This window comes from Rattus norvegicus, chromosome 6, assembly GCF_021556685.1.
Source record: "Rattus norvegicus strain SHRSP/BbbUtx chromosome 6, alternate assembly SHRSP_T2T, whole genome shotgun sequence".
NCBI classification, from domain to species: Eukaryota; Metazoa; Chordata; class Mammalia; order Rodentia; family Muridae; genus Rattus; species Rattus norvegicus.
Genome location: NC_141539.1, coordinates 52,201,207 through 52,273,295, shown reverse-complemented (window position 1 = coordinate 52,273,295; position 72,089 = coordinate 52,201,207). Strand labels below are relative to the sequence as shown.

The 72,089-nt window shown below is 45.8% G+C and overlaps 1 long non-coding RNA gene across 1 annotated transcript; it reads right to left on the bottom strand.

Annotated features, from left to right (window-relative positions):
* Positions 1-20,604: 20,604 nt before the first annotated feature.
* On the bottom strand, positions 20,605-25,621 carry LOC148005180 (uncharacterized). Its single transcript, XR_015622964.1, has 2 exons — positions 25,380-25,621; positions 20,605-22,608 (listed from the first exon to the last, which is right to left on the bottom strand). It is a non-coding gene; the product is annotated as an uncharacterized LOC148005180 (long non-coding RNA).
* Positions 25,622-72,089: the final 46,468 nt, after the last annotated feature.

Genomic DNA, 72,089 nt, shown 5'->3' with positions numbered 1-72,089 from the left:
CAGATTAGAAATTTCTTGGAAGAATAGCATTTGGAAAGTACAACTTGGTTTATAAAAAGCAGTAAGCAGGCAAACAGCAGCTGTGGGTCAGGACGTGCACAAGTGATTGACAAGTCCCAGAATTTCCAGGATGCAACCTGCTCTGAAATCTGCCCATGGATGAAGAGTTTTATACCTTCAGTCCTTGGTCATGTACTCATTGGCCCAGAACTTGTAACCTTGAAAGCCTGGACTCCAAACTGCTCAACCAAACACCTGAAACCTTTGAACTTAAAGCACACCTTGGTTTCCTTACATGCTCAACTAGGGGAAATTCCACGGTGGAAAAGCATACGAGTTCTCCCTCCTTCAGCACTGATGGCAATAGTGGACACTATCATGGAATCGTGAAGGTGGAAATGTAAGCAGTTGCGTGGGCACCTGAGTGTTTCTCCCCGGTGCCAGGTTCCCTAAACCACAGACGGGAAAGTGGAACAGACCACACCTGTAACTACACAGGCCCAGGCACCCTGGGAGAAGGTGGAGTTGGTGTGCATAAACAACCTCTTGTGGTCTTGCTTTCTCTTTTGTGTTTGCATCTTCTCCTTTGAGCTTGATTTGTTTTTATTTCCCCGGATAAACCCAGATTTTGGCTTTCTTTTTGATTCACCGCTTTGCTCAGACCTGACACTGCTATTCTTCTCTCCTTGGTAAAGCTTAAACCTCCCTTCCCCCCCACATCTTGCTGGGCCCTGGTGCCCTGTATGCTTCTACTATATGCAAGTCCTGAACTGTGTCACCTAAGTATCTGAAATTTAAGTCTTCTCCCGGGGGCCAGAATCGGACTCTTTGTTCAGCACAATTTAATCTATTGTTCTGCACAATGTACATTTACTGAGCAGCACAAAACATAAATAATAATAGCCAAAGTCCTGAGGCAGAGCACAAGCAAGCAGCTTGCTTCCAGTAGCCTGCCACCAGCAGGGGCCCTGACAATGGCCTGTCACCTCCATGTGGAGGACAGTATTTAACCACCTATACATTCCATTATGTGGAGCCATTTAAGGGGACTTATTTCTTTTTAATAGCAAAATGACACAACTGAATATTTATCCTTTTAAACATCTTTTAAAAATCAAAATTACTCTTTAATCCCAATTATGGTTATTAACCAATTAGTTCTTCCTCGGCTCACTTAAATAATTTATTGCAGAATACACTCAAGGACAATTCTCAGACCCAAGTACTGCTTCAAGTTCACATAATCACAGTGCTGGCACTAGAGCAGTGCAAATTCCCAGCATGGAAGGCTATCTGTGATTGTCCCTCAAGGCTGTGCCTCTTGACTAAGACTTGTGTGCTACATTAGGAGCAGTCCATGTGCAGAGAATAGAACAGCAAGGCAGACCATGCAGTCTGCCAAGTGCAAGTACCAGGAAAGGTCACACAGTAGAGGCATTTGTAAAATGACTTGTAGAGGAAGCTCTGTGTGTGTGTGTGTGTGTGTGTGTGTGTGTGTGTGTGTAAGTGTGTACATGGGCATGTTTGCGCTTGTGTGTGTGTGTTTGTGTGTGTGTGTGATTGTGCATGTGCATGTGTGTATATGTACATGGGCATGTCTGTGCTTGTGTGTATGCTTGTGCATGTGTTTGTGTATATGCATGAGCATGTCTATGCTTGCGTTTGTGTGCTTGTGCATGTATGTGTTATGTATGTATACATGGGTATGTGTGTGCTTGTGTGTGTGTTTGTCCAGGAGTGTTTATGTGTGTGTACATGGTCACGTTCCTGTATGTGTGTACATGGGCATGTGTGTATATGCATACACACAGAGGAGCACTCTCATGTGTGCATGTGGGGTAGCAGGTATATAAGATTAAGATACACAAGCTTTTAGAGGATGTGGCTACATAGTATCACAATCAAATTGTATTGTAGGAAGGAAAGAAAAAAGACAATGTCTACAGGCTTGCCCTTCTGGTACATGATCAGAATTAAATATTCATAGATAACAAGGTCATTATGAACCAAGACCATGGAACTCTAAAATTGTTGGTGAAAAGAATTTGCATTTTCTTAAAAGTCTTAGAGTTTCTGTTTTAAAAGAGGGAAAAAAGAAGAGATTGAGAAGATGATTGAGGAAAGAGTCATGTCACCAGGCACTATGCTACTTGTAACCAAAAGAAAGTCTCTGGGAACAACACCTGGGGATAGGGATGCCTACGCAAGGCCAGGACCTGCAGGCAGGATGCAGCTTGTGTCCTATCCCAGTAGTCCTCACTGAGAGAACAGCAGTCAATCAGTAGATCTCTCAGCCAAGGAAAGCCCCTACTTGTGAGGCCAAAGACAGATACACAGATACAAAGAGAAATAGAATGTGAGCTTTTTGTCCCTATGTGCTGACTAGTTTTTTTGTTTGTTTGTTTTGCTTTGATTTTTCCTTTTTTTTTTTTTTTTTTTTGAGCTGGGGACCAAACACTAGGCAAGCGCTCTACCCCTGAGCTAAATCCCCAACCCCTAGTTTTATATCAACTTGACCCAATGTATAGCCATCTGAGAGGAGGAAGCCTCAATAAAGAGAATGCCCCCACAATACTTAGCAGTAGGGCATTTCCTTAATTAGTGATTGTTGGGGAAAGGCCCAGTCTAGGGCAGGTGATCCAAGGTTCTATAAGAAATCAGACTGAGCAAACGAGGGAGAGCAAGCCAAGAAGCAGCACCCTTCCATGGTCTCTGTATCAGCTCCTGTCTCTGGGTTCCTCCCCTGCTTAAATTCTGTCCTGATTTCCTTTGGTGATGAACAGTGATGTGGAAGCATAAACTGGATAAACCTTTCCCTTCCCAGGGAGCTTTGGTCATGGTGTTTCCTTATAGCAATAATAACCCTAACTAAGACAACACATAGAAAAACGAAATTTTGTCTCTGGGCATGGAGGGTTCACAGAGTTAGAAAACACCTTTCTTTTATCCCATCTCCCTGCAAAATGGTACCAGTGACCATCATTCATAGGCATTCATACAATAAGCCTACAGGAACCACAATAACCACACCTACACACATGCTCAGAAAAATAGCATTGATAAAATATTTCACATGGAAACACCTCTTATTAGAGCATCAGATGTGCCAAATTCTACTGAGACCTGGAAGACAGAGTGTAAAAGAAGTTTGTGTAAATGTGTGAAGCTTATATTGATGACTCTCTAGGAATCAGATTAATATTGCTGAGCAGAAATTACTAATATGAACAAGGTCAATGTGCAAACTCAAGAATTCTGATCTCCAGCAAACCACAAAGATCAGATGGAGAAAATAAAGATTTGGAACATCATGAATGAAATCCATTAAGGTACATGGCTCTCTATGAAGGAATGTGGATTGGGAGGTGTCTCATTAAAATATAGTGTGATGGCTTGCATATGGTTGGCCCAGGAAGTGGCACGTTTAGAAGGTATGGCCCTGTTGGAATAGGTGTGGTCTTGTTGGAGTAGGTGTGTCACTATGGGTGTGGTCTTTAAGATCCTCATCCTAGCTGCCTGGGTGTATTCTGCTATCAACCTTCAGATGAAGCTATAGAACTCTGAGTTTGTCCTCCACCATGCTGACCTGGATGCTGCCATGTTCCTGCCTTGATGACAATGGTCCGAACCTCTAAACCTCTAAGCCAGCCCCAATTAAATGTTGTCTTTAAAAGAGTTCCCTTGGTCATGGTGTCTGTTTACAACAGTGAAACCCTGACTGAGACATATAGCATCCATGAGTAAAAGTAAAAAACTATGGGTACATAACATTCAGCACAATGGGGTTTTGCAATCTGTTCATCAACAGTCTAACCACCTGAGCCCTTTTAGCTTTAGCTTTAGCCCTACTTCAAGGGTCATTCTTATAACTCTCATTGCCACAGATTGTGTTTGAATTTCTAGAACTTACATAACAGGGTCAGGCAGTATGGAGTCTTTCATGCAAGGCTTTGCTCAGAAGATCTATCAGATTGCAGCAAGAGACTCTGGTGGAATCATCCCTAACCCTCACAGCACCACATGTGACTCCACCTCTACTCCTGAAGTTTTCATAGCACTACTGACTGGGCTTCTGGTAAATTTCCAGACCTGAGTCATTAGGAATGATGCTACAGCATTATTTAATCTAGCTGCTCACCCATCTGCTTCCCAGAGTTGGTCCAGTTTACTCCACCAGAAGCAAAGGAGAGATCCGACCATTCCACATTATACCTCCTTGACACTGGAAGTTTGTGGTTTTCGTTTAGCTCGTCTAACATTCATGGTAGTGTCACACTGAAATTTTAACTTCGGATTCCTAAGCAAGAAGGAAATTGAGAACTTTGTTTTGTGAGCTGTTTGAATAGCTTGCCTGTTTCAAAACTGATTGGTCTTGTTATTGAAGTTCTTCACATACTCTGTGTGTGGATATGTCTAATTCTTAGCTGGTCACAAGCATCTCTGTCTTCTCCCCCAGGTCTGTTCTTATGCTATCTCAATCTTTTTAAAGGAAATTTTAATACTTTTTTGAGAATTTCATACCAGGTGTTTCAAACATTTTCACCCCTATCTCTCCCCTAACTCCTCCCAATTCATCCTTCCTTCCTAACCACTATGCTTTGTGTATTTTCTGTTTTGTTTTTAATAATCTGCTAAATCAAATTTTACTGCCCATATAATTGGGTATGGGATCATCCACTGAAGCACTGTGTTATCAGGGGCCACCCCTTAAAGAAAACAGACGCTTCCCCAGAAGTCATCAATGCCCATAATCCAGTTATGGATGGAGACTGATGAACCCTTTTTCCCTCCATGTAATAGTATCTTTTGGTAAACAGAGATACTTAGGCTTCTTATGGTCAAAAAATCTTATTTTTTCTTATTTAAGAGATATTTGCTTATTCCATGCCATAAAGGGGAGAGGATAGCGTGACATCATGTGCTTCAGTCAAGGATGCTGTGTCCCTCAAAGCTCTCCAGACTGGCAATGAGGAGCCGTAGAGCAGAGGAGCATCAAGGTACATGATACTACAATAAATCTCCTAACACAAGGCAGGGACTGGAATAGGTTAGTCTTAGGTTTCTCCACAGTGAAGACCCTGTGCCCAGGTGTGAGCTGGGAGACCTTGGTTAGGATTCATGCTCCCCTCCCCCACCACACACACATAGAACCTCTTCAGGTTATCTTTCTTGATGGCTCAGCCACTCATGTGTTTACTCTGCAGTTAGGAATCAACTTGATGATCAAAGCTATCAATGGAGAAAAGCACACACATTTTCCCATCAAAGAGTGTATTGATATGAGCACTTTGGTGTTTATTACTACCTTTGAGTACATTTTCTTAAAATACAATGAAATGTACCTGTATCTCTCTAGAAAAGAAACATTATAAACATATAACCACACACACACACACACACACACACACACACACACACACACACACACACACACACTCACCGATTCCCAGCCAGTCCACAGAGCTCCAAAGCAGTGTGGGTCAAAGTTCATGACTCTGATTTGGAGTCATGCTCTTTTGCTTCTAGGTCAAGACTGTTCTGGCAAGGGACACAAGAAACACAACATACACAAGGGACTGGATAGTAAAAGGTCCAAGTTGCCAAGTTGCCAGCGCCACTGTGAAAGAACAGCAAACAACTGCATCTGCTAAGGTCTCAGGGACACTTGACTTTGATTCTTGGCTGTTATGGTCAAAATCTTTTTTTATTACCCTTTATGTAAGTACAGATACAGTATTTTAAAAAACCTTCCCCTCCGTTCTTAAACTTTGCTTCCCCCTTCCTCCATCTTCCCCCTCCTCTCTCTGTGCATGTGTGGATGTTAGTGTGCATGCACACACATGCATGTGCATGTGTACACATACTCCATGGCGCTCATGTGATGAGCAGAAGGCAACTTTGTGGGATCAGTTCTTTCCATCTGTCTTTGTATGGTTTCTAGGGATTGAACTCAGGTCCCCAGAAGTCCAGGGCCTTCATTCACCAAGTCACCTCACCAGCCCCTTTCTCTTTCTTTACTCTACCTGCTCTCTCCTCTTATACAATGTGCTGTCTCCATTCAGGGTCGTCCCTGTTTAGTTAACCTTCCATGGAAAACTCCCAGGGACCTAGAGTACAGAACTAATTGAAGCAATTCCCAATTCAGTAAAGGTGACAAGATCAGTCAAGATTTCACTATTACAATGTACACCCATATCTACATGTGCATATATATATATATGTTTACATGTATTTCTGCACATAACTGTGCTGTCTACACACATACATATTGTGTCTTAACCAGCTCATCCTTCTTTTCATCACTTTGTAGGTTACAGTTTTTTGAAAACTAGGTAATTTTGACTTATTGCAGACAGCTTCCACCAAATAAAATTCTTGATATTAGTAAGCTAAAAGTTTCTCATGAGGTACTAGAGGTATGTGTCTGTTTTATACTAGACTGTGGCATCTCAGTGGGTCCCTGCCTTCTTCTTGCTTCTTTGTGCAGTTTTGTGTTCTCCTTCAATCATGAAGTAGCAGAATCAGCTTGTTCATATGCAAAGAACACATTGTTCTCTTGCTAAAAACAAAACAAAACAAAACAAAAAACCACAAAACAACAACAACAACCCCCCCCCCAAACCTGTGAAAACTCCTATCACAGAGGGGATCAAGTACTAGAACCTTTTCCTGACACATACTCTGCTGCAGTCAACTGCATGTGTCAATGTGACAGATAAATTGGGCCATGGGGTGATCAGATATTTGCTCAAACATTATTTTGTGTTTTCCCTTCACTGTATTTTTGCATGAATTTAACATTCTCTCTGTGCATACAAACAATTTTCCCTCTTCAGTATGGTGAGACCGTATCAAATCAGCTTTAGGAGTGAACAGAGAACAGAGACTGACTCTTCGGTGAGTAAGAGGATTCTTCATGTCTGGAAGCCCTCAGACTGCGGCACAAACTTCCAGTCAGTACTAGACGTGAACCATCAATTCTTCCTGTCTTGTGTTTTTTATGTTACATGTCAGCCCTCAAAGTCATGAGAGAAAATTCTGTACATCTTCCTGTTTTATAATGACTGTTTATCTCTCTCTCTCTCTCTCACACACACACACACACACACACACGCATATGCACACATACACACATGCACACGTGCACATATATACATGCATGCACACATATACACACATATACATGCATAGACACATGCACACACATGTACACACATGCATACACACATGCACACACATAAACAAACATACACACATACATGCACACATGCATACACATATAAACACATTCACACACTCCTCCCAGCCTTGTCCCCTGGCACTTTACTCAGCTTTCTCTGATGTAGCCATATCACACTGTAAGTAGGTTCCTGGAGATTCTTTGTGGCTTATCTCCTGTGTACCACCTGCCTGTGTCCCAGATTGCCCAGAATGAGGTTCAGAGTGTCCTCTCTTTTATGAAATCTCAAGCCCTTATCCCTACCCTGACTCCTCCAAGCCTTGAATATATCTGTATTGATGTACTCCACACTCTCTAATTAGTTTATAAGTTATTGGTTTTATTGGTCCACCCAGCATAGTGCTCTGAATCTAGTGGGCACTCAGCAGAGAGAATGGGACTTAATCAAAAAAAGCAACTTTTTCCAGGAGAGAGTCTTGTCTGATTTATCTTCGTACGGTTTAATATTTTTTGGTATGTGCACAGTTTACAACTAATAAAGTAGTGCTGTAATCTAGAATGATCTATAGCATGCAGTAACTGACTTGATTATCACTTGAAGCACACACATGACTTATTTTTTTCTTGAATTATGACCTGGCAGGAAGTATGAGCCCCAAGCCTTTGGAACCTTATTCAGTTGTCAGTAGCACAGGGTGGGGATAAGTCCATGCAGACTGAACTAGATACTCAAAGAAGCTTTGTTACATGGTTTTGATTGGTCAATATAAGGGGCTGATACCATCATTCATTCCTAACTTCTTCCAGGACTGGGAGGTTTCTAATCCTTAACACTTAACAATACCAAGTGTTTTCATCACCCCAAGAATGATTTCTTGTCCTTACTGAACATGTGAAATAGAATGTCCTTGGGGTTCACATATGAGGACATGTGGTTGAGAAATGATTGACAATTTGGCGTCTGGTGTTGTTATCTCAGTGCTTTATCTACACAATTTCCTTCATAATTTCCTGAAACTTAAAAATCTGGTATTTTCCTCAACCTCCTAGATATTGTTATTATTATCATCTGAAGGACAGATGAGGAAGGAGAACTGATTCTGATTTGGCTCAGAGACTCTGAAGATAGAACTCTCCAGACAGAATGGTTTGCTTGGTGGCTTTTAAGAGCAGAGATGCAGGTGGTGTCCCTAAGGGTTTCATATAAGAATGATTTTATTAACCAAGGAAACACCCAAGCCAACCTTGCCATAAGTACCAAGAGAAATGAAATCCCTAGAACCATGAGACCCACTGATTCACAGAATGCCCTTCCAAGTTGGGAATAAAAACTACTACTAGCTAAGAAGGTGACTCTAGTTTCTTACTCAATGGAAACATACAGAGATACCTTCCTATGTCAGCTCTAGGGAACCAAAAGGGCACAGTTCTTTTGTTCTGGGTGGTGCTTGGGTGACTAGGGGAATGGCTGCTGTTGAATCTAAAAGAATCCTTTTTAAGTTCATGTGCACCACAACCCTGTAGACTGTTGCTGCTCTCCTGAGCAGTTACAGAGGACTTTCTGGATTCCCATAGAAAACACTCATTTTTGTTAAATGAGATTAGATTACTTTATTGCTACACCTCCTTCCATGTAAATTCCAGTAAAGTAGATTTAATTTCATTTGTTGTTTCCAGATGAAAATTTTTAGGGTGTTTACTCTTGCTTTGACTGATGGACCCCGCTTGCCTTCCAAAATGCCATCCATCCCCCACAAGATAACCTCAACTTTGACAAGTTATGAATCATTAGAATCATTTAGATTGCCCAGTCCACCTATTACAATATGATGCTTGGCTTAGGTTCTACAGTTAGGTGAAATTTTGATTCATGTGAAGAATTTGAAACTAGTGCTGATCAAAATATCTTAGTTTGTGATTGTACCTGTGCTCTGGGCAATGCAGGGAAGTTAGGACCATGACTGGGAGAGCCGTGGTTAGTAGTCTATCAGGCCTGGTAGCTGCAGAGGTAGTTATGGGGTTTCTTGACCCTTAAGACAAGAACAAGGGCTTCTTTGTCAGTCTCTCAAATGAGGCTCTGAAGGGCTTGTTTCTGACTAAGTTGTCTGCTTCTCTGTGTGAGTCGCTGTATTCAGGGTGAGAGGGATGTAAAGTTACGTGGATCCTGATTAGCATGGGATCTGACTGATGTATATAATAGCCTATGATGACCACATGAACTCCAAAGAACAGTCTGCGCCATATCCTTCAGTCAACAATGACACCTACTTGGTGAATTTCTTCCAGAGGCCAATGGAAAATTGCAGTAGAAGTTTCTTTTCCACAAAAAAACCACATTACAAAACAAATACCTTCTGTCAGAGAGGAACAGTATTTCAAGGATGAGATTCTAGGGTTCAAAGAAAATTCTAGAGTTTTTTGTTTAAAATTTCTCTTATATTTGCTTTACTATTTGTGCCTATTTGACTATGTTCTTTCCAAGGGCAGAGTTCACAGAGACATCATGGTATTCTATATGTGGCTCAACATGGTTTGAGAGTCTTGGTAGATAACATATATTTGCAAAATCAATGAAATAATGGAAGTCCCCAAATGTACATGGCCAAGGAGTTTAAGAGAATATGCATTGTGGGGAGAGTGAAAAATGTCACCAGGCCATCACATGCCACCAGTGGAGTGACTGCAGTGTGATTCCCCCTAATGATGATGGTAAGATTCAATTAGGGAGGATTAGGGTTTGGGGACAGCACCTGTCAGCAGGAAGTTCATGCTTTTCTTCTGTCTTCTTTACACAATGTGCGGAATTCCCCTGTTCTTGTTACAGTGTCTGGGTACTGACAAAGCAGCAGCAAATAGGCCTCCAATCCCAGGTCTAACTGGCCACGTGAGACATCCTGAGTTCTGAGTTTCATGATTGTTAGAGAAAGATGAAAATGTGAAATGTGGTCCTTAAAAAACACTTGACTGCTGCCCCCTGCCTGATCAAGGATGTCAAGAAACCCAGAACAATAAAAATATTCCCTTCCACAGGTATGGAGGTCAGAGTCCAAGGTCAATATGTCAGTCAAATTAATTCCTACCAGAGTGAGAGGAAGACTCTGCCCCAAAACACTTACCCGATCATGGCTGGGTCACCACTTCAACTTGGACTGTCATAACTCATGGCTTCTCTGTCTCTTTGTGGCTTCTTCAAAGACACCAGTCATTGAGAGTTGCAGCTTATTCTTTTAACCTTCCTTCACTTTCACTGCAACTGCATATAGCTGGCAAATAAGGTCTTTCCCTTGAAAGTCTATTGCCAGAGAATACAACCCAATCCACTGCAGGGTGCCTGTACTGTCCACAGGCACTGAAGGAAATGGAGTCCCATTTGGTCTCCCCTATCCTTCAGGACCATGGAGTCATGACCCTTCAGTGCTGGATACATCCCTCTGGGTGGCACCCAACCTAATTTTATGTTGCTACAATAAAAATCAACTTAGGAGCTGGAGAGATGGCTCAGTGGTTAAGAGCACTGACTGTTCTTCCACAGGTCCTGAGTTCAATTCCCAGCAACCACATGGTGGCTCACAACCATCTGTAATGGGATTCAATGCCCTCTTCTGGTGTGTTTGAAGACAGCTACAGTGTAATTACAAAAAAACAAATAAATAGATCCCTTTTTTAAAGGCAACTTAGGAGAGAAAGGGTTTATTTTAGCTCCTAATTCTGGGTTACAGTCCATCATGGGAGAGGTCAAGGCAACAGAAACTTAAAATTGATACCCACATTACATTTAGAATCAGGAGTATGGGTATGAGGCAGACGTCCCCACTATTCAGCCCACTTCCTCTCTTCTTAAATGGTCCAGAATCCCCTGTTTAAGAGTGGTGCCACCCACAGCAGGTCAATCTTCTATTTTGATAGAATAGAAAAATCCTCTCCCGGAGACATGCCTACAGGTCAACCTGACCTAGAAAATTCTTCATAGAGACTCTTCAAGGTGATTCTCGATTGCATCAAATCGATTATTAAAACTAAACAGTACTCTATCTCTTGGATAGAACCCAAGGAAAGTTGTTCTGTGTCCCATATCTCACTAGCTGTGGGTCCACAGACACACATATGAGTTGGAGCCAACCAAGGCTTCTTATTTCAGTGCACGTCAATGACACCTCTGATTTTGAGAACTATTCTGGTACCTTTCCTGTGTGGCAGGGATCTATGCCCAGTCTGACATTGAGTCTCATCACTCTCTGACTTCCACTGCATTTGTGTTAACATACAGTAATTACCTCTTTGGGTTAATTATGCCCGTACACGAGTTAATGGTTTACCGGCAATGTTCTTTTTTCCTATGTATTATTTATACAGTAATTTTATTAACTTCACTTATTCATTATTTTATTCATTATGTGAGTCTACTTGTGGCCCAGATATGGCAAATTGCTGCAGAGGGAAAAGTGACTCAGACCTAGTCTCTGTCTTTGAAGCCCTCTGCAGTCCGACAATGGACAGACAAGGATGCATGCCACATTCTGTGTCTGCATGACTAGCAGGGACAAAGAGGGTCAGAGGTCATTCCCAAACAAAGCATTGGCCAATGACCACAGCGGTATCTGTGGTAACATTTAAGAAGGGGATAGCATTATGAAAATTAAAAACTTTATACATTTAGTTATTGTTTATTTGGCGTGTGTGTCATTAGAAGGAAAGATTCAGCTTTCTTTGAGTCAGTCCACCACATGGGCTCCAGAGTTTGACCTCGAGTCACCAAGCTTAATAGCAAATGCCTTTAATTATCAAGCCATCTTCCCTGTCCTTGAAGCTCAACAATTTTAATGACAAGTGCAAAATAAGACAAGAAGGTCAAAAGTGCACAGAGATGATGGCATGGCAAGGATAGCTGTGTGTATATGAGCATATATATATATACATATATATATATGCTGTACATATGCATACACATACAAATGAACATCATGGCACATATGTGTATCTGCACGTACACACACAAACAACATGCAATGCACACATATGTCTTTGTAAATGATCCCCTGGCTGCCTGAATCACATCTATGAGCGACATCCCCACTATTCAGCCCACTTCCTCTCTTCTTAAATCACACCTTCTAACCTGGTCAGTGTTGAGAGCTCGTTTGGTAGGATGAAGAGAATCAGAGTAAGGACTGAACAAGCTGCTGAGCTGCCTCATAACAAATGGAGCAGAGACAGGGAAGGACACAGCCCAGAGCCAGAGAATGTCACAAGTGCTGGGCACAGGTGAGGAGATCAGCCATCAGTCCCACTTGTCAGGGCATGAGACAATGTGAAGGGAAGTTGAAAGTTGGCTGCTATGTAATATATCCTGACACAGACCTCTTCAGGGCCTCCTCAGAAAGCCAGGGGGAAGAGTTATTCACTCCTTTGGAGATGTGAGCTCCGTGATCCTTAACAGTGCTGTTTTCTGGAGATCATTCCTCCACTGGAGCCGAGATTTGGGCCTATTCAGGTCATAACACGAAGGCTACTTTTGTGAGCTATGTGCATTTCAGAAACCATGCTCTACACTAACAGTGACTTTAACTTTCAAAACAAGCTTGAGTGACAGGCTGGAAGATTTGGCTACATGTTGGACGAGGTGGTAGAAGATAAAGCAGAGATTCTTCTGGTCTATACATCCTCTTTGCTTGGTGACCCGCCCCTGATAGTATGCCCTCCCACACGTTAGCTATCTTTCTAAACATGGCCTCTTTGGGATCTCCATATGAAATCACACACACACACACACACACACACACACACACACACACACACACACACACATTAGCTATCTTTCCAATGCATTCTAATGGCTACTACATGGGCATTAGGATGCCCATGTAAAATCATGCCCAGAGAGCAATGCTGGCTTGTTCTTCTCCATGCTTAGCATGGGAATTCTAGAGAAGAATACACAGAACTCGCTCACCACCACATCCCCACTTTCTGTGGCCTCCCAAATGAGCCAAGAATGGAGCATGTGGCACCTCCCTACGTCAGTAAATGCAGCATGCTTTCTGATAAATGTTGTCACATACTAGCTCAGGGAATCCTCACAATAACCAATAACCAATTCCTGGAGAAAAACTATCTTTACTCAATCCCATTATCCGGTTCACCCACAGGCTCTGCACCTCCCACAGGCCACTGTCACACTCCTGGGTGTTTATATTTCATTTCTACCTCTGGAGAACACTTCAAGAGTACTCTAGGGCTTGCAAGTGCGGGGTTATTATCAAGTTGATCTCTGGGATGTAAAGGAGGCTGCAGCAGTAAAAGGGACTCTGGACACCCATTGGAAATCAAGTATGTCATCTAACAACAACCAGGAGAAAATGGCCCCATCATGCAGGTAGGCAAAGTGCACAGGCTAGAAAGCTGCCACGACCTGGACACGACTTATCTGAGGTTGCCGCTGAAACTGAGCGGGCAACATGACCTCACAGATAGCATCCTGCTCCACCCTAAGCCCCACTCAGCCAAGAAGGTAATTTATGCTCAGCTTAGTTTCAGCCTTAATCTGTTCTATTGATTAATTTTAATGTATGAATCCCATTGTGGGAAAACTAACAGGTCTTTCAGAAGGTCAGTAATACAATTGGAGACCACGGGTCTGTGGTTCAGAATGAGGAATCAGGCCCCAAATCCTATACATTTTGGAAAGACGTGCTTAGTCTTCCAGAAACTCCCCCTTCCCTCTTGCTTGAAATTCACATACTGGCCCTGCTCCCAGAGACGTTGAAAGCCAGGTAAATGGGTAGCACTTGCCACTCAAGACTTAAAATCTGTCCCTTCTCAGATCCAGCAACATGATTTTGGCAGAAGGGACAGAAAGCACATTATAAAAATTGAGGGCTTAGCAAGACCTGGAGCAGGGGTAGGTGTGGCCACAGGGGGGTCAGAGGCAAATCTTGCTGTCATCATAAGTGCTGGGTCAGCTGTATACTGGCATATATACTAGCTTACTCTTGGTCTGTGTTCTACACTGTATAGACCTCCTGTGTCTGTTCTGCTAAGTAGTCAGTATATAAAAGGGAATATCACCATGTCTAGGACATGGAAGGAGTAAACTAAGGGAGCTGAGGGGACCCTGAGTGGGTTGTGGGGTCTCTATATATGGCACTGTGGGCAAGAAAGGGTCCACAACTGGGCATTTCCCATACAGAGATGCTGAGTATTCCAAGTGAACAGGAAGTGGGCTTTGAAGGAGCTGGCTTTCGTGTGCTGCCCTAATTCTAAGAGTCTTGTATATTGCCAAGAGGACTTTTCAGTCATCACTCTTGGGCAGCTTCAAAACTACAGAGCATCTCCCAGTGTGACATTCCCTATAGAGGTCCTCAGTGCCTCAGTGGTGTGGTATTATCTGGGCACAGCAGTCCTCCCTCCACCTGCATCGAAACCCAAACCAACTTTCTCTTAGTCACAACATTTTTGACTCAACAAATTACAAATTACCATATTCAACTCACATGTGGGGATATGTTGCTATTAAATACAATCTGTGAATATTTACTACTAATTAAGATGTACAACATGTGAAAAAATATCTTATTATTAAAAATAATAATAGGAGTTGAGTTTGAACTAGAAACAGGCAGCCACCACCACCACCACCACTGAGCTGATCTCTCTGGGCAGGGTCTAGGTAACCAAGCGAGGCTGCCCTGAGATCAACTCCCAGCAGTTTCCCCATCTACTCCTGCACCCTAGGAGCAAACTGAGAACTACAGGCTGACCTAGCAGCACTGGGAGTGGATTCAAAGCCTGCCTCCCAGTTCAGATGACCTTTCTCCTCAGCTCTCTAACCAGCTCAGTGACCTCAGACCTCTGGTACGATGGGCAGCAGAGGAGGCTTGCAGCTCCCACAAACCAAGTCTAGGCACCTCATCTCCAGACACCTCCCTCCCAACCTCACCTTCACTTCTGCTTGTGACTCCACCTCTAGCTTTGCCATTGTTGGTGGACATCACTTGGGGAATATCTGTCTTTGGTGTTAGAAGAACTAGCTTAACAAAGCAACCGCAGTGCCCAGCCTTCTCATCCTGCTCGTTAGCCAGCGTTTCTAGCAGTGGCACTCTGGGCCAAAAGTAGGGGCGGGGCGGTCATGGGAACACTGACACCAATGGGTGTTACACCCCAAACTGCGCACTGGATGAGGATGAGTGAAACTGAGAGCTCACATCATCCCCGAATTCCGTGGGCAGCACAGGTTACGTAGTCAGAGCAGTTGCTAGGATCGGGATTCTGAGAGAGGCCGTCTTTGTGGAATTGCCTCTGGAGACTCCTTATGAAGGGCTGGCTATGTCTCGTCTCACCTTTGCAATAATGAATGCCCGTCCATTGCCCAGCTGGTACGCACAACTGAGAATAGCCCTCGGAAGACTGCCCTTTGTTCTGGAAGGAAGGTTCTCTGCGTGTGTCCTGAGGGGCCTGTGAAACTCAAGCCTCTGTCCAAACCACAGACCTAAGGTTTGACATCAAATCCTAGAAAAGAACAAGAGACCTGCCTAGCCTCTGGGTCTGTGCTCCACCGACCATCTAGAAGGTGTGGAGAAAGGCAGGAATGCATGCATAAGCCGAGGCCCTGACAGAGTGGGCTGTACCTCAGTCGAGAAGAGGACTGGGAAATGGACAAACCATGTACAGACCCTCCACTGAGCCCCCAGTGTGCACAAAACCTGGCTGGTGTGTGTGTGTGTGTGTGTGTGTGTGTGTGTGTGTGTGTGTGTGCATGTGTGTCAGTGAGCTCAGACCTCTGATACAATGGGCATCAAAGGAGGCTTGCAGCTCCCACTAACCAAGTCTAGACACTTGGTCTCCAGACACTCTGACTGCTGCTCCAGTCTCCTCCCAGCACTGGCTTCCTTGCACCACCACCAGCACCCCACCCCCACCCCCACCCCCACCTCCGGCTGGAGGCGAGAAAGCCTGCATCCTTTCTTCACATACCTGAGACCCTGCTCTCCTCCCTTTCTGGTGAGGTGAGAGAATGACCTGAACAAAGACAAAGAGGTAAGGGGTCTTCCCCACACCCACAAGATTGCCTGAGTCTATTTGCTGCATGGATGTCTGACAGTCCAGAGAGATCAGACAGCTGAATGCCCTGGCTGTCCTGGAAGAGGCGGGGAAGCCTCTGCATTGCTGTTCCAGGAATCCGCTCTGGAAAAAAGCTGCAAGCCGCTGCCAGCTCTGAGTTCATTAAATGGCTTCTGCCGTATTAATCTTTTGTTTCTGCTTAATGGAGGTTACAGTGAATGGGAGGAGGTGAGTTCCCAGGGCACAGGGCTCAGTGTGGAATCACCATGGGAACGGCAGCTTGATCTCCATTGGGTGACTAGTTCCCGAGGCCCACTCAACATCCTCTTTAAGGGCTCAGAGTGCAGGCTGTACCCTGTTCATCAGTCTGCAGGCCAAAGGGAACAGAGGCAAACAGCTCTGCAGGTCACTGGCTACCACGCAGCACTGGCCCCATTCCTGCCCTTCTTGTCCCGGAGGGCTCTGCTAGTATCAGAGGGAAAACGCTGAGTCAGGAGCTTTCTGGAGAGCAGAGAGCATGTCCGTGGCCCTGCTTTCCCAGCAGACATTTTCAGAGCAAGTAGGGCGAATCCAGCTAGCAGAGGAGCAGGGCTAACCATGGCCTGCAAGTCACAGGACCGGGGCTACATAGGGAGGCAGAGAAGCAAAGACACAGCAAACACAGCAACAGGATTCCCGGAGAAATACAAACCAGCAGCCCAAGGCATCCTGGGAACCAGAGCAGCTGAAGGTGGAAACAGTTGCTATGGATTAACGGTCCTTAAGGATTGATGGATGAGCTGGTTGCTGGTTGTTCAGTCCTGTTTTCTTTTCCCCGGGGGCGGGGGGGAGGGTTCTTCTTAGAGCCAGAAAGTTGAACCAACAGGGCTGATATAGGGACAAGCAGGACCAAGGCCTGGGACAGGGGGCCATGGAACTGAGGGAGAAACTGACTATCCCAGCTATAGAGACACATCTTTCTACAGAGCATTTTAGCCTGATCGCCTAAGTTGCAGTCACCTTCCCAGTTCCTGTGAACTGGAGTTTGCTGTAAGAATTTAGGATGAACGCAGTTCAGTCAGGCACATCTAAGCTCTAAGCCTCTACTCCTCTGCCTGGGGAGCTCAGGGCTCTGCCATGTGTTCTCCTCTCTGCCAACATCACCCTTAGGAGCTTTGGCCTGCTTTCTTGATTTCATGGCCTCATGTTCCAGGACATAACGGGTATATGGATGGATGTCCCAGGATGTCAAAAAGTCTGTTTTCAACAGTGAACATCTGTACTCCCAAAATATAAATCTGTTTTTTATTCTGTGTTATGATCTCAGTGAATCCAGTTATATATTCATCCACCCACCCACCTATCCATCCGAAAATATTTATTGAGTGCTATGTCTGAACTGTCTTTACATTCCCAGAGCTCACAGGGAAATCAGAATGTCAGGGTTTAATGAAATAATTTCATGAACCAGTGGGATCTTTCATGTACCGCAAACACTAGAATTTAGAGAAGCCTGCAGAGATTGAGAATGTGTGCTAGGGAAATATGGCCAGGTCACAGTGGAAAGAGACACTGCCCAGAGGATGTGACATAGGCCACCAAGAAGAGATAAGGGTAGTAGACAGGGCCCAGAGGGGAAAAAGTGGTGTTGACTCTAGTGACAGGTTTGGGAGCAGGAGCGGAGCGAGTACTCTGAAAAGAGACAGCAGCTGCAGAGGGACCTGACCACATCAGGCACTGTAAAAATAAAAATAAATAAAAATAAAAATAAAATACTGTGAGTGTAGCTGCTTTATAAAGGGTTTTAATCAGTGGCTGATGACACCAGTTTCACCAGTTTTCATCTTGAATAGTAGATCACTCACTGCCTTGTCCTCAAGAAAATAGGGCGTGTTTCTAGTGTGAACCACCCCGTCACCATAACAGCATGAGTGGCTCGTATCAAAGCAATGGGCAGGTGGACACAGATGGATTTCAGTTTGATATGTGGGGGAATAAAACAATACAAGCTGGTTGTAGCTCCACAGTGGTTGTGGACAGCCTGCTGATGGAATGTGGTAAGAGAACACTGGGAGGTCTGCGCAGCCTGGACTAAGGATCTCGGTGTGCTTGAGACACAGTTAGGCTGAATGCCACCACGGAATAGGGTCTGGATCTAGAGAAGAGGTGTCACCTAGATATCACATGCTGGCAACAAGGTCTGAGGCCAAGAAACACAATACTGCAAAGATCCCCAGCAAAAGATGAGACACCAAGAAGACGGTGACAGCACAGCTGTGTCACAGGCGTCATGGTTAACTCCAAAACAAACATGACTGGTGCTGTCTGCAAGGGACTAGAAGGAAGCTCTCTGCAGTGGTTAGCACCTGGAGGTCATTCTGACCTAGGAAGAACAGTTGTTGAGTGAATTATTTACCTTCTGTTGCTGTGATAAACATTATGACCAAGGCGATATGTATAGATGGAAGGGTTTGTTTGGGCTTATGGTTCAAGGGGATTAAGAGTCCTTCACAGTATGGGAGCAGCTGGAGCAGCAGCCTGAGAGCTCACATCTTGAACTGCAGACAAGAAGCAAACAGACCCAGCTAGATTTGTGGGAGTCTCTAAACTCTCAAAGCCCACCCCAAAATAAAGCCACACCTCCTCAACCTACCCAAAGAGCACCCAGGACTACAGGGAATACCTTCTCATCCAAACCAGCACAGCAAACTAATACACCGAAGGAGGGAAGGGGAAGGGGAAAGCTCTTTCAAGACATGCAGCTTTGAAGTAGCAACAAGGAGGGCAATCCAACAGGACACGGACGTGCAGCCAAGAAAGGACTTTCTCTATGGCTCTCTTGCTTTAGAGTTTGGGCTTTAGGAGGAATCATACCCATCCTCTTCTCCCATACCCCATGAAAGGTTCAATAGCATCATCCAGCATGGTGGTGCTTTAGCTAAAGCTCATACTGTGACTTCCTCCAGCTATTTTCCTGGGCTTCAGAACAATGCTCATACCCCCAGAAGATGGGGCGTGCTCATGAGTAACTGCTCACTGCAGAGGCCCCAAGACTCAGCCTTCTCGCTTCCATAAAGAATATTCTGAGGACTCGGGGAACTCCATGGAACATCTTGGAGCACTTGAACTCAGATAGTCTCCCTGGCTATCTTTCTGAATTCACCCCTCATAGAGAACAGCTTCCTAAATACCCCTTATCCTGGAAGTTCTGTGCAGCAGCTAATCAGGGCTACCTAGATAAAACTACAGCTTTCTGACTTTTGTATTGATGGGATTCAAAATGACCGCCATCGCTACAGAGGACCATGAGACCACTGTCCCCCTCTGTCCCCCTTGAATAGTTGCTTCTTTGTTCGGCGGAATATTGTTGGGCACACTACAGCTGCTTTTTGACCCTGAAAGAGTCCCTTCATCTCAAATTCCTTCCCCAGAAAACCCATTCTGAGACACTAGATTAGGTCCTCTGTCAGGACCACTCTACATTCCTTGTTTCCTGGGGTCTCAGCAGGCTTTCCCTGTATCAGGAAACTAGCAGAAGAAGGCTGAACTTGGAGCTCCCTCGGTTCCCATCTTTCTTATCACAGGAACTATCCCTCCCTGCAGTCTCAGAGCTTCACCCTCAATCACAGAGCTGCAGAGCATTTAGAACACAAATTGTGGCTGAAATGTGTGCCATCCTGGTACCTGCACACATTTTCTCCACACTCTCAATTATGCCACAAATTGAGAGCCTCCTGCAACCACATTCTCTCTCCACTCTTCTCATTTATTTTACATTAGCACAAGCGGTTTTGATCCGTAATGGCTGAAAAAAATGATTTTCTGGAATGTGCCAAAATGAAATGAAGAAAGATTATTAACCTGCATGATAAAATTCAAGCTTTATAACTAAAGGTGCCTTCAAGGAAGTACTCTGGAAGAGAAGGATAGAGTCATCAGCCAGCAATTAAGAATTGGTGAAAGTCCTCAAACAAGGAGAACAGTGTTATAAACATCTCTCAGCCTGAAAGTAACGAGCGACAATTATAAAAATTAATGCTACTAGATAAAACTATAGCTTCACAATGTTTGAATTATTGGGGATCCAAGTCACTGCCATCATTAGAGAGGTGTTCATGAATATTCACTTCTTTATTAGGCAAGGACTGGGTGTGTTGCAACTGCTTTTTAGCTTTGCCTGTCCAGCAGCTTAGAGATTGCAGAAAGCCAATATGTTCACATCTCCCAACAACCAAGATGCAGCTTAGATGTATAGGTATCCAGTAAACAATAGCAAGATGGTTAAATGCATGGATAAGTAAATAGATATGTTAATGAACATGTAAAGAAACTTGTGTATTCTAATTTCCTTTCTGTTACTGTGACAAAACACTTGGAGCAAAAGCAACTTAGAGAAGGAAGGATTTATTGGCTTGCACGTCCAGGTCACAGTCCATCACTGAGGATAGTCAGATCAAACACTCAAACAAGAGCCCGAAGTAAAACCTATGGATGCACACTGCTGGAAGGTTGATGGGCCCATGTCTATCTAGCTTTCTTAAACAGCCCAGAATCACCTTCTTCCTACCGCCAACAATCAAGACAATCTCTCACAAATATGAACACAGAACAATATGGGCTGTGCAGTTTCTCATTTGAGACTTTCTCCTTAGATGACTCTAGACTATGTCAAGTTGACGGTTAAAGCCAACTAGAACAACATATATGTAAATGACCTCTTATGTTTTGAAGAGTGGCTAGTGAGATAAGCTATCCATGTCTGCGTATGCTTCCCAACTGTGATTACCCCTAAAAGCTTCCAAAAGTGACTGTCCACTTTTTAGGAAGGCAGGAGACATAGAACCTCAATTAGAAGAATTATGAGGCTACTACTATATTACAGAGTCATATCTTGGGTGGCCTCCCACCGTAGATCAACCCACATGAGGTAACTACTGATTGATTTCTTTGTTCATTCACTCAACAAACCCACTACTATGTTTTAAAACCCGGTGTCTGCTGTGATGAAATTTAGCCATGCCTGAAAGAGAAAGAGCTCCACCTTTACCAGTCCTACTATTAATGGGCCTCTCTCTCTCTCTCCAAAACTATTCGCTTTCAGATTATCGACATCTTACCTCCAGAGATAATTTTTCTCCACATGCTATGCGTCCTAGGCACGACCTTAGTTTACTGGTACCTTTAAGAACAATCTATTCTTCTAAAGCTATTTTAATAAATGTAAAATCACTGTGAATATGTTCTCTGAGTACGTGGGGCTACTGACTTTGGACACCACGTATGAAAACTGTAGCATGTATAGTCACATAGTTGAAGTCACGTAGTTGATACATACTGGCAGACAAGTGGAGAACTTGAACCCACATGGCTTTGATGTCATGCCTAGAGCTAAGGGGCTTTGTATTTCCCTCAGGTGGGGTAAAATAGATGCTAACAGAACCTCAATGAGGTCCTCACTAGTCAGTTGTTAAGCGTAGGTGGGGACACCCAGAGATAAGCAATAATATACAGCCTAGCAGTCTGTAAGGAGCACGATAGTCTAGGAAACCTGTCTTACTGAATCCCTTTTAAATGAGGCTGTCCTGGCCATGGGCAGCTATAACTGTTTTCTCAGTGCCAGGCCTGCTGTCCTCTTTCTGGGCTACCTACCACTCCAGACTGCATGGGTGGCTCTGCTTCGGTTCATAGCACAGATCCCTCAGTCAACCTCTTGTCCTAGGTTGCCCTCAATCTAGGTCCTCCCGAAATTAGGTCAGAGTCCTCTATCAGACTGGCAGGCATTTGGTCCAGGGCCACCCCCGGCTGTGCTGACCTGATTTGCTCACCTCCATGTGTCCCTCAGGGCTCCTTCCTACACAGCATCTTCCTTGACCACATCAAAATAGGCCATGCCTTGGGTTGGCTTATATTCCTTTCCTGCAGGCTTGGGTGCTCTGCTTCTGCCCATTAGCCCCTGGTCTATGAAAATTAAGGTGATCTGTACATGTTAACCAACTTAACAGCATGGTCTGGACATGTTAACTGGCTGCATTTAAAGAAATTCTTAAATGTGCATACAATGAGTCTATCCTTAGAAGTTGTAGGCAAGTTTTCATGAAGCACCCCTTCTGCTTGAGGGTGAAGAGGCATAAAAATGTAAGTAATCTTCAGGTCTGGGCTGATCCTGAACATATTCACACACACACACACACACACACACACACACACATAGTCAGCTAATTCTGATCCAGTTGGGATAAAAACAGCAATTGGTGTTCCATTGTTGGCTGCCTTATTCGGTTATTGAGCATACTATCCAGGCCTGGGAGAAGAGAGCCTGCAGAGAGGGAAGGAGAGTCTTCTTGTCCTGATCTGTTTCCTGTTGCTGTGGTAAAACTCCAACCAGATGCAACCTGGGGAGAAAAGGATTTACTTCATCTAACAGCATATAGTCCATCACTGAGAAACGTCAGGGAAGGAAGTCATGGCAAAAACTTGGAGGAAGGGTCTGAGGCAGAACCACAGAGGAATACTGCTTCCTAGTCAGCTTGCTTGGTTAGTCTATCCAGGACCGCTGCCTGCTCATGGGAGGCACTGCCCACTGTAAGCTGAACCCTTTTATATCAATCATCAATCAAGAAAATATCCCACAGATTTACTGGCAGTACAGTCTGGTGGAGGCAATTCCTTGGTCAATGGTCCCTCTCACCCAAGGACTCTAGCTTGTGTCACAATGACAGAAAACTACCCAGTACACCCATGAATCCCCTGATGCCACCACCCTTTCCTCCATCTGCCGAATGAACTCAATAGACTGAATCACTTCCAGTGACCTTTAGGTGCTGACCTTTGCTGATCCCAGATGGTCTCTGAGAACCTGCTTCTCCCTCCTGCACCTCAGACACCACTTCCCTCTTCCCATAAGATGTCAATCTAAAACCCAATAGCTTGTCTTCCCATAAATTTTTAAGCTCTCCTCCTCCCCGAATCTCTTGTATCCTAAGCCATAGGATTCAGAGAAAGAAAATAGCCCCATTATATGAATTAAGAATGTGAGGCCCAGAAACAGTAGGCTAAGGAGGTCCCTGAATAGAAGAAAACCAATGTCATGCTCACGAGATGGAAGTCACTCAGTTCAGAAATCTCTCTCTCCAGTGATTCACATATTCATGCCTTTGTCTGGCCTTGGAGAGAATTAAGAAACCCTAGTTGCAGGGACAAGACTGAGAGATTCTCTCTTAGGAGAATGTCAGTGATGCCTGCCCTGGACCATTTGGGTGGCTCTTCTCTCCTGTTCACCAGCCCTTGTTTCCTTGAAGGATAGTAGCATCTGCTATTGGGATAGTCTGGATTCCAAGGAGAGGGATACCTGATTGCCATCATTGTTTTAAGGCTTTAACTAAACCCATTCACTTGGTCTTGGCTCATGTTCCAGAAGCTCCTGAAGTGGGGACTCCCTGCCAACTTGTTAGAGTACCCCAGTCCCCTCCACTAGTTTAGACCTGCCTCTGTTACACAGTGACTTTCCTTTTATTGACAGTTGCTCCTCTATCCTGCTGCACTGGGCACTGGGTCAGGTAGTACCTACTTCCAGAAAAATGAAGTGATTCTGCCCCTTGGGTGTTTCGAGATATCTTATCTTTTGCTCGGTGACCACCAAACTGAGCCCCATCTGGAGTCATGATACTTATGGAAATGAGACTTTGACCCAAGCTGCTAAAATGTGCGTCTCTGTTATGTGTATGTGTGTGCATATGCGCTCAGTACTTCGTAAGAAGGGTCTACAGCTAGTTGGGGGCTCATGGTTGGTATCTCTGAGATAAGAAAGGAGTTTTGATTCTTTTAGTTCTGGGATGACTCTGAGGACCTGGTTATTACACCCATGTCCCCATAGCAGACATGGAAGTGAGGATAGAAAAGGCAGATTTTGGATCAGAACCAGGGGCTGCCCTTCACATACCAAGGACCCAGTTCCTGTGAGAGACTGGAAAATTAGATCCTTAGATGGGAGTTCTGGTGTCAGGATGGCACAGACTGGACACTGAACCCAGACAGTTCTGTAACTCCCATGCAGAGCCACAGTCCCGCAGAGCCTCCTTGCTGAGTCTCCTCTGGCAGTTAATGTTTGCACTGATCATGTATTAACTAATGTGGTCCTGAATTTTTATACAGAAATGAGGGCAATAGCACCTGGGCTTCTGCCTCTAGAGGTGAAATGAACTTTGTGTGCCGTTATAACGTGTGAACACCCACATTTGACCTGGAGCTCATAAAGTACCTTAACGTCCATTAGAGACCCTGATTTTCTAGTTTGAGTTGATATCCTGTGTAGCTGCAGACATTCTCTGCATTCCTCACAGAGGTGAGGCAGGAGGTCAGCAGGGAAGGGGCAGGCCAAGGGCTGGTGAGAGCCAGTCCCTAACTCAGAGCTCTGTTCGGCAGGACATATGCCCCTGGCAGCATTTCCACAAACGTATATTAGGACCCAAGGAAAGAATTCACCTGCAGCATGAATCACTACTTACATACCACAAGAGACCAGCGCCTGAGCCTCTGGTGCCCCAGCCTAGGCTTAGCACATGCCTGCAGGCTGCCACACATGTGTGTAAGGGACTCGGATCTGGGTCCTTCTGTATGTAAATGCAAATGTAGCCTGATAGATACCAGCCCCGTACTTCAGAAAGGGATAGTCCACAGGGGTCACACGGCACCAGGATCATATCCTGAAGACATGTATTTCACTGGGAACTAATATTTTCTTCTATCACCTCTTTCAAGATCCCCAAACAGAAATATTTCAGAAAGGAAATAAAAAATGGCAGCACACTTCCTTTACTGATGAACTGCAGTGCCTATGGGATTCCTGGAAATACACACTCACTGTGACAGCCGCTATCAAACCGGCTCTGGGCAGCGTCTTCCTGAAATTTATTGGAAAAATAATTAGAAGCCCTGTGAGTCTGGGCTACAGCCACAGGGTCAGCAGTGCCCTTAGCCTGTAAAGTCATGACCCCGCACCGTGGCTGGCCCAGTGGTCTGCCCAGAGTCTTCATTAACTCTGAAGAGAATCAAAGTGCTAATTCCAAATGGCTTGTCTGGAGAAGGAACTTCATCTGGGGCTATGTCCAGTGATCATTCCACAGGAACAGATGTGTAGTACTCAGGAAGCAGGCCCTGCCCCTACCTTAGTGATCCCAAGGGTCCAAGGAGCTCCCATGCTCTGGTTCTTCTCCTGAGAAGACCTCTTTCCTGGGAAGTACATACAAGTTCAAGCTGTCAGGCCAGTGTCCAGTCAGTACTGCCCAACTGAGATCTCAGTCAGAGAAGACAGCTTCCTCCCTGGGGAGTATACAGGACAGCTGACCACAGCTGTGCAGAGAGAAACTGCCCTGAAGAAGGTGACCTCTTTGTGACCCATTGTGGCTCAAGGGACAAACATCAGAGTTCCTGGAAAACTGGAGAACTCCAGCCTCCCTCCCCTTTCTCAGAAGGACAGAGAAAAACCTACAATTTGATAGGGTCCCAGAGATGCTTGTGCGTTGGAGCTTGTGGGAGCCTTGCACTGGGCTCTGAGGGCAGCTGCCTTATTGTGGGAGAGGCTTGATTCTTGCAGGTCCGTCCACCCTTTGTTTTCTGTGTTCCTTTGTCCAGCATTTAGAAAGATCACTGCCTTTTTCTTTCTTTCCTTCCTTTTCTTCCTTTCTTTTTTTTTAATCTTTTAAAAAATCAATGTCACCTTGGTGGAAAGTTCACCCTGTACCACCCTGGATTCTGAGGGTGGTGTGGGAGGAGGCATTGCATTCCCCTCCACTCAGGTATTTCTAGTGCCTCCGCTCTGAAATAGCTGAACTCCCTCTGTGCAAATTGCAGGTACTGAGCAGCAAGCCTGGTTCTGGGCAGCCTTTCCTTCCCAGGCTTCAGTCTGCACAGGGAGGAGGCTTTCAGAGGAGGGAAGAGGCACAGCTCTTTGTCCTTGGAGGAGGAGGGTAGGTCTGAGCTGCTGCCCCCTGTCTGCTTCCTTCTCCTGCGGTCTGGTCCACCAACTGGGGCAGGGCACTGTGAGGCTAATGAATGAGCAGCCTGAGGCCATTTGGGGCTAAGCTGTAGGAGAACTGTGCCCAGACCAACAGGGACAGCCTTTCTTCTCAGAAGAAGGGCCTGAGGCATTTCTGTAGCTGCCTTCACAGACTTTGCCTTATCAGCCCCACAAGCCGACAGGCTCAGTCTCAAAGCTGCCATCCTGAAGGCACAGTGTCCCTCAAAAGCCAGCTCCATTGCCCAGCCCCCCCCCCCCACACACAACCTGTCTGAAGCAGTGTGCTTAAGGGGAACACAGCCTGGCTGCTAGTGTCTGCCTCTGCAGGGGCTGCAGCCTCAAAGCCAGCCAACATGACCTTGGGAGTCACAGAGACCCAGATTTGAGTCCTGCCTCTTAGACGTGTTAGTTGACCTCTCAAGCATGTGCATTTGGGGTTTTCTTCTGTTTGTTCTTATTTGTTTTGTCTCACCTATTTTATTTGATTAAGGAAAAAATGAAAAAATGAAAAAATGAAAGGCGGTTATGAGGGCTGGGGAGATGCTAAGCAAAGGTGAGGACTTGAGTTCAGGTCCCCGGACTCAGGTAGAACTGGATATGAAAACACTTGGCAATCCCAGAAGTCCAATCATCAGATGAGAGGCAGATGAAAGAGGATCTTAGAAAGCTTCTGAAGCAGCATCGAGTGCTAGGACGTCTTATCTCAAAGTGAGAGGTGAAGACTGAGACTTGAAGCTGACCTCTGCAAACACTCTGTGCGCACATATAGCCAACCTTGCACACATGCAGACACACACACACACACACACACACACACATAGATACACAGAGAGAAAGACACACAGATAGACATACACACACATATGCTCACACACACAGAGACACAGACAAACATACACAGAGACACACACACATACATACTCACACATGCAGACATAGACACACATAAATACACACAGACATACACATACAGAGACACACATACACACACACATACAAAGACAAACACACAGAAAGACATACACATACAGACATAAACCCATAGAGACACACACAGACATACAGACACAGAGACACACACAGACTTATACATACACACACACACACACACACACACACACAAAGACACAAACACATACACACACACACACAGACACATCATGATTAAAGAATGATTTTTTTAAAAGTCAGGTGCTGTCCCACATGTTATTAACTATAGGACTGTGAATATGGAGACAAGTGGAGCTGGAGTTCAAAGTCATCCTCAGTCATCACTAAAAAGATGTCCCCATGGCTAATCTCTTATTTAGATTTGCCTTGGCCAAGAAGACACCAAGTGCACAAAGTCAAAGAACCACAGGATTATGGCATAGTTGTACAGCTAAAGGGGTGTAGGAGTATGTGTATGTGTCACACATGCATGTGCATATGCGTGTACATGCGCAAATGTGTGTATGTGTGTTACTGTCCACAGCTGGGTGCTGAATCCTTATCCAATATTCTCTAGCGCAGAATTCAGGCATTTGCTCTCTGACATATATTTTTAGTTTCCTCGTCTGCAAACCACAGGAAATCAGATGCCTTCTGGTAGGGTTATAGGAGAAAAGCTGGGGTGTATGACAGCAGAACATAGAAGGGAGACTCAGGAGTCCATCCAGCAGGACCCCTCAGAGTCCTATGATTAATATATGATTTTAACCTAACCTGCTTGCCTGAAAGTTCTAAAAATCCCACTGAGAATAAGAAAACAGAAATGTTGATATTTTCATGATCTTCTGGAATTTCCAATGAACGAATAAATGCAATCAGCAATCAATCCTCAGGAATGGAGGAATGAAACAGAGAGACCCTCCACAGCCTGGAGACAACCTACACCTCCCTTATGACACTGTTTCAACAGCAAGGGAAACTGCTTCAACACAAGGCCAATCCCCTTCACAGCCCCTCTCCAGGGGCTGACTTGTGTCCCAGACACCAGCACTTCTTGCCATAAACTGCAGATCCTCAGCTGCCCATCACCCCATTAGACTGAAAAAATGACAGAGTACTAAATACGCATTCCTAACATGACCTTCTCAAGTACACACATTCATACATGCCAGCACACAGCTCAGTACATGTATATCACCTACTCAGGACATGTGTGCCTAGTAGATGTTCCTTGTAAGCTCTAATTTTCTCTTTTGCAGAACCTAGAGTCACCTGAAGGAAAAGCTTCAGCTGAGGAATTCGCTGGATCAAACTGACCTATGGGCATGTGTTGGGGGGATTGTCTCATTGACAGATGAGGGCCAAGACTGTTGAGTGGCATCATTCCCCGGGGAGGGTGGCCCAGGCTGGGTAAGAAAACTAGCTGAACATGAACCCGCAAGCAGGCTAGCAAGCCTTGTTCTTGCACTGATCGCTGCAGCTCCTGCTTGAGTTTCTGCCCTGACTTCCTGCAGTGATGGACTGTGACCTGGAAGTGTGAGCCAAATAAATCCTTTCCTCCCCTGAGTTGCTTTTGGTCATAGTGTTTGTCATAGCCGCAGAGAGCAACTAGAACAATAGAAGATAGGCTTTGACCCCTACATAAGCAACTTGTCGTTTGAAAAATTACTATATCTAGTCAGAGCAAGGGAGGAGGGAGCTGCTGGGGGTGACCCACGAACTCAGGTTGTGACAGGGATGAAGAAGGTGAGGAAGATGGAGAGATGAGGTAGGGGAGAGGAAAGATGTTCTAGGAGCTGAAGGCACGCCAGGGAGATAACCTGTCGTGAAATCTTGATTTATGGCAAAATACAATTTTAAAACAAATGCATGGGCTGAAACCTGCCATTTCAGGTTATATAAGAAAGAAGCGAACAGGTCCATTCTCTGTTGGCTAAGTCTGCACTCACCTGACCACCCCTCCCTCTGTCTCCTGTACTCCTCTATTCTCTCTCCCTCCCTCCCTCTCTCCCTCCCTCCTTCTCCCTGTTTCCCTCCTTCCCTGTATTTCTGCCTGCCTCACCCCTCACTCCTCCCAATGCCAATCGCCCTCTCTGCCCTGCCTCCCTTAGCCTGGCTTTCCACTGGTGCAGGAGAGGATTGATGGCCACAGCGAGCCCCCCTCTGCTTCCCAGTCACCAGATCATCCTGCTCGCAGCTTCTTTATGTGGGGCTGTTAGCTCTGCTCTGCTGACTTGGGAGGGCACATATTTTTAATCTCTCTTATTTTTAATGCCATACTTCATCCCTGGGCTTCTGGCTGCAACCACATTGCGACCTCAGAATACCAACATCAGGGAAGCCACTGCCACTTGTCACCCCACGCAGATCGCCTGGGGCTCTGAAATTAAAAAGCAGAGCGTGGGAGGGAGCACATTTGAAACTCTCACTCTCGGCTTCGGCGCAGTCTACTGCAGGGAAGGCTGGCCTGTGAATGAATGGTACTCCTTGCAGCAGCAATGTGTGCCTTAAGGAGCGTGGGGGAGGGGGAGCCCCAAATGAACAAGGTCAGTGTGCATTGTGCTCCCATCCAAGAGAGGCTAGACATATCCATGGACAGGAGAGAGATAACAAAGCTCCCGGCATGGAAGGGAGACCAGTGAGCGGGACATCCGGGAAGGTAACACTAATGTGGGTGCAGGCTGGGCAGACAGTGGGCCAGAGAGGGCAGCACTCAGTACCTCCCCAGCACTATAAGATGCCTTCCTTGCCTTTGGTTCAGTGCTCACAGCTCATCACCCCCTCTCTGCTCCTTTTGGGACTTATTTCCTCTCTCCTCTAGCTCTTCTGTGATTTGAAGTGTGAAGAAGAGTGGACTCTGTGTAAAGGCTCTAGGTTTGCAATAGGTGAGGCTCCACCCATGGCTGAACCACGCTCACCCGTGGCACACACACAGACCACAGACATGTGTTCACTACCCCAACCTCACTAGCATTCTGTGAGCCAGATTTCCAGGGACTTGCTTGGCCCATTTTGTAGCTAAAAACAAGGACCCAGGGCAGCCCAGAGATGTACCTCCTTGTGCAGATCAGCTTTGGGAGAGCATCTCACTCCCATCCCAGCAACCTTACTGTTCCCTGCAGTACCAGCCCATGTAAGAGGCACATGGGGGACACCTAGCCCTGCAGCCCCAACTCATTAATACTTTCTAGAGGATCCCATTCTCTCTTCTCCAAACATGCAAAGACAGAGGGACATTTACTCCGACACAAGTAATGGCTAAAAATGCATGTTGATACCTCAGTGCACAGTCTCCTGACATGCAGGAGAGAGATGCTGGCCATAGCTGCTCTGCACATGAAAGACAGCTTGTCCTAGGGGCAACAAGAGGTGGCCTATTTGGACAGGTATGGAAAATTCAGAGCTCTGCTTTCTGCCAAAACTTCCAACAGCTCCTCTTACTGAAGATTATTTTTTATCCACCCATTACAATATCTTTAAAAGGCAAGGCCTTCTGAGGAGTAGGAAACTCAAGAAGTAGTTAAACCCTGGGCCATAGCTTCTGAAGGTTGGGAGAGAACTTCCAAGGAGGGCATCAAGAAGCATAGCAAACCCCGCCCTACAGCTGAACCAGAGCCAAGCAATTTGCCCATATGGAAGCCTGGCCTAAGCCCTGAGCGCTGCCCTCCCATAATGCTCTGCTGAAGATGGTTGGGTTTGCTAGCATTTGTTAGTCTTCTTTTAGCCCATGACTACATCTGCAAGCCATGAGAACGTCTACAGGAGGTCTCTAGGTCAGATCTTTCCAGAAAGCAGTCTGCTGCGTACAACTTCACTATGTGGCTCTACATACCTGGTAATTGCCACACTGATAACAGAAACCTGCAGGCAGATGAGCACAGGATTCCTAATTTACCGCTGAAGCCTTCTGCCAGCATCTGAAACTGAATGGATGGATTCTTCTCCATCCCCTTGCAAGAGCTTGTTAGCAGTGACTTGCTTTTGATTTTTCTAGGCTAGCACTACAAATAGATGAAGGATGGAATGATGTTTTTTTTTTAAATACAGCTTTCAAAATGCCCTCATATTTAAGACATGAATGAACATTTCGTGAGCGCATTTCAACAGTGAGTTCTGGGGTACAGACAGCACAGTGTCCTCCCATGGTAACTCCTCATTGCTTATGGCTCCTTCTCTTCTTGATATGTATTCAGCTTCATGAGCCTTCTTTGTCTCTTTTTTGGCTTCCAAGTGCTATTGTGGTCTTAATTTTCCTTTCTTTTTTTTTTTTATGGTGCTAAGGAACTGATCCAAGACATCATATATGCTAGCATTCCACCACTGAGCTGAGCCCCCCAGGCTCTGCCTACATGATTCATTGTATCCCTATCTCTGATGGCTGTTTGCTAAGCCTAGTAGTCTTCATCTGTTGCAGTTTGTTGCAGTTTCCTGACTCCTCCCGTCTCGCTCCCGACTCCTCCCCTCTGCCCAAATCTCGAGCTCTTGCCTTTATTTTACAAGTTCAGAGAGAACTCCAAGGCAAACCACAACATTCATCCACTGAAGGGCAGACAGTCTCCACTGCATGAACCCTCCTTCCATGGTCCTTCATGATTTATCTGTTCCTCTCCTTGTCACTCCGCCTTGGCAGCCTTTTCTCTCCCTCCAAGTACTCGCTAGGCAGATGCCACTCATAAGACGCTGATATGAGTAATCTTCATTGTACTTGGCAGGATTTCGAATCACCCAGGAGATATATTTCAGGGTGTGTCTGAGTTTTCAGAGAACTCTGACTGAAGAGGGAAACCTGCCCTCAGTATGGGTGGCACCATCTGAAGGTCTGTGGCTGGCTGTAGACTGAATAACTAGGGAGAAGAGGAAGCCAGTCAAGTACCAGAATCCTCTGTTCTCTGCTTTCTGGTCTCCCTAGATGTGAGAAGTCTCATCCTCATGCCCCTGTTGTTGCTCCTTGAATCATGAGAAGAAAAAATGTTTCCTAGTTGTTTAAGTTAGGTGTTAGTTCACTAATACAGTTGTCTTTGTATCAATGAAGCCATCAGCTATATCCACAGAATATGAAGTACTTAGCATATTGCCTCTTGACTTCTGTGAAGTTTTTAAAATATATTTCTATTAATTTCTTGAGAATTTCCTACAATGTTATTGATCATATTTATACCGACTCCTCCCAGATCCACTTCTCACCATCTCAACCCGTCCAAACTTTGTGTCTATTTATTTGCTTGTTTGTTTGTTTGTTTGTTTGATTGATTGATTTTTTGAGACAGGTTTCTCTGTGTAACAGCCCTGAGTGTCCTGGAATTTAATTTGTAGACCAGGCTGGCCTTGGACAATCAGGGATCCAACTTCCTCTGTCTCTCCAATGCTGATATTAAAGATGTAACCCACTGTGTCCAGCTCCTTTAATTAAAACAACAACAACAAAAAAACCCATTTAGTCCAATGTGTACCACCAATATATGCTTCTAGATCTGGGGATATTCACTGGAGCACAGCTGACCTAACAAGAGACACACCCTTAAGAAGCATCTCCCTTTTCAGAGCCAACCAATTGTCAATAGCACCTCGGTTAGGGTTGGAAGGAAGCCCATGAACTCCTCTCCTCTCCTCTCCTCTCCTCTCCTCTCCTCTCCTCTCCTCTCCTCTCCTCTCCTCTCCTCTCCTCTCCTCTCCTCTCCTGGCTTTATCTTTTGCAGGTCTTGTGCAGACATCCGCATGGGCTATGAGCTCATGAGTCCAACAGCCCTGCTCCATCCAGAAGACGCTGTTTCAGCCTGCTCCTCCCTGAATTCTGTCTCCTACAATCTCTCTTCTTTCTCTTCCAAGACTGTCTCTGAGCTTTGGGAGGGGTGTGATGTAGGTACCCCATAGTGGCTGAACACTCCTCTGACACTTCTAATCTCTGCACTCTGATTAGGTGTGAGTTTCTGTGTGAACTTTGTCATCCACTGCACAAAGAAATTTCTCAGATAAGGTCTGAGAGCTGTACTAATATGGAAATACAGGCAATTTCATACTATGTCAACTTAGTAGAGTCTTCCCCTGAGACCCGTGAGTTGTTCAATCATGAATTCATGCTCACATTTACAGTGATTATTGTGAGCTTCCTCTTGTGGTGTTAGCCTTAGAGTCAATCAGAAAGTGTTGGTTACCTCCACCCCCAACATCCGTGTTCCTATTGCATCCAAGAGCACATCTCAATCGACTACTTATTAATGCAATTTGCAAGTAAGATTGTTGCTGATTTGTTCTCCCTTAGCAGCCTGTGTAGTACCTTCTGGTACTGCGAAAGTTAGCCAGCAGGCAGGGAGCATTATAGTCAGTACTAACTTGATTTCCATGTCCAGTGACCAAAGCGTGTGATGTCTTCAGCAACAGGTTCTGGTGGCAACCAAAAGCAGTGGCAACAGCCTACATTGTTTCAGTAGTTTCCAGGACACTCTTGACAACAACATATGGGAGATCTCCCACACTGCCATTTGGTTGTATTTGGCAACCTATGGCTGTTAGGGAGAACATTGTTCCTTGTGCAAGGAAACCCTAGTTAAGCTCCTTTATATAAACATAAATATATACATATACAAATACACACACACACACACACACACACACACACACACACACACACACACACATTAGAAGTTCACAAGGTAGTGTGGTTTTTGAGAAAAGGATCATCAATACTTTGAGAACAATGCTGCCTAGAGTGCCTTAGCCACAGCCTCAAATCCACAGATAATGTTCAGCACAGTTGTTCTTCAGGAAGCTCAGCGCTTCTTCCAGAGCCCCACCCCTACCTTATCATCTGAATAGCCCTATTTTGTAGGCACTTGGCTCAGAGAACCCTGTTCCTTGGTTCAGGGTTGGAAGAAGCTATGTTGTGGGTCACTGATATGAAGACAAGCAAGGAACACAGGTTGTTCCCCATCATCCACAGTGTCACAGCTGAGAGGTAGTTTCCTGCTACCCACATCAGCTGAAACACTCATTACCTAATGATGCTGTGATGGGTACCCACTGCTTATGGAACCAAGTGCATCTGGATGCTCTGGTAGCCTGGGGTCACTGTCTACAGATTTCCATCACTGGAGTAGGAGGCCTTGGTATGAAGTCTTTGGACTATTTGCAGTGCTCTCTACTCAGGGATGCCCACTCTTCCTAGTTAGTTACTTTCAAAGAGCAGCAGAGTGCTGCACGCACTTTGTGTGCTGCCTTTAGTCCAGAGAAGACATGAAGCTACAAGATGGGAGAACCATCACCATCCAGCCTTGTCACTTTCCACCCTTTCTCCCACAGTCAGTTTTTGAGGTAAAGACCATAGTTAGTGCTCTGGTGACTGCTGAGTGCATTGTTTAACTCACAGGGCCATAGCCTGCAGTGAGATAGTATAAAGTCAGAGAACACACATGCAATCGTACAGTCCAGGCTCTAAATAGTACTACTATTCTATCACCTCTGAGGTGGGATGAAAGCCTGTTACCCCAGGTTTGCCTGCTTCACATTTAAAGCTTACTTGATGGAGTAGGGGAAAGGATCATCCAGTCAGTACCGTTCACCCAGCTCGAGTATGGGGATCTGAGTTCAAGTGTCTAATACCTGTGAAGAAGCCAGGCACGGCAATAGACACATGTCATCTAAGGGGAAAGTATAGACAGAAGAATCCTTAAGGCTTACTGGCCAGCCAATCTAGATGAAACAGTGAGCTTTGGGTTCAGTAAGAGATGCTATCTCAAAAAATAAAGTGGATAGAACCAGAGGTAAACATTCAATGTCTGCTTCTGGCTTCTATGTGCTCACAAGTATACCCATGTACTCTCTAGTGCACATTAACACATACACACACAAAGATCCCAAAGGTTTTTTAAAAAATGAAATTTTATTATAGGATGACATCAGGAATCAGTTCAAATAAAAAGTGTCTGCTTCCTAATGATATACACATACATCATATGCATATATACATACATCATGCACATACACATCATATACATATACATGCACATCATATATTACATCATATACACATACATAAATATATACGTCATATACATATGCACATACTTAAACATATACATCATATATATACACTACATATACACATACACATCATACACATATACATAATACACATACACATCATGTGCATATACATCATGTACATGTACAAGTACATATACATCATATACATATATATATATACATATATATATATGGAGAGAGAGAGAGCAACAGCAGCAAAGTCAGACTTAAACCTGATCGTGTCTGTGTGTTTCACATGCTTATGTCTTCTGGTCTTCATAGCCTTAGGAGATCATGTTAATCTGACACAGGAAGTAGAAAACAGGAAGTAGGACCCCTCAGAGTCAGGTAAGGTGCTTTTTTGGCCACAGAAAATGGGAAAATTAAGAGATTTATTGGAAGAACTCTGTAATAACAGGGCTAGGCGCTGGATTCCACTGGATTTGAGGAAATGAAGGAAAGGCCAATCCCACGTAGGCACAGATACTCTCACCAGCATCTTTCTGCTTTATGTGCCAGGACATGCCCAGTGGAGCAAAACTCCAGGGTAGGGCCATCTTAGTAGTGTTGGTCATGGTGAGAGGCATGAAGGTTACCCCAGGTCTCTTGCAGTTCAAGTCCTGCAACCATCCAGTCTTGAAGTGAGACTTCATTTTTTTTTAAATTTTTCCTTTTTTTCCTTTTTGGTTACTTGACTTACAGTTACTATCATCAGACAGAGTTGCTTAAGAGCTTAAACAGAATGAAGCCTTTTTCAGGGTCAAACAGTGGCAAGTTTGATGAGCTTGGAGCCATTGCTTAGGGAGTCCTACGGGCAGAAGTGTTGTATATCTGTGGCTTCTGTTCCATGGAGTCAAGGCCTGGGGCCTCTAGCTAAGAGCCCAGGCTCACAGGCACCTGCTCCATGGATGGGCAAAGCATATGTGCCTGGTGGCTGAGATAATGAACTCACAGATATTTTGACTACGACTGGCCAGCTTGTCTTCTTTGATTCACAAATAGAACAATTTAGAACAACTCAAATGACAAGGAGTGCCAAACTCCTACCAAGGACATCATAACAGTCTGTGCCTACCATGAAACCTCCAGCCCTCCTCCACCTGACAGGCCATGGAAGTGAGAGAGGCCTGCTGAAGAAATCAGGAGGATATGGTCTTCCTGCCGTGCTACTCGAAGTGAATGGAAGACGAATGCAAAGACCCCGTGAGGGATGAGCATGAATAGTGTACATTTGTGGACTCCACTCGGCCTACTCTGGGATACAGAGCAGAAATATACTCAGAGAAGAAAGATGGCAAACCCTGGTCCGTTATGAGAATCTGGGTGCCCTTGACTTTCCCACAGTGGCACCCAGAAGCCCTTCATAACCAATGTGGTGTATAGTCTATGCATGAGTGTGTGGGGGACCTTTGTTTTATGAAGTAGGACAATCGGTGTTCATAGCTTCCTCCCCTCCATTGTGTTTTTATGTAATCTTATTAGTCCACTTAACACTAAAGTGGAGGAGCAAACCCAGGGATGGGTGATGTGTCATTTATCAGAGTGCCTCTGCTATTAGCAAATGGAAAAAAGACAGAGGGCCCCTGGGAATGAAGACAAGACAGGGAAGGGAGTGAGGCAGAAGGCATCTCTTGACTATAAATTAGGACAGGAACTTTTACTTGGGCCAGTTCAGTTTGAGGAAGTAAGACCAGCACACACTGTATCAAGTCCACCCCCAAACTTCACCAGGACTGCCCTTGCTGTGTGCTGTTCCCAAGCCTTCTTTCCCTGGGTGTCTTGATGAACACATTTCTTCCTTTTCACTGACATTCAGGATGGACCCTGGGAGGAAGGAGAAATAGGATGCCAGCTCTGCCCCAGGATGCTAATGATACCAACTGCACCACTTCTTGGAGTCTTCTTGCAGAGGAGTAATGCTCACTCCTGCCTTCTGGCTGCTTGCAGAAGGGGTCAGCCTGGCTCCTGTCCCAGCCTGCCCAAGCAAAGAAGATAAACTAGCTAGCATGATCAGGCCAGCCATGGGCCCTGCAGCTCCCCAGAGAAGGTCAGGATGGAATGAAAAGCCATTCCTATTCAGTCCTGTATGGGGCAGCCAGGTAATGAATGCCTCTTTCCATGGGCAACCAGCCACAGAGAGCCTGCATGATGGCAGTACACGATGAACCCCACGAAGAGCCTGCACGCATGTATGGATGTGAAGGGGTATATGTGTGTGTTTGTGTGTGTGTGTGTGTGTGTGTGATGTGTGTGTACATCTGTATGTGCATGTGTGTATTCATGCGTGTGATGTGTGTGTATGTGTGTGTGTATGTGAGAAAGAGAGAGAGAGAGAGAGAGAGAGAGAGAGAGAGAGAGAGAGAGAGAGAGAGTCTGACAGTGCCATATGGAAAGATCCTGAGCACAAGGAGAGTATGAGGTCACTGCAGGAAAGTGTCCTTGGAGTCACATTATCCAGGACCCACTTTGCAACCTGCTCAAGCCTGGCATGGACACAAATAGCCACATGGCAGCCACAGCTGCTGAAGAAGGGAGCTGCTGGCTTACTAGTGTGAGCTGGCCCACTCTTCGTCTCAGAATTGCTTGGCTACCTCCTCTGGCCACTGATCCAACTTGGGAGGGACCTGGATGTCTTAGGAGCAGACTAACCACCTAATTCATTGCATATGTTCCTTTTGGCTGGTACTGCCACCAACTGGTCCTAAATCAACCTGGTTTGATGTGGAGGTAGAGTGCACCAAGGTCGCCTGCACATGCTAGCAGTTTGCTGCTTGGGTGACCTGGCTAGCAACTTCATCTAGAGAGACAGTAGACTTTGTCAAAGTCACAGTTGCCCCACCCTACCCTGAATGGAGCAAGTGGCTGGATCTTCAGGTATAATCGTTTCCTGTCAGTGACTTCAGCTTGTCAAGCAGTGGAGGAGACAGTAGGAGAAATCACAGTAATTGGTGCAGTGACTCTAGCATGCCTTAGCTCTCCAAGAGCTTGTTACCTACTTTTAATTAGGGTGCTGGAAACAAGGGCTGATTTTATTCATAAGAAACCAACAGCCAGCCCTTCAGCAACTATGAAAGGACAGTTGACATCGGCAGCAGGGAGAAACCCAACTGGGTGGCACTTGGGAAACCAAGGCAGGAGGATGATGAGTTTGAAGCCATAGGGACTTTCTGTCTCAAAACAATAGGTAGAAGGAAAAAGAGAAAAAGGAGGAAGCAGAGGAATAGTGGGAAAAGGAGGAGGATCGAGAGGAGGGTAGGAGGAGGAAGAAGAGAATAGAAATGAGAGGAGAACAAGAGAAGAGAGGTAATCCAATGCTTCTGGATTTAACCAAGAAGTACATCGGCTGAAGGAACTGGTTGAAATAGGGCCTATATATGGCTCAGCAGAGACTGTTCTAGACCAGGCAACTAACTACCAGGGCCTCAGCATACCAGGAGGCTCTCTGCCAATGGTCATCCCTACTGTTCCATTGACAAGAGTGTACCTAACCCTTTCTGCTATGGCTCCAGTTACTCCACAGAGCAGGGAAACACCGACCCAGGCTAAGTTCCCTCCAGCGCGTGATTCCAGCTCTAGAGAGCTGCCTCAAGAGTCTCGAGGAAAGATCAACTCTGCTCACTGCACTCTGACTCGGTGGGCCTCAGGGGACAGCTTCTAGTCACTGGGACAGAGGATGTAAGGGAGGCTTCCAGCTCCCAGGATGCCCAGCAGTGGTCACTGGCAGGCCTTCTTCCTAAGGAAACCCAGATACTCAGGAAGAGGCTGGGACAGGTATGTGTCAGAATGAAAGGAGCAGGATGTACTGCAGCCTGTCCTGTGGTGAATTTGGTGAGGGCCACAGTGGATATGGAGGCGTAGGTGAAGTAAAAGGGCTCTGGAACGTGGAGCTTTAGAGAACAAACATCAACCAGCTCTTTTCATGAAGATATGGTTTGGCCTAGAAGTGCCCTTCCGACACTGAATCTCACAGATGGATCCATTCTCACAATATGGAAAAATGTATAGAACCCTGTGCTATTGGCTGTTTGCTGGTAGGAGGCAATGTGGTCTGCCTGTGATCCTGAATACTGAACTCCCAAGCTCTGTTCTCATGTCAGAGTTGGGGGAGCTCAGACAGGATGAAGAATTTAGGGTTACACTGGGCTGTAGGACGGAACCCTACATTCAGAAAGAGAAACAGAGAGACATATACAGAGAGAGTGCATGGCTCAAAATGACTTGATAGATTTCTTAATGTTGTACTAAGAAGCTTTTTTAAATTTTCCATCATTTGATATTTTTGAGAACACACATGCAAGCCTGTCTTGGGCAAACATGACTCTCTGCAGATTCTGAGATGACCTAAGGTTACAGGAGTGAGTTCTAGGATGATCTTTGCTGGTTGTACTTCAGATGAGTTCCAACACTCAACATTGATGTCCAGGGTATATGAGAATGCTGTGGGTTTCCCTCCCCAAACTGCTGAATATAACTCAAGAAAAAAATAAAACTAGGCCTGGTCCTATGGTTGAGGTGCTAGAGTTCTTGTCAAGCATGCATGAAGCCCTGGGTTGAGTGGCTAGCATCACATACGCTTAGTGTGTCAAAGGAACACTTGGAAGGTGGAGGAGGGAGGATCAGAAGTTCAAAATCATTCTTGGGTACCTAGTGAGTTGGAGGGCAGCCTGGACTACATGAGACCTTAACTTTTTTTTAAAGCAACTTAATTACACAGATGGCATCCTGAAAGAACTTTGATCCAGCTTTTCACCTTATATCTGTCATGAGGTATGCTCAAAAGTGGTATCACCATAGCTTCGCACTAATCAGCCAGTCCTCAGTCCTGCCAGGTATTGCTTTGCTTCCACAGATTTGATTCCAGATTTCCTTTTACTATTACAGGTAGAGCTTCTCTGGACATTTTGCACTGATCTCTGAATACACAAGGGTGTTTTTATCTCTTGGGGAAATACCAAGGCAGAGAACAAACAGATTACATATATGGTGTTAAGAAACTGCCAGCCGACTTCCCGAAGTGGAACTTTACATTCCAGCTGTGGTAGCTGCTAATCCCACCCCAGCAGAGATGGGTGTGGTCGCCTTTTTTGGTGTACGGAGATCTTTTCCAGTGTTCACAGCTCTGGGTGTGAACAGTCTGAAAGCACCCAGCAGACTGAGCACTCTAGTGAAGTCGTGCAAGCATCTAGTACTGTCCCCTTTGTCACAGAACTTGGTAGTACTGTGGACAGAGCCCTCCAGTCTGCTGCACCTGCTTTCCCTCGGGTGTTCTGTTCATTCTTCTTAGATAATATTTTAAGTATCATTCTCTATCTCAGCAGCCTTATTGAACGCTGTTTCAATAAAATTGGCAAGAAAAAGCTATGGCAACATTTATATTTAAACTTTATTAAAATGTACAGAATTTATATTTAACCTTCATTAACATGAAAGCTGGAAGCTGGCACATGCACAAAGATGACAGGCTGTGACTTGAGGTCCCATCTCTCAAGGAATTTGTAGTATGCTGAAGGATTTGTAGAAGCTACATCGTCCAGGAACTTTGGACTTTATGCTGGAGGTCTCTAAAAACCCAGGATGAATGTCTGCTGTGCCCATAGCCAGGTACCTGCACACACAGGCCAAGTTGAACAGGGAAGAGGGCATCCCCAAACAGATGAGGCAGTGGGGAGCCAGCGTACACTCCAGAGGCCCTGGCACTACCCACAACCACACATTCCATCTCCGTTTGACCCAAGGTATGTCTTCTATTGCCTGGAAGAGATCTGAGAATAAGGTCAAAGCTTCTCCGTCCCCTGTAATGCTGGTGGTACATAATTCTGAAGGGTCACCTGAAAGCAAGGAACCATATGTGGTGCTCACACCATCAGGTCCAAGGCCTGGGATGAGCAGTCAGTGATGAAACAGTGCCAGAAGAGGGGAGTGAGTTCTGTTTCCTCGGATCCTGCATCATGGGAAAGAATTGTATCCCTATTCAGTTTTTACCTTTTCCTGAATGGAACCCTCTTGGAGGACACAACTTGCTTTCATGTGTCTTGGGAATCTCATAATGTAAAGAGATTTCTGATTGACACCCCCAATGAGAAAAGGAGTCTGTGTCAGAGACAAAGAATCAAAACAAGTACCAATGTGAAGGTATGAGGGGCTCACCTGGTGCCATTTCATTCTCATGGATTGGGCAACAGGGGTCAAAGGGTGTGATCTTTGAGCTATGGCTATGGATCTAACACTGTGGTGGGCTCTATGCCTGTGATCTGTTCTCAAAGTTTAGGTGTCCCAGCACCCAGCAAGAAACTTAACTTCTCTGAAAAGTACCCACCAGGGCTACCATATAAACTCCTGGCCTGCTTTGTTCACTTGTCATCCAGGCATGCATATTTGAAGTCCCAGATTCCCAGCAATGATACCACTCTTGTTCCTCCCAGGAGACAGCAGCCATAGTGTACCTGCAGTTCCCAAGTATCACCCCCATTCAGTTCTCTGGGGCCCTGTAGTGAGTCAAGCTAGGAGACTGAGTTACATGAATGACATCAACTGAATCAGCCACCACATATCAGTGCTTAGTAGGTATCCCTTCTAAAGGCTCCATCGCCCAGCACCATGTCAACACTTAGTAGGTGCTCAGAAGGGTAGTTACAAAAGGTAATCACCATAAAGTCTTGAAAAACTGCTCATACAGTAAGAGGGGTTTCACACTGGACAATCATTTACCTATTATAACAAAGTGGAGCCAAGGTGAAATTTGTTACTGAGAGTGGCCAACTGAATGGACCTGCATTGTGTATAATAAATGTGTTCACATCAGCAAAGTAAATTCACAGGCTATTATGAAATTTGAAAGACTCCTGATGAGAATGGTCCAGGCTCAAAAAGTATCTCCTAAAGAAGCTTTGACAATTAAATCCCAACTAGGTGCCTGGGGAGAGATGGTTTGGGGGTAAAGCGCTGGCTGTGCAAACATGAGAACCACAGTGTAGATCTGCAGCACACACATAAATGCTGAATATTCTACTGTAACCCCAGTGCTTTCAAGGCTAGCTAGATTATCCTAAGCAGTAACCTGTAAGTTCAAGTGAGAGATCTTATGTAATTATATATAATATGGAATGCCATCAAAACAAAAGATACCTGAGATCAACCTCTGGCATTTATATGCATACATGCACCGACAACACACATGCACACATACCGCATTGTGCACATACATTAAAAAAAAAAAAAACACTAAACTAGACACAGTGATTCACAAAGACCAGCATCATCCTGGGGATGAATGGGACTGCCTCCCACAAATCACAGTTTGTGTGTGTCCCTGGGGGAAACACTCAGAGTTGCTGGTAGTTCAGAAAATTAATGGAGGATTTTAGCCCACAGGGAAACACAGAGGCAGCATCTCCCAGCATCTACTTAGCATTTACTTTTCCAAGTGACAGCCCTTCTCCATATTTCCTTCTTGTAATTGTTCAAAGGATACAAAGCCGAGAGCCCCATGCTGTCGGTGCTGTAAACAGCCCAATGCAATGGGAATCGAGCCACCCTGGCCGCTGATCCATACACAGCTGTGCCCTGAATGGGAATCTGCATCTGCATCCTACTTGACAGAGTACGGCAGGTTTTATATGCAGAATTGGCCTTGAAATGCCATCGCCCCCATGAAGTGAGCAGTGCAGAAAACATCAAGGGTCCTCAGGCTGAGAAGGGTGCTCAGGGCCACGAGCTGAACATTCTTTGCTTCCCCCACATGGAAACATCTTTGTGTATTTTTAAATGTAACTCGGGTTGGCCCGCCTCCATCTCAAGTACAAAGCGTGTTCCAAGGATAACTCCAGCATTAGAAATTGGGAGAAAGAACCTTGGCATCAACTCCAACATATATCCCTCTCCCCAGTGCAGCCCCCAGATCAAGGACCTTGATTCCCACAGTACATATAACAGAAAGATGTCCTCCCTGTTTTTAGTGCACAGGCATTGGAGCACTCTGGAGGAGTGCAGCCTGCCAGGCAGCTGTGGTGGGATAGCGAGGTCCAGGTTATGGGGGAAAAGCATGATGAAGGCTCTGTGCCTTGACAAATTTAGGTGAGCCACCTCTTCTGGCCAGCTAGTGACAGCATTCATGGCAGGAACCTAATTCTTACCCCACACTGGGTTTCCCTGTTCTTCCCAGCCTTCCTCTCAGCCACCTTTTACACCAGTTTCCTCCTGGTGCTGGAGGACCGCACAAGGAGTCCTAGCTTTTTTCTTCCAGGTACCTGTCGAACAGGCATATCACAGCCTTGAAAGCTGACTTTGCCTTCCCTGCCTTTCCCTTTCATCTGAAGCCTGCTCTGCCTCCTGGGTATTTGCTGAAGCCCCTGTTTCCTGGAATAAGCATGCTGAATTCTTTGTCCATTATGGATTGGTCCATGAAAGGAAGGAGACTCACTGCAAGACTGAAAAAAAAGAAGTATAATATCTACCCTGTTTCCTGCACTCTCTGCCCTGCTCCCCTCTCACCCCACCCTGGCATATTGGCATATAACCACCCTTCCTTCTGTTTGTTCCTGTCATGGTGGATTGGATGTTAATCCCTCAAAATGCCCACTGTGGTGTTTGTGTGTGTGTGTGTGTGTGTGTGTGTGTGTGTGTATGTGTGTGTGTGTTTATGTGTGAGCATGTATGCACGCATATTAGGTCAGAACATACTACCTTGGGTTTCGTTCTCAGAAGGCCACTCACTATTTTAAAAGTTTATTTTTACTCATGTAGGTAAATGATCTCTGTGTAAGTATCTGCCACATGGTGTGGTTGCCTGCAGAGGTCAGAAGAGGGTATTAGACCCCTTAGAGCTAGAATTACTTGTGAGTCATCCAGTTTGAATGCTGGGAAAAGAAGTTCATCCTCTGGAAGAGCAGCAAATAAATGCTCTTTAACTAGCTGAGCTTTCTCTCTAGATGCTCTCCTTGCTTCTTCTTCTTCTTCTTCTTCTTCTTCTTCTTCTTCTTCTTCTTCTTCTTCTTCTTCTTCTTCTTCTTCTTCTTCTTCTTCCTCTTATCCTCCTCTTTCCCCTCCTCCTCCTCTCCTTCCTGCTCCCCCCTCCTCCTCTTCCTCCCGTCCTCTTCCTCCCCCTCCTCTTCCTCTTCCTCCTCTTCCTCTTTCCCCCCTCCTCCTCTTCCTCCCCTCCTCTTCCTCCTCTTCCTCTTCCCCTCCTCCTCCCTCTCCTACTCCCCCCTCCTCCTCTTTCTCTTCCCTCCCTCCTCCTCCTCTTCCCCCTCCTCCTCCTCTTCCTCTTCCTCCTCCTCCTCCTCTTCCTTCTTCTGGTGTGTGTGTGTGTGTGTGTGTGTGTGTGTGTGTGTGTGTGTGTGTGTGTTTTGTTGGTTGGTGTTTTGTTGAGTAACTTATTGGCCTGGAGCTGAGCTTGAGTTCATATACCATTATGCCTGGCTTTTTTATGTGGGGTTTAAGGTTCAAATTCAGGTCCTTATCCTTGCAGGACAAGAACTTTATCTCCCAAGTTATCTCCCCATCTGGGTATTTGTCTTTTTAAAACACAATGAAGGACCTGTATGTCCAGCAGAGTTCTGTCCACCTGCAGTAGTCTTAAGAGAGAAAGCTGTGAATGACTTACAGATGAGATCACTGAGGTTGAAGATGTTTAAGTTACTCAGCCCAGAGCGGGTGCTCCCAGCTACTACACAGAACAGCTCTCTCTGCTCTGTGCTGGTGATGCTTGGCCTTGACCTTGTCCTCCTGAGCCTACAAAGCCCCAGGGAGGGCAGGACACAGTGACAGCAGCACTGAGCCCATTCAGAATCAGCCTCGCTTTCATGGCTTGTTAGGACTCTCAAAATAGACCACTGTATTTATTTAAAAACACAAAACTCCTTAGATCCCAGCACTTATGTGGGTGGGGACCAGAAGTCTGTCTGTGTAACCAGACTCCAGGTGAGTCTACACATGGTAAAACTGGGAAAGGAAGGGAGAGAGAACAAAGGAAAGTGAATGAGTGAGGGGGGAGCAAGAAAGAGGGGGAAGGAGAGGGAAGAGAGATACAGAAAGAGTGAAAGAGGGAGAGAGAGAGAAGGGGGAGGAGGAAAAGGAGCAGGGGGGAGAGGAGGAGGAAGAGAAGGAAAATGCTGTGCAGGTTGGATCTGAAATATCTCTGACTTGCCATGTTCCAAACTTGCTCCAAAGCTACTGGCATAATTAGTGGATGTTAGAACTTTCAGGGGAGAAATTAGGTTGTTGGAGACTTAAACTTCCTCTCTCTCTCTCTCTCTCTCTCTCTCTCTCTGCTAACCAGATATATTGAGGTGAGCAGCTGTGCTCTGCCCTTTCTCCCTACCCTGACACCTCCCCAAAGGCCCACAGTAATAGGGCCAAAGAAACCCCAGACTCTACTTTATGAAAATGTGAGGAGGAAAAACCCTTTCTTCCTCTTCTTTCCTTGGGCATTTTGCCAGAGTGGTGGAAGGTTGAATAAGACAGTGGCCTTTTCCATCTGGTCAGAGCATCACAAGCATCCACTTTCTGGCAGAACCCAACATCCTCACAGGACAGAGCAGCACCTGAAGTCTTGGGGAAAGTGATTGAAGCTGACAACATAAAGGTGTGTTCACTGAGCCTAGGATGCAGGCTGGAGGCTAAAGCCTGAGCCAGGGCAATAACAGCAGGGCTCCTCTATTTTGTGAAGATCCTAGATGTTATTGAGTCCCAGTGTGAAATGACTGCTGTCTTTAGGAATATGCTTCTTGGGTGGGCACCCTACTGGCCCTTGTCATCACTACCCTCAGTCAGAACGACTGTATAGCTTAGTTACTTTCTCATTCCTGTACTAAAATATTCATGTTGTGCAGCAGTTTCCTCCAAGATGGAAACATTCTATCCTGGAAGGGAGGTCCTTAAGGAAAACAACTCAAAATAGCTCCATGAAGTCCCTGAAACTGACCAGACTCACTAGGATGGACAGCTTTCCTGCCAGATTAAGCTATAGAAACAGAAGTGAAAAAGACCCTCAGATAAACCAAGCTGAGAAGAAGCCTGAGACCTGACCAGCTGCCTGGAAGAGTTTTAGATCAACTGAGGTACATGGAAAGGACACTCTCCAAGCTGTTGAGACGCCTGCTGGCTGTGCAGTGTGCTCCAGGTTACCAGCTTTTATGAGTGGTCATCGATGCTGGGGTGGGCCTTGGGGATGTGGTTGTCTTTGAGTCATTTCTACTCCTGTAAGCAACTGTTACCCATAGTCCTGTGAGTAACCCCATTAAAACTAAGTGGTTCACAAAGTTGGACTTTGATGATACCCATACTCTGGTTTGTTGTGCGTTCTCTGGTTTGGGGTGAGTTGATGTATATGTTGTATCTTCCCCAAAAAGGTTTTGTCACCAAACATCCAACAGAAATGACATAGGTGAGAGATGGTGTGTACTGCTTTACAGTTCTAGAGAAATACAATACGTCATCATCAGGAAGATGTGGCAGGGAAGGGATGGCAGCTACAACAAGAAGCTGGCTGTTTACACTGCATTCACACTTATAAAGCAGGGAGAGCAAAACAGCAACCAACAGATTGGGAAAAGATCTTTACCAATTCTACAACAGATAGAGGGCTCATATCCAAAATATACAAAGAACTCAAGAAGTTAGACCACAGGGAGACAAATAACCCTATTAAAAAATGGCGTTCAGAGCTAAACAAAGAATTCACAGCTGAGGAATGTTGAATGGCTGAGAAGCATTTAAAGAAATGTTCAACATCTTAGTCATCAGGGAAATGCAAATCAAAACAACCCTGAGATTCCACCTCACACAGACAGAATGGCTAAAATCAAAAACTCCAGCGAAGGCAGATGCTGGTGAGGGTGTGGAGAAAGAGGAACACTCCTCCATTGTTGGTGGGATTGCAAGTTGGTACAACCATTCTGGAAATAAGTCTGGAGATTCCTCAGAAAATTGGACATTACACTACCTGAGGACCAAGCTATGCCTCTCTTGGGCATATACCCAAAAGATGCTCCAACATATAACAAAGACACATGCTCCACTATGTTCATAGCAGCCGTATTTATAATAGCCAGAAGTTGGAAAGAACCCAGATGCCCTTCAACAGAGGAATGGATACAGAAAATGTGGTACATCTACACAATGAAATACTACTCAGCTATCAAAAACAATGACTTTATGAAATTCATAGGCAAATGGATGGAACTGGAAAATATCATCCTGAGTGAGGTAACCCAATCACAGAAAAACACACACAATGGTATGCACTCATTGATAAGTGGATATTAGCCCAAATGCTCGAATTGCCCTAGATGCACAGAACTCAAGAAGGATGACCAAAATGCGAATGCTTCACTCCTTTAAAAGGGTAACAAGAATACCCTTAGGAGGGGATAGGGAGGCAAAGTTTAGAACAGAGGCAGAAGGAACGCCCATTCACAGCCTGTCCCACATGTGGCCCATACATATACAGCCACCAAACTAGATAAGATGGATGAAGCAAAGAAGTGCAGGCCGACAGGAACCAGATGTAGATCTCTCCTGAGAGACACAGCCAGAATACAGCAAATACATAGGCAAATGCCAGCAGCAAACCACAGAACTGAGACGGGACCCCAGTTGAAGGAATCAGAGAAAGGACTAAAAGAGCTTGAAGGGGCTTGAGACCCCATACGAACAACAATGCCAACCAACCAGAGCTTCCAGGGACTAAGCCACTACCCAAAGACTAGACATGGACTGACCCTGGGCTCCAACAGCATAGGTAGCAATGAATAGCCTAGTAAGGGCACCAGTGGAAGGGGAAGCCCTTGGTCCTGCCAAGACTGAACCCCCAGTGAACGGGATTGTTGGGGGGAGGGCGGTAATGGGGGGAGGATAGGGAGGGGAACACCCATATAGAAGGGGAGGGGGAGGTGTTAGGGGGATGTTGGCCTGGAAACCAGGAAAGGTAATAACAATTGAAATGTAAATAAGAAATACCCAATTTAATAAAGATGGAGGGGAAAAAAAGAAAGAAAGAAAGCAGGGAGAGACCAGCTGGCCCTAAACCTCAAGACAAAACCCCAGGGTTCCACATCCTCCACTGAGGTTTGAAACCTTCCCAGACAGTGCCACCAACTGGGGACTAAGTGTTCAAATGTGTGAGCCTTTGTAGAAATAGGTATAACTGCACAGACCAGGAGCCTACGAAATGTAACCTTGTTTCAAAGCTGTTGGAATTCATTCCAAAAAGATTTGTAGGTCAAGACGGATCTTGAATGTAACATGGATTTCCCTCTTGACTATTTATGCTTTCATCTGTAAGAAATACCAGGTGTGCTGGTACACACCTGCAATTTCAGCACTCAGGAGGCTGGGGTAGTAACTCTGAATGGAGTTAACACCAGCCTGAGCTATATAGTGAGACCCTGTGTCAAAAATAAATAAATCGGGGCCAGGGAGATGTCTCAGCAGATAAAGGCACTTTCCATTAAGCAACAGCAGCTTCAGTTTATTTCCTGGGACTCACATAGTTGAGTGGGAGAATCAACTCCTGCAACTTGTCTCTAACCTCTATATATGTGTGATGGTGCACACCTATGCACACATGAACACATGCACAATAAAGAACAACAGAAGTAACCCCAAAGAAATATCAGCTTACCCCAAAGTCCATGCCTGCTGGATCAAGCCAAGTAGGTATATAGGAGTACATCCCCAACCCTACAAACCCTAAGACCTTCTCTCTACCCATCAGAGCAAGCACAGAGTCCCATCTCATTTCAGCCACCAGACTGGCAGCTTCCTTTGCTCCTGTGAGCACACTCTGGGTCTTTCTAAAGTGCTATGTTCATTGTGGGACCCTGTGCTTCTGTGTGGAAATCTGTGCTAATATATTTACCCTCTTTGATCTTCCCTCCCTCGCCCCTTTGTGTGTGTGTGTGTGTGTGTGTGTGTGTGTGTGTGTGTGTGTGTGTGTGTCCCACATGCTTTCAGGTGTCCTCCCTCCTTTTTCTCCCATTGTTGCTAAGTACCCATCATTTCCATTCTTTATCTCTCTTCTTCTTTAGCCCAAACTATATTTTTAGAACCTTCTGTACTATATCCCTTCAGAAAAGTGACACTTCTCATTTGGGACGGTGAGGCAGGAGGATCATGAATCCTAGACTCCGTGTAGTCATACAACTAAGCGTTAGCTTCTCTGTGAAGTACACCCGAAGGGTCAAAGCCCTTGTAAGAATCTGGATGCAGTGTGTATGCAGGGTGTGCTTGAACCTGGCATGGACTACATAACAAGACCCTGTTATAAAACTGAAACAAAACATTCACTGCTATCCTATTAGTCTACTAGAATTTCCAACGAAATGCTAAAAGATTCCTCATTGAAAAGCTTTCAAGTGCAACAGGAACCTGGAGAAGAAAGACCAGTAGAGGGAAAGAGGGATGGAGAGGGATAGCATACCAGACACAGGAGGAAGGGAAGACATTATGTCCTTCCAGTCAATAACTATTCATCTACTCATCATGGCTAGACAGTGTCCTGTGAGTTTAATGTTACCTAACTTAAACTTAGGGACATCTTTCCATCAGGTATGGCTATAAACAGGTAAGAAGACTTAAGTCAATAGGTTTAAGTATTTTGTTTGCTTAAGGTGGCATGTCTTGGGTGGGCAGCCAGACTCACTACCCTGAAGCTGCCTTCCTTTTCCCATAGTCAGCTGCCTTGGGAAAGAGACTAGCAAGAATGCTGAGTGTGCAAATGTCATCCCAGGCCTAACACCTGTGTTGATACATGCTTCAGAGACTCTGTGACCCGGTACATATCAGTGTCATAGAAAACTCAAGGCACACAGCATCACGGGAAATGCATCCAGTAGACGGGGGTATCTGAATGGCAAGGAGCCTTTGTACACATTCATCTCCACAGTACAGAAAACTGCCACAGTACTCAGACTGTTTGAATAGTAATGGCTCTCTCAGAAGCCCAATTAGATTTAGGTCTAATTATGGACAGAAAATGTGGTCAGCAAATGCATTTTCAAGCACTAACTACAAAGTCAACCCCAAATGTCTTCCATGCTCCACCAACCCTTCTGGCCTGATTTCTCATATCAGGAGCTGAAGCCGTCCAGTCAAATTGCCTAATGCAAATATCCCTGACCTTTAGTTCTTGCTGATACACTGACTCAGCTAGAGTCACTCTGGTGTTATTTCCTGGGCATGACTTACTAAGATGAGACATGCACATGTGGGTGTGGGAAAAGAAGGAAGAGAAGGCAGGTGTTTTAAGGCCACTGGTGTAGGGAGAAGGTTGGTACCCCTGTGGGGACACTGCAGGGCTCATATCAAAGGTGATAGGAGGCTTACCAATCATAGAGAAGGGGGAAGGGGGAGCTAATAGGGATCCCTAAAAGGACACATTGCCTAGAGGTCATTTAGTCTCATCAACTCCAGGAGAGGAAAGGCAGGCTATCAGAGACAACGTGACATCCCTCCAGGTATGTTAGTCCATCACCTCTTAGAGCACTGTCAGAGGCTGTTTGCTTTGGTAAGGAGTGGCACGAGTGGCCTCAGAACTCTCTCTGAAGTTTCTGAGCCTTTGAAGCTCATGATCTAGGGTCTAGGATCCCACCAGGGGCTGAGAGCCAGTCACCCTGGATAGACACGCTTCATCCAGATTCTCACAAGGGCCTTGACTCTTCAACTGTGCTTCACAGAGAAGCCAGCGCTAAGTCATATGGCTACACAAAGCCAGCCATCAGCCCTGCAGAAGGGAAGAGAGGTCAAGCCTTCCTTTCTGTCTACCTGGTACCATGGGAACAGGCAGCCTGTTATGCAGCATCTTCACATCCCACTCAAATACCAGAGGACAGGAAGAAGGGGCGAAGGAAGAGTGTTGGGGTGCAGGAGCTTCCAGGGTGGGACTACAGATTTAGAAGATTGGGGGAGATCACAGACAGCTCCTATTCCGAGGTCATGGTGCAAAGGAGAAGCTGACGTTTTCAGGAGGGCATTCCAAGGACTTTATACATAATTATAGAAATCATAATTATCCCCTAAGGGTTGGCTAAGAATTCCTTTCCTTTCCTTTCCAGTTCCCTGTTTAGAGAGTACTCGGATATGCTGGAAGTCTGAGCCAGGGCAGCAGCCAGCTCTAGCCAGGGCATCGCCCCACATGACAGAGCTGGTTCAGGAGCCTCTGGAGAAGCACACTAAGAGAAGCGCCATCCTGCTGCTCAGGAAGAAGGCAGCTGGCTCTGCAAGCCCTGCCTGCCCTTACCCTACATTCTCTTGCCATCAATCACAGATGCAGCCCTTCACCCATCTGAGTGCTTGCTGGTTTTTTTTTTTCGACCAAAAAAGAACACTGTTGCCACCCATAGCAAATTAAAATTAAGTGCAAAGTTATTTCCGGGTCAGTTGAGCACAGCAGGTCACCAGATTTCCATTGCTCTTAGAGAAGAGAGGAGACATTTCTCAGCCTGTATATTCTTGGATCCTGTGAATTGTTCACAGAAAGACAAAATATCCGGCTTCATGTCTTTGTGGTTTGTAAAGTGCTTTGTACCGTATATCAGACAATATATAGATCGCAGCAAGGGAGGCATTAAATATCTCAATAAAATCAACTTAGGAACCAAAACTATAAGAAGTAGCCCTACTCAGTTCACAGGGGTGAGTCACTTGCTTCTCAAACTATATGCACAGGGATATCCTGGGGATGCTGTTAAAACCCAAATTCTGGCCCAAGATGTGTGAGATTGGGCTAATGACTTTGTATGGCTCATGTCCTGGCTCAGGACTCCTCATCCCACCAGAGCATCCAAAGCACTGAGCCCAGCCCTCAGCTCTTTTCAAACAGTGATCTAGGAACAAATTCACATCTTCAAGGTTTAGAGAGGGAGAATGAGAAGGGCAGGAGAGAGGGTGAGAAGGGGAAGGGAAGAAGTGGAGGGGGAGGGGGAGGGAGAGAGAGAAGCCACAAATAATCCAGTCTTTATAGTCTGGCCATCCCCTGACTTCTATTCTAGATGACACTAATATTCACTGTCAGAGGACCACATCTGAAGGATAGGGTTTTGGCAACATGCTCTAGGCTTCACTCTCCCTCATTCCAAAGTCAATCAAATGTGAAGCCAATAAAAAGATTAAGTTTTGGGAGTAACTGAACATGCACAATGAAGAGCCGATTTTCTTCAGGCTGCTGCAGTCAGGAAGAGTGTCCACACCCAAATGTTGATGTCTCAGCACGGTGTGTTCTTCTCAGAGAGACCTGGAGTGGCTATAGGTGGTGGACAGCTGTGCATGTGGCCTTAGAATGGGGCTTCTCCAGTTGGCAAGAGGGGCTTCATCTCTGTAACTAATTTCATTCTACCTCTATGTCATCACTTGTGAGACAGAAGACAGGGTGAGGGTCAGGGCCTAGCTGTCATCAGGGATAGAAAAAGGAAATAGGTTAGTGAATAGATGGATTGCCAATGGCACAAGGCAGGCACCCAGTGCCTCTTCTGAAGTCACAAAGGGTAGAGAGTGGATTGTCAGCCACATGGGTCTGGCTACCTGCAGATACATCAGTCCCACCAGTGGACAGGTAGATATACATTTGTGTATCGGCCATTTTAACCCTAACAGCTACCACAGGAAGTATCAGAGTCCACACTTCACAGATGAATAAAACAAAACAAAGCACAGAGAAGCCATATGGCCCAATCTGACACTGAGTTGCCTGCATGTCTGAACTAGGAGTTGGTGTGAATTGCCATGAACAGTCACACCCTCAAAGTCTCAACCTGGTACCTGGCAGCGGTCCCACTTGGTACTGACATTTCTAAACAGATGTCACACTAGAGTCCAAACCTTATATACCCAACATACAACGTTTCTCTTTCTTCATGCTGGTAGTTTGTGGGGAGGAAGGGAGCATGGACCAGTTGTGACTCTTAGACAGTTTGGTTCAAAATATAAGTCTGAAAGGGAGCTTGAAAAGGATATGAATGGCCCTCTTCTCTAAAACTGATCCACACAAGTTGGCAGAGGAATCTGAATCTCCCAGTAGTAAAGGTAACTCAACCCCATCTAACAAGTGGGGCTTTGGGGTGAAAGGACAGATCAGCAGGCCTCTCGCTGTCCCTAACCTGTCGCAGGACAGTCCCACATCCTGGAACACAGGAGGTGAATCAAGGACACCAGGAATAGGGATTATTGTGCTAAAGTCCTGACATGACTCAGAGGTCACTATCATCTTAGTGCGGAGGCAGTAGCTGCTGACATTTTCTCTCTTGAGAGGTTGCCAGTCCCAAGCCAGCCTTATCTCTCATAATTGCAGTTCTCTCTGATCCAGTCTGTGATTTCTGATTGTCCATTTCCTTTGGCCATCATGGGGTGTGCCCTGGACTCATCTGCCTTCTCCCTAGATGATGTACAGTAGCCCAAAGGTTTGCCTTTGGTTCATTCCCTCACAGCACCCTTTCTGGCCATTAATCACTCAGATACTGTGTTGAATGAGTTTTTCTCTCTTGAGATTTCCACTACCCAGGCTGCTCTTTAGAAAATTACTTGAAAGTTCGTGGACTTGGAACTGTCAGTGACTCCTCCAGGTGTCTCCACCATCCACAGATGCTTAGTGTACACACAAGCGTCTCAGAGAGGAGGCTCTTAGCCCTTTCCCATTGATCCAGATGATGTCTGAATCCCAGTTTTACCTCTCCTGGGTCCTCTCTTGATCCTCCAATTGGCAGCTTCCTTACATACCTTTCAGTGGGGAAGTGGCTTTTGGGACACTAACTACTTCTCTGTGTTTCCCAGATCTTGGTCAGCTCCCTAAGACTCAGTGAGTTAGAAACTATGCATTCGTTTTTATGTCTCACAATCAAAGCTCATTATTTTTCCCCTTCAACATAATTCCAGACTTTCAGAGACATCTGCTCAGCACAGTTATGGATTCGCCTCTGTGGCACACACTACCCCCTTTCAAAACATGTGGGTAGCAATTGTCTTTCTACCTGGGATGGTGGTGAGGTAGGGGACAGAACTGGCCATTGCCTTGACAGAGTGATGATGAGCATTCCCTCCTCCATAGGTCTGTACTTACCTTCTGATCTCCAAAGCAGTGCTTCTCTGTGTACTGTGTGTGAACATTACAGAAAAGTCTCTTGGCAACACGCACTGTGGTGCTTCTCCACACAGCCTGTCTGGAGCATTACACCTTCCTCCCGGGTCATGTTGGGATGTGGAATCCTGAGTCAGGAGGTCAGATAAGCAGAATCATGGGCCCAATCTTAGACATCTTGGGTCATAATTTGGGTATTAATATCATCTTGTGCTGAGTCCCTGAGGTGGGAAGGTTTTCCAGGTAGAATAGCTCAGTGTGTAAAGCATGTCTTACCTGGTGTGATGGTTACTATTGATTGTAGCATGTCTTACCTGGTATGGTTACCGTTGCCATGTCTTACTTGGTGTGGTGATTATTATTGGTTGTCAACTAGATAGGCATTAGAACTATCTAGGAGACAAACCTCTGGGCTTGTCTGTGAGGGGTTTCAAGACTGGGTTTGTTGAGTCCCTCTGAGGTTGTTTTAGTTTCCACGTGTGAGATGATGCCTCACCTATCGTCCTGTTGGCTCCATGTTTCTCACTCTTACTTCATACTGTTGACTGTTAGAGGTAGAATGTCCTCTCTTAAAGGCCGAGTGACAGCTCATTATGTAGTTATGCAGCATTTTTTTAATCTGTTCACCTGTTGGTGGACATTAAGTTATTGACACCTCTCTGCTTCTGCAAATAATTCTACAATGAACATGGGAACAGGAGGGAATGTCTCCTAGCCATTGACTTCATTTCCTTTAGATAATTACCCAGGAGTGAGATTGCTGGATCAAATGGTAGTTCTATTTTAGTGTGTGTGCATGAATTTGTACTTTCAGATGTATAAGCAAGTCTCCTTCATCTGTTCATCTTTGCAATTTCACTTTTTATTTAAGCGCTTCATATACATCTGTGATAGAGTCTACATGAGAACTCCAGCACCAGCAAGTCTCGGGGATCATGTGCATCTTACTTTTCCCACATCCTACCTGGGATTTGCCTTGTAGGTTGACTGCTGTAATCCAGCCCTGGCTGTTCTGTGGCCCTAGGTTGAGATTGTTTTTCTCTGATATTTGCTTCTCCTAGTGACTAAGGGATATGCTCCTACAGGGGACCACTGCACCTTAGGTTGTTTAATATACTGGGATCAATCCTCCCCTAACATCACACACACACACATACCACACATACACACACATACACACACATACACACACATACACACACATACACACACATACACAACACACACACACACACACACACACACACACACACACGCACACAAGGTAATCTCTTCCCTCCTAAGTGCTGTCTTGAGATCATAGGGTTTTTGATACATTCTGACAGTTTGGGGTCAGCTCATTGAATGTTCAGACAGCAAAAGAAAAATGTACTTGTTACATGGAATCACAATGTACTCCTCAACTGTAGCTTCATGTGAGTTGCACAAGGAGGAAGCCACCCTAGTTCCTAGACAGCCACTAGGCACACCCAGAATCCTGATGTGCCCCCAGCCTTATAATTTCATGAGGCTTCCTCATCGTCAATATCCTGCTTTACTTCCTTAACTAGACAACATATGTCTGACACTTTGCTGCTGGTTCCCATTGTCCCTGCCTCAGAGCTGGGGAGACTGGTCCTTCCCACCAAACCTGGGCAGGATGAGTGGGAGACTGATCACAGAGAAACCACGGATCTTCAGCAGTAGAAGAATATACCGCTCACATTGGTGTCCTGGAGTTCCCATTTTTCAGCTGGCACAAAAGTAGATGCTCAGTAAAATTCAGGTGGATTAAATGCTACAGCCTTGTGCCTTCAGCAACAGAAACTGCAGGTCTCACCGTGATGGTCAACCAAGCTTCCTGCCTGTCACCAAAAGGGCCTCTCAGGACATGGTACCTCACTTACAGCAAAGCATGGCCCTGCCCAGCACAGAGCAAGCAGCACTCGCTCTGACTCTTCTTTTACACAATCCCACTTATGGCTCTACAACCTCCGACAGTTCTGGAACTGGAAAATCCTAGAGCACTGAGCAGGGGCAGGACGGTGGCAGAGAATCTGTCTACAACCTAAGAGTTCACATTATACCTAAAAATATCTTCCTGGTACTCGGTCAAGAGCAGATCTATGCCACAGAACACAAGTTGAGCAGGGAGGAGACAGGCTGTATACACAAGAGCTTAAAATCCTCAGCAGGGAGCTCAGGGACTCCCTCTATGCTTTCTCTCATGTCCTGCTGGCTCTATTCTCAGGCAATGCTTCCCAGGTAACTTCCTTGTCTGCAGAGCTGTGACCTTGTGGACCCTCTGAAAGGTGGAACTTCTCAGCTACCATAGTCAGGGGACTGGAAATGACCTTAAAAGGCATGGAGCACTATCCACTTGGGTTCCAGGCCACATGGCAAATGAATGAACCTTGTCCCAGGCACCTGGAGGGTCTTTACCTCTCACGTTCAGGGCTCCACTTTGGCTGTGTAGAGCCTGCTGCTATGTGTTCGGCTGAAAGAGAGGCTCTTTCTACAATGCACCAGTGTAGCCAGTGGCTATCCCAACTCACCTGGGAAGTCACTAAGCAGGAAAGGTGAGCAGGTGAGGCTGACCTGTCACCTTCCGGACAGGTCTGTACCATCAGGACTTAGCAGCAGAAATCCTGCCAACCAAAGGATGTCTAGGGGCAGCAGGCTGGAAGAACAGAGGCTGGGCAAATGCTATGGCCTTTCCCATGGGCACAGGTGGCCATAGAGGTCGCAGGGGTATCTGTTGAAGCTGCTCACCAGGCAGGACCACCAGGGGCAGTGTCCTCAAGAGGAATGCTTCACTTGGAAACCTGACTCCACCATCTTCAGGTGCACAACCATGGACTTTAGGGAAGAGTTGCTCAGGTTCAGTCCCACCTATGTGCCTCACAGCGTTCTAAGGGCTTCTGTGCCAGAGAAGGGCAGCCAAGGAGAGCCCAATGTCCCACACAGCTTTTCATCCCCACAGTATAGTCAGGTGAGCTTCCCTGGATCCATATTGTTCTCACTTGGGTCCAGGATCAGGGCTAGTCAAATCGGCGGCACGGTTCCAGGGTCAGCATACAAAACCATTCTGACTGCCGCCTTCCACTTGCAATCACTTTTTTTTTTTTGGTTCTTTTTTTTTTTTTTTCGGAGCTGGGGATCGAACCCAGGGCCTTGCGCTTCCTAGGCAAGCGCTCTACCACTGAGCTAAACCCCCAACCCCACAATCACTTTTTGAATGGCCAATTCTTTCTCCTTCTTGCTATATTCTTTGCATTTCTTCCGTTCTCACATGGAATAGGGGGGGAAATCAGATAGCCTGATAGGGTATTTACTGATTCCTGTGCTCTGCCATCTCTTTACTGCCCCGGATGAAGAAAGAGCAAAGAGCAGGCACATGCTATTGCCCTTGGTGCAGTCCAAACACAGGGCAGCACTGGGGCTCCAATTTTAGAGCTGATTACACTTTGCTAGCTGCTAAGCTGCAGCCACACCTGGGTGGTAATCGGGTTGTGGGCTGTGCAGCTAGAGAACGCCAATCAGTGATTGGTGCTGATTGCTCCCCACATTGTGCCCTCCCCTCTTATCTCTTCACCTCTTCTCCCACAGCCCTGGAGCTAGGGTGCAAACATGTTGAATACTTACATGCCTGATAAGATGAGTTCCTGCCTGAGACGTTTTCCCACCTACTATGTGAGGTGACAGACTTTTAAGCAAACAGGGATACCACTCATGTACACACAGACGGGAATGCACGTGGATAAACAAAGAGACTCAGACACATATATAAACACAAACACTGACATTTGCGGGTGAGATATGCACATGCTCAGAGGTGTTGTGTGATGTGATATCAGAGAGGGGGTGTTGTGGACTGAACTGTGTCCCACCGATCCATATTCTGAAATGCTCGCCCCTGATGTGGCTGGCTATAGAGAGGGAGGTTAAATGGGGATCATGGGTGACTCTGATTCAGTATAAATAGCTCTTTACAGAGGAAGAGATAGAGCATCAGGAAGCATGAAAGACATATAAAATACAAGTGCCATCTGGGAGCCTCCAGGGAGCTCCTCCTGCCAGCACCTTAGATTTGGATTTCCATTCTCTAAGTCTTAGAAAAGTTCCTGCCTACTGTCTGAGCCACCCAGCCTGAGCTAAGAAGCAGGAGGTCAACCACCTGTGCTGAGATGTGGACAGAACACAATGCACTGTCCAGCTGAAGGACTAGAGGGCAGCTGGTGGGAGGAAGCCATGCTTTCCCCCAAAGGAGCCTATTTGACCCAGTGCAGAGCCTTCCATAGCCTCTGGGAAACTGGAAGCTCAGATGGACAAGACCTGAGCAGTTGATAGCTGAGCAGCTGAGTACAATAGTTAATATTGTCAATTGGACAAGATCTGGAAGATAACTACAAGGCATGCTTGTGAAGGAATTCCTAGATGATGTGGAAAGATCTACCCTAAATGTGTATGGCACCATGGGCTGGGGTTTCACACTGCATGGAGAGGGCATGGAGAGGGCAAGGCGAGCTGAGCACTAGTTCCTGTCCCTTTCTGCTTCCCGGCTGCATAAGCCAGGTAATCAGTGACTCCTGTTCCACCTGCCATGTCTTCCCCGCCATGATGACTGTATAACCTTGAGCTGAAGCCTGACTAACCCCTTCCATCCTTAAGTTGTTCTTGCCAAGTATTTTTGTCATAATAGTAAAGAAATAAATGAATACAACCAGACAATAAGCAAGGTCTCAGAGAAAGCAAGTGGGTGGCGTGCATGGCTTTCCTGAAGGTGATGAGACATTGGTATCTGTTGCAGGAAATTTCCAACCCCAAAAAGCACATGCAAAAACCCACAACTCAGTTACAGTATTTGTAAGTGGCACACCTAGATTGAGCAAATTTACCACTACCCAACTCCATCCCCAGCTATGAGATCCCTTGCCACCTGCAGCTTCTCCAGGTCATGTGGTTCGGCTCCATCTTCCTTCTACCTCCTCTTCCTCTATCTTCCTCTTCCTTCCTTCCTTCCCTCTCTTCACCCAGTCTCTAAAACATCCAGCCCCACCTTTTTCTTCCACTGCCCAATCACAGGCCCTAGCCTTTATTTGACCAGCTAGAGGCGGGAGAAGGGTCACATGAAATCACTTGAACACTTGATCAGGGCAGCCCCTCTTGAGGAAGCAGAACTAATATCAGAGTACAAACAGCACCAGGGCTGCCCACAACAGAAACCCTCTCAGGGAACTCAGAAGTCCCTTGGAAGCAGAAGACCTGGAACACGGTTGGGCTGTGAAGAGCTCTAGTGAGCTCCATGCCTAGCTGGAGTGAAGGGTCTCCTGGGACACTCTCAGGTCCCACAGCAATGCTGGGTCACAGCAGCTGCATTCAGAAGAAGGGTACCTGCTCATGGGGACGATTGTTAATAGGATAGGGAGCTTTTACATCTTTATAAGGAGTTAGGAATAAGAAGAATTATTACCAAAAAGAATCTTAAAAAAACAACTAAGTTTTATTCAAATTAGTTTTAAAGTTTTCAGTCATTAATTCAACATTCAGGTTATTTTTAATAGTTTTTTGAACGCCCTGCTATTTTATCAAAGGCAGTATGGGTGGGGGGTGGTGAGCCTTTTTGTTTATACGCAGATGAAAATCAGGAGCAAGTATTGGGCTCAACTTTCCTGCCAAGTTTCAGCTTATTTATAAATAAGCTGGCATGGGTCTTTGTACGAGGCTTCGTATTTGTCATCTATACCATTCTGTAATTCATAATGAACTCTCCTTGGGGTGGGGGACTAGAGTGGAGTACAGAAAAAGAGGACGAGGTGGACTAAGAATAAGGAGTGATAGGTTATCTCTCTCCCAAGGGCCCTAAAGTTGTTGACTTCAGGCTTCCGAGCTCTGCTGGAGATCTTCACAAATGCAGCCTGGAACCCACCCCAGTTGGCGTCCCGATGCTCAGTGACATTTAGTCACACTGCTGTTGAGGGATCCAGGCAGGGTGTACACTGACCCCCAGGGACCCAGAAGAATGGAAGGGGTGATCTTCCTGACAGAAGAAGATCCTCATCACATGAACTTGACACTGAGCTACCTATAACCTTGTCGTTATTAAGGTGTGGCTCTTTATTGATTCTTAAAAGCACATTCCAGAGCAAACAAGATCATCCAGGCCTGTGTACTCAGATGTAGGGGTGTCACAACCTTAGTGGAAGGAAGAAGGCTGAGGTGGGGCTCAGCTGATCACCACCAATTCAGTGATCACAGGAACGTTACCAACGTGTCTGGTCCAGACGTCTCAGGGTTCTTCACATCTTGGTCAAAGAATTGAATGATAACACAAATATAGCATAGTAGTGAGGGATTGTGTTCACAAGTGAGATGGAGTGGTCAGACTGCAAGGAGCAGCAGGCCCAGAGCAAGCATGCAGCTCTGAAACCTGTGACTGCCTAGGTGGGGCAGAGAGGCAGAGGGAATCGTTGCTAGGGTTGGAGTGTGGGTGGTTTGTTTCGTCTCGATTGACAGGCTTGTGTTAGTCTTTGCTCCCTGTAGATGTCCTTTCTTGGTATGTATCTGATTAAATTTACAAGTCCAGCCTGGATCAGTCCATTTCCTTTAATGGTAGGCTGCATCCAATCATAAAAAAAAAAGAAAGGAAGGAAGATAGAAAGAGAGAGAGAGAGAGAGAGAGAGAGAGAGAGAGAGAGAGAGAGAGAGAAGAGTTACTAAGGGTTGCTAAGGCACCCTAGTCAGAATGAGCAATTGCCTCGTTTTGAGGTGGATGTGCAGACCTTCTGATGCAAACAGAACACTTGGTCGATTACCACTCTGTTGGGAAAGGACTGTGGTATAGCTCAAGTGAAGGAGAATCTTGGTGACTACCTCTACCTGGTCACTAGGCACATCTACCTCAGGAGCAAGTCTTCAGGCTCCAGCTTTTCTCAGTGGTTACTGAGAAGCCCTGTCCAGAAGAGCTTGGGAGCAGGAGTCAGGACCTGGTTGACAGGTTATTTCTCCACTGGTGAAGTGACAATTCAAGCCAGATTAGAATATAGTAAAGGCAGGGTTATTGGGGAGCTGCTCTTGGGCAAGTTCACTGGCCCTGAGGATTGAGACATGGAAGTCATCCTGGGGTGGGGGGGAGAAAGAGGAGAGGAGAGGAGAGAGGGAGGGAGGGAGGAGAGAGAAGGAAGGAGGAATGGAGAGAGAGAGAGAGGAGAGAGAAGGAGAGAGAGAGAGAGAGAGAGAGAGAGAGAGAGAGAGAGAGGTCTAGATTACATAGGGAAGAGCCTCTGGGGAAAGAATTGCTCAGCCCCTGGGCTAGAAAGTTCAAGGTTGGGGGCAGGCTATGCCAGGAAGGGCCTGAGGTTTGCTGGAAAAACCTGGAGGCCAGGTCTGCCTTGATATATGTAAAATATGCACCTCAGTTCCTAGTCCCAGGGTCCGAAACCAAACACTGCTCTCACTTTGCAGTGACCTCTGGAACTTTCTAAATTGCCCTTGTGGGCCCTTCTCCATATTTTATTGTGCTCTTATTGGAACACCTTTTGGGAAAATTTGATCAGCTGCTGGGTTTTCCTTTGTGCTGTATGTGGTTTTGCTCTCTGGACGTACCTCAGTTTTATCACTGGCTTACCATGGGCTTACTGCTTTTAGTCTCACTTTTTTTATCGGTAAAGCTTGTTCTAGTCAAGCTCTTTGCAAAAGCAAACAACAGTATCACTGAGGCAGCACCGGGTACCCATAAGATCCAGCAAGTGGCCCCTTCATCTCTGCTCTGGCAGTTGCTTGAATGTGTCTGTTAAGAAGTCACTGCTTTTCAGCTGAGCTCTCTGCCATCCCACTATTCCTCCTGGCTGTCATTTTAACCCACTGCCATAGGGAGCTGTCTCTGCCTGCTTTTCTCTGGGGCATGTAGAATGATTGGGATAGTGACATCGATTTTCAGGAGCTGATAATGAAGGAAGCAGTCCAGGGCCACCAGGGAAGCAAGTAACAGGGTCTGAACTCTACTTCTCTGTTAGCATAGTAGGAAGGAAGCCTACCTAGGTCTTGCCCTGGCACCTGCCTACCTCTCTACTGGGAGCCTGTCTCTGCTTGGTCATCCTTTCTACTATCCCTGAAAGCCACATGGGTGGAGTCGATTCTAGCAGCATTGGAACATAGCCCATCTCAGCCCTCTGTTCAGGGACCCCGTACAGGCCTGAAAATGTCTGGCATGGACTGTGTGAATGTACTAGCAGCCCAGTGTCAGACAATTGGCTCCATGTGGCTCACTAATGGGACAGAGCAGAGTATAGATAAAGAAAAAGGGTAAGGTCCAGTAAGTGCTGGGATGAAGATAAGTCCTTTGTTTAAATGTAGACATGAAGGAGTTCTCCTGGGAGCTTCCGTCTGGAGCCAGACAGCCTTGAAGGAAATCTGCACAGAGAGCAGGCTGAGGAGACAGCTGGGCAAAGTTCAGGCTGCAGTGATCTGGGTGGCCATGTTGATGGCCTTGTGGCTGTTGGCAAGTGACAAATGGACAAATTATGAGACTAGGCAGGTACATGCAAGGAACCCAACAGCCATCCAGGTGAGCAGAGGTGAAACACATGCAGGAAATAGTGGTGAGGAAAAGATTAGCTTCTGGGCACATTTCTGACAGGAAATAAAGTGTGCTTTTTGAAGGTAGATGATTGTCTCCAGTTTTTTCCTCTCTCAGAACCTCAGGTTTCCCCATACTGAATTGTGCATTTTTTCTCAATCAGAGAAGGGAAAGAGACTGGCTAACCCTCTCTAAAGGTAAACCCTGCTCCAGGGAATAGAAATGTCCAAAAAGAAGGCAGGCATGGAGAAGTTGCTTAGTGAATGAACCTAAAAGACTAGCATCTAAGGGAGGACTGGGGCAACTGCAGGTCCAGACCACATGATGACCTAGGAAATGCTATAGAATGCTGGGCTAACCTCATGGGAGGAAGAGGAGGAAAAGGAGTGGGAAAGAAGGAAAGGGGAGAGAGAGGTGGAGGGTCAGGAGAGGAAGAAGGGTCAGCAGAGAAAGAAGAGAAGGAAGAGGAAGAAGGGAAAAGAGGAGAAATGGAAAAAGGAGGAGAATGAGGAGGAAGAGAATGGGAAGAAGAGGAAGAATGGGGAAGGAAAAGAAGGAAGAAGGGAAGGGGGGAATCAATGGAGGCCTATGCTCTCATCACTGCCTGTTATAGAAACAGCCAAGTTCAGGGTGCACCAGGAGTGAAAACAGAGCCCTAGAGATAGAACAGTAGTGTTGGTGTGGATGTCACCATAGGATGGGAGGGCTTGACATCCTCCCTCATGGTCCATTTGTCCACTTACAACATGGCCCATATGACCACAATAATACTTGCTCTAGAGACTGACAACTTGGGGGCACAATGTCAGCCAGGGACTTGTGCTGTTACTCTGAGGTGGGCTCCCTGGGGTGCCTGCACACCCCAGCTACACTGCCAGATGAGCGTGTCTGTCCAAAGGGAAGTACCGTAGGGAAGTAGGAAGGAAACAGCTGGGGAGCTGAAGGAAACCTGAGTGGTGGGTACCACTGCTCTGTGCCAGGGATATGGTTCTAGCCTTGGCCAGGGGAAAAGCTATATTTGAATTAGGAGGTCATGGCTCCCAGTGCATATCAAATTCTCATCCTAGAGTGAATTCAGTTCTTAGAATCTCAGCTGTGGTATGCGGAGTTTGGAACGGGACACTGGGGCCTTACAATCTATAGAGTTCAGCAGTTTCCAATGTGAGCTCTGAGTGAAAAATCACCAAGTTGCTACCAACCAATCAATACAGCCTTTTAGGTCATTCCGCGGTTGGAGATCGGACAACCCAGATCATAAACCAGACATGATATTATCATCTTTTCAGGGAGTTCTCTATGGGGGGAATAGCATAGCATATCCTTACCCCAACCAACACACACAAATGTAGGTGCTTTCCTGGAAGGAGGAAGGTAGCATGAGACATGTAGGGCTCACTCCTACTTCAGAACCATACAGCTCTGCTTTGTCACTCAAAGGGACGTCTCAAGAGGAAGTGTGGCTGCTCAGGGCTGGCTCCCTCCAGCAACCACAGGGACCAGCTAGTCCAGCTCTGCAAGATGGACCAAAGGAATGATTTAAAGAGGAGAGGGACTCTGAAGTGTGGTCATAATATTACCACCAGAATGTTCTAGGGACCTGTAGATGGAGACGCGATAACAATTAAGAGGAATTTTACAGGAAATAGCATTAGGGATTAGATGTGGTCTCAAAACCCCAATTGCCATTGTCTCTGTGGCAGGATGGCTGACAACAGGGCAAATGGGCTTCCAGTAACGTGCACAGCTGCTGGGATTTGCATGTTGAGATGCTAACCACACACTCCGAGGAAGGAGGAGGGATCAGATGGCCTTGGCAGGAGGCCACAGTGAAGGGCCAGTCACTCAGTACAGAAAACAAGGCTCACCAGGAGACATGCCCAGAACCAACACTAACTAGGTAAAGTGTTGCTGGACGGTCTTTGGAGAGTGGAGCTCCACCAAGTCCTGCTGGTGGTAGAGTTTATGCTGGAACCGGAAGACAATGATACATTGTTGGTTCTGTGTGGGAAACTGGAAATATGTACAGGCTAGGCTAAGGAGCAGCGGGCGGACTTGGAGAAGGAAGATGAACTAGACATGCCTGAAGTTCCTAAGTGAAGTGTCTAGAAGCAAGGTGCCAGTGATCTGGGGCTACTTATCATCAAATCACATGGCTTCTCTGGGAAGCTGTTGGTCAGAGAACTCACCTCAAATTCAGTGTGGACACTTCCTTCTCAGCCAAAATGTATGTCATCACCCAGGAACCCCTGTGACCAACCTCATTAATTCAGTGTCTACTTTATGTAGTACATATTAAGAGAGATACTCAGACCTGTCAGTCTGATCCAGAGGGAACACTGTGGGGACAGGGGCGCTGCCTTGAAGACTCCGTTCTGCTTCCTTTATTACTGTGACATTGAGGAGGTCTGCCTCCCAAGAGGCCAGGTAAGTAGGAACTTGTTTTACAATGTGGTACAATGTGGGTGTTTTCTTTAAAGATTTATTTATTTACTATGTATACAGTATTTTGTCTACACGTATGCCTGCAGACCACAAGAGGGCATCTCATTATAGATGTTTATAAGTCACTATGTGGTTGCTGGGAATTGAACTCTGGACCTCTGGAAGAGCAGCTGGTACTCTTAACCTTTCCGAGCCATCTCACCAGCCCTACAATGAGGCTACGTTGTGAGTTGGAAGGATATTTAAGAGGGAAGTCCAGTAGGGCTTCACTGGTGACACTGGCCTAGAGAGATTCAATAGTTTGGGGGAGGGGGGATCTTATGAAGTTATTGTGAGTGAGCTGCTATGAAAGAAGAGCTATCCCTTGCGTCACTCAGGCCTTCGGTCCTGTGATGTGATCCATCGCTCCCACACAAGCCCTCACTGCTGTGATAATATCTCTAACAAGTCCTTCGCCAGAGCCGAGAAGAAGCTGGTGCCATATCCTTAGACCTCTAGGAAAAGCTGAACTATATAAGCCTCGTTGCTTCATAAAGTTATCCCACTGTGGCATTATGGTACAGAAACAGAAAAGAAACTAACACACTTATGTAGGTACAGGGCTTAAAAGAATGAGCCTAGGCCAGGTACCCAGGGCCAGTTCACACTAAAACGTTAGTAAATATGAGCCAGACACATGGGCCTATAGGGTCAGCATTTTAGGGATGGAGGAAGGAACATCACATCTAAATGTTCAGCTTTTGACTAGCATGAAAACGGGCTACTTAGTGGTACCCTGACTCAAAAATATTGGTATAATCATCACATAAACAGGCTAAACAATAAAACCACCATGTGGGGGTTGAAGAAATGGTTCAGTGATTAAGAGCACTTGCTTCTTTTGCAGCAGATCCCACCTCAGTTCCCAGCACCCACATGGTGGCTCACACTGGCCTGAAACTTCAGACTAGTGAATCCAGTGCCCTTTTCTGGACTCTGCATGCACTGCATGCACATGGCACACATACATACATGCAGGCAAACATGCATACACATAAAAGAAATTGTATGGTAATATAAATATCAGAAAAAAAAACACTTGACAAAAGTAAGCCTGTATTAACTATGAAAAATGGAATATACTAGGAGCAGAGGATAACTTTCCGCTGGCTGAGATTAAACCCACTGAAGTACTTTGTATCTAACATCTTAGTTCCTGTGAGAAGCTGATGCTTTCACACTGTGGCCAACTTCAAGACCCAGATCTCCCCCCCCCCTTTATTTCTAGTCAACACATTGGAAGTTGTAGACAATAAAAGACAAAATACACAAGAATTGAGAGAAAGAGTTCTGTTTGTAGATATCATGATTGGCCATGAATAAAATCCAGCATAATTAAAAGGCACCAGGAGTAAGCAGTTTGGGCAATAACAGGACACAGGCTTAATATAGGAAAGCCTGTCACTTCTCTCTATAGCAGCAAGGAGAAACAGGGTTTGAAGCTAATCACATGATTACCACTTATGTTTCCCAAACCTAAATGAAATTCGCTCTACACTTCAAATAAAATGGATCTGGTTTAGGTATAAAATTCTTGTGGATGAAACAAAGGAAGAACTGGTCGAGAGAAGGGATGTTCTATCGTCATGGGTGGGATGATTGAATGTTGTAAAAAGGACAGTTCTGTGAATTCAACGTCATTCCAAGGAAAGTCACTAATGACTGTGACCGTGACAGACATACTCAAATATGTGCAGAGGCCAAAGACCAGGTTAGTCAACCCAGCACTGAAAGGAAGGGCCATAGTAACAAGTACATGACAGCCGCCATGATGCTACAGCCATCAAGGCAGTTTGATATGAGTAAAAGAGACAAGTAGATGGCAGGGAAAGAACAGAGGGCCTAGAAATGAATCATCACAGACAAGCAAGGCCACACGATGAAGAAAAGATGGAGTCTGGAAAAAAATGACCCTAGAATAACTGGGCATCTACAAGGCAAAACTAAACAATATATATGAAATAAGTAAAACAAAATAGAGACATAGAGCATGCACCGGTTATAAAAACTAACTCAAAGTGAATCATGGACTATAGGTAAACTGCGGAACTCTGACATTCCCGGAGGGTAACAGGAGAAACGTTCCAATGACCTTAACTGTGAAAATGACATTTTTACCTGCAGCAGCAAAAGCCTTGGAAAAAGTGATAAGCTGGATTTCCATAAAGGGTAAAAACTTCTTCTCTATGAAAGATGATAGTAAAAGAATAATAAGACAAGTCACAGATTAGGCGGAGCTATTTCCAAAGAATTCACCTGTTATCCGAACTATGAAAAGAACTCTTCAACAAGGAAATGAAGGGATTAAGCTAGTCACAAAGACCTTAACAATTCTCCAAAATAGACGGAAAACTAGCAGACTGTGAGAATGTCCTCAGCACATGGAAAGCAGTTATCTGCCCACCCTCACAAGGGTGGCAGGAACAGAGCGAATGCCATGAAGAGCATCAGGGGCTCTCCGTCACCATGGCAAGAAACACAGAATGGGGCAGTATATGGCATGCTTAGTGAAGCGTTTGTCTCCCAAGCATGAGCACCTGATTTCAATTGCCAGAACCCACATATAAAAATCAAGGTGTGGGGGTGCGTTCGTGTAATGCCAGTGCTAACAAAGGGAAGGCAAGCAGATCCCTGGACTCTGGCTAGTAGTTTAACCTGAATGTCCCCAGCCAAAAAGACTGTGAGACTCTTAAGAATGAGGTGAAATAGAGTCTAAGAAACAGCACCTGAAGATGACATGTGGTTTCCACATGAATGTGCACACACGGTTTTTGGTGCTGTTTGCTTCATGGCTATGCTAGATTTTGGCCACTGTGTTCCTAGTCCTGCACCATTTCCATTTGGCATCCCCGAATGCTTTTGCTTGTGTCTCTCATCAGCTTTTCAAAAACATCCATCTAGGGTAATAGGCTGATTTCCCTTCCAACAAGACTTTGTACATATCTACCCCTCCCCTCCCTGGCCAATAAGGTCATAGTCCCCGTGGGTTCCATTACTTCAGCTCCCTGCTCTCAAAGCAATGACCTGCCACAAGCCAGCTGTGCCCTAAACAGCCTTGTTGTGCCCGCACCTTGCCTTTCTCCACTCGATTCACAAACTGCTCCACCCTGGGCCTGTGCAACCAGCTGCCTTGACTTACTAGCAGTCCCTTGGGATAATCAAATATGTATGTCCTGCCCAAGCAGCGTGGTACTGTAGATATGTCGAAATAGCCAGGCAGACCAGAGCCTGTTCCACCAAAGGCCATCTCTACCCTAGTGCTTCCTCTGGCTTCTCTGATCCCAGTTCACCTGCTAATAATGCCTTCAAACCCCATATGCACGCGTGCATCTCACTTCCACAGGCTGTTCTTTCTCTAAACAGAATTCTACTCTCTTGTCTGGTTTCCATAGGTACATCTCTAGCCAGCAGTAGTCATAGCCATCATCTGTCCTGGAAACAGAGTAGCTCTGCTGGACACCTGGCACCTTGACTAGGGTCCTTGAGCCCCACTCATCCAAAACCAGACAAGAGGTCTCAGCACCCCTCTGTTGAGCAAGACATGCACAGGCTCAGAAAGGCCTCCTCATTTCTCATGGACTGGTAGATGGGGTGTCTAGACCCCCACTTATATAGCTCAGAATTTCTTAGTAAAAGATTTTCTGGGGCCAGACATTCTTAGTTCTTTGGTGCCTACTGTCCCAGAGACCTGGGCTTGTCCCTAGGGGCCACACAAAAGGATGCATTATGCTAATACCTCATCTTTACTCTCTTTTCCCAGGTTCAGACCTGTTTTTCTGACTCACATGCACGAGTGAATAGCCTGCTGTTTGCTATGAAAAGTGGGATGGGACAGATGTGCTAATATGTGGAGTGCTATTTTCCCTAGCAAGCAACAACCAGGTCTGTATGTCTATCCTGTCTTACTCTTCACAGACTGACCTTCAGCGTGAGCCATGACAGCCACACCCTTCCTGGATATCTGAGACCTACAATGTGGGCCTGACTGTAGCCTGTCTACTCTGGCTCCCCTTCCAGGGTGTTTCAGTCCCAGGGGTAGAGGGACAGGAGTTTCAATGAGTATTGAATGGTGACAGCAAATGAGATTAACACCATTAGCGAGAGTGTGTGGGTTTTACTTCTGATTCGCCTCACTCTCCTTCTGAAAGACTCAGTAATGGCCTCAAAGACACTAAATGGCTCATTTTTATAAGAGAGGCAAAGTCAATTTGAAAAGTCTTCTAAGTAATTTGATTGTCAGGCTTTTCCCATCATTGGAGAAAATAAAACACACACAGAGAGAACACACCCCTAATGCACAGAGACAGCATACCCTATACACAGAGACAGAATGCCCCTAATATACACAGAGACAGCATACCCTATACACAGACAGAGTGCCCCTAGCATACACAGACATTGCAACCCTAAAACACAGAGCCGGCACATCCCTAATACACACAGGCAACACACCCCTAATACACAGAGACAGCATATCCCTTACACAGAGACAGCATGTCCCTAATATCCACAGACAGTACACCCTTAACACACAGAAAGTACACTCTTAACACACAGACAGTACACAGAAAGTACATCCCTAATACACAGACAGTGCACCACTAATACACAGACAGCATATCCCTTACGCAGAGACACAGCACACCCTTAATACATAGACAGTACACCCCATACATAGAGAAAGCACACCCCTCCCAAAGACAACATGTACTTCTGACAGAGACAATACCTCTCACAAAGAGACAATGCCACCACATATAGGCAGTCACAGAATAGACACACAAATGTGTTACACTGTCCTACCCCTCTCTACACACACAGTAAGATACATTAAATCACACATACTCTACAACACTAGAACATTCCTTCCAGGAAAATGTTGAAGTAGTTAACATTTCCTTCAAACACCTAGGCACTGAAGTATGTCATTCTTCGCTGAGGACAGTTTCCCTGTGTGTCTGCAGATAGATACATAACCTCAGAGTCATGGACCATGGATGTATGGGTTAGCCAAGATCACCCTTGTACCATACACTGAAGGCTCTCCTCCTGGGTGAGCCATGGCTCTTCCTAGGTGCTCTTCTGGAAAATGTTCCAACTGGAGGATGAGAGATGGGCTGAACATAATAGACCTAGGATCTGAGACCAGTTCAGGTACCTGCTAAGTAGTCTGGGCTATAGGCGGAAGGGTTATCTAGTCCTAGCAGGTCACTGGGTGGTAGAGGACCACCCAGAGCAGATGTGAGCACTTGGGTGGAGTTGTGCAGTGACCAGCTTAGGATTCTGGATGGAGTATGATAGACACTTCAGTCTAGTGCCAAAATGAGGCTCAGTAAATCCTGACTCCTGAAGTCTCAGCCATTAAAGGAGGGGGAGGCACTGGACCTCCCCCAGAAACTGCTCAAACTCTATTCAGTTTCAATCTGAGCACTGCTACCCAGTCTATCAAGGTGTGAAAAGACACAGCACGTTGTGGTCCAGGAGACTTTCTGTGATCCTGGCTGTTTGTCAGAGGCTCTGCTGCTCTGCCCTCCTTGGCATGCAGGCATCCTACCTCCTTTGAACAAGGACAGCATGGAGCTCGTATTCCTGCTCTAGCCCCAGGGATGCTCTTCTCCCTGTCTTCCCTCCCAACCCTGATCCTATTTTCTCTCCACCCAGCCTGTGTTGCCTAGAGCATCACTCATCCTAAGTGCTCTCATAGGTCACCCAAGGGTGGTGAGAGTTTGTTCTCGGGAGATGTTCCTTCTTGGCAAGGAAATTCCCCACAGACGTTTACAGCCTGGGAGGTTGATCGCATGCATGCTCTAACTCCAGCTGTGGTGATGTGCAGGACAGAGAACTCTGAGGGAGTTGAGGAACATTGGACCACAAGGTGCCTGCAGCCTAGCAGAACAACTTGAGCTAAACCAGGCCTGACTTCCACCCACATGTACACAGTGAATTCCATCTGAGTGCATCAAAGAGCTCAGCTCCTGACTTGTGCTGGTTCATGCATACCAATTGCTCGGTTGTCAGTAGTTTTGTGAACTGAATGATACATAGCGAACTGGTGGCCTGAAATTGGTCATAATGGCAGCATTTAGACCACAGACAAGGGCAAATGGGACAGCATTTACCAGCCCGACATTTATTCAACTCACTGATTAATTGGTTTATTTAATGGCAATTGGCTATTAAGGAGTAGGTATGTGCTGGGAACTCATCTGACACAGAATGCACACAAGATAATTAAGAAGTTAGTCTTTCCCTCCTAAGTAGCTCACTCTATAGTTTTAGGGCCCTGAAAGTTGATCTATATGACAGATTATATGATAGAAGTACTATAGCTTGAAACAATGTCCTCTATGGAATAAAGGAGTATAGTTCTCCCCAGAGAGCCAACCCTGACTTCCTCTGCTACCTCAGACAATGCTTAAGGAGTATCTTTCCAACATCTTGAGAGATCTGTACCCAAGGTCTGAAGCTGTGTTCTGACAGCCTCAGTCTCCCAATACCAGAGTAAAGGAACCTGGACCTGAGGGAACATAGCTATGCACAACAAGAGAGAGAGTATGGCCCACAGCAAAGAGTGTTGCCTCAAAAATGACATCCACTGCTATAGTCTATGGCTTAGTAACTTCACTGCTCCAAACCCTGGTCTCTAGGGTGCTCCAGTCAGGGCTCAGCAGTGCCTGCTGCAGGAAGTTCTTCTCTGCCTCCTTCCTGGTAGCCTTCCCATAAGAGTTCTCCACTTCATCTCCCTGGAACTCATTACAGAGCAGAAAAGAGCAGAGGAGGAACCTATCTTTTGTTTCAGAAATGA